Source organism: Carica papaya, chromosome 9 (genome assembly GCF_054855325.1).
Source record: "Carica papaya isolate Zhongbai chromosome 9, ASM5485532v1, whole genome shotgun sequence".
Lineage (NCBI taxonomy): Eukaryota > Viridiplantae > Streptophyta > Magnoliopsida > Brassicales > Caricaceae > Carica > Carica papaya.
In genome coordinates this window covers 9,876,668-9,938,725 of record NC_142317.1, presented here as the reverse complement: position 1 = coordinate 9,938,725, position 62,058 = coordinate 9,876,668, and the positions used below count along the sequence as shown (strand labels likewise).

The window sequence follows — 62,058 nt, the reverse complement described above, 5'->3', positions numbered from 1 at the left end:
AAACTTTAAAATATATTAAATAAAACTTAAAGCCAACAAGACTAGAGTAGAGTGATATAGTAAAAATTATAATAGATAAATCCTTACTTCAAAATATTTGTGCATACATTTTTATAAATTAAATGAATAAAACATTGATTTAATCATCCAATATAAACTATAAAATAGATTAAAATGCAGGTACATAAAATAAAATTAAGATTAATATATGGAGAGAGTTTAATGTACCTTCATATCGACTCTAGTTTGAATGTTTGAAGAAGATTTTTTTTTCTTTTATGGAAATAATAATAGGTCATTATTTTTATATATTTGCTATAATGGTAATAATTACTAATAATTTTAGAATTCAAGGAAAGATGAGGAGAAATTAAAATGGGAGTGGAGTTTGGAAATATGAATTAAAGAAAAAAGAGTCTAGTATGAAAGATTAGAGGCAGTTAGGATAGCCAAAGGAGACTGCCCATCTTCCATTTTGAGGGTTTCAAATATTAATATATATATATATATAAAAACCCTAAAATGAATTTAGGCAAGTCATCCTTGGCTACCAAACAATGACTCTTTATCTTCATACAAGACCATTTTCTTTTTCTGATTTCTCTAATTTGTGTTTGTCAACTCTGTACGTATATCGACTCTGTATTTATAGTCTCGTACTTAATTATTAAAAATAATAAAACGAAAATATCGAAAATCAAAACTCAGTTATAAGAATATATTCTATTAATAGCATTTATATGCAAAGATGTATAACAAGTAGTAGAATTAAAAAGAATAATAAAATTGAAATGACCCATTTGTAATTCATGTCAAAGAATATTTTCACATTGGTTGGTTAGCCAAATTGCATTGAATAAGTTCATTTTCAAAGGTTGACAACTCTTCTTCATCTCATCAACTCCATTTAAAATATTCTTAATTATCCATAAATTCCATTACGAATTAAAAAGGATTGAAACGACACAACACCCATCAACCCTACTCTCTATCAAACAAAACCTTAGAAACATTAAGGAGACAAGTTGAGTCACATCTTGACATCACTTTTTGAAGTTAGTTTTATGAGCTCATTATTCCTTGGGCTAAAATCCACCAATGCAAACTCCAAAAGCAAAATAAAGTCAAATGAGTTTGTTTGACTTTTCAAAGATAAAAAAATATATATATATTCCAAGCTTCTTCACTTAAAAAGCTGTAACACCATCACTTGCGTTTGGATTGGATTCTTCTCACAGTATCATTGTCATTAAGATTCTAACTTTTAAGTCTAATAGCTAAAAGGGAATGCCAGTTTCATCATATAACCAGTCCAAGCAAAATTTACTCTCAACAACTAGGATTTTAATTATCTCTCTCTCTCTTTTTTTCTAAAAAAAAAAAGTTTTTAATTTTATTTAATTTAATATAATTTGTGTGATCATATAATTAGTAGTTAGATAATATGATAATATATATGAATTAAAAAAATTTTGAATATAGAAAAAACTAATTTGTCAATTTAATACAATTACTATGTAGTTGACTTTTAGTAGATTACAAATTCTATATTCATCCGACTTTTTCTCAACACATCACTTATCTTGGCGCACATTCCACAAAAATAATTAAAGTATGATAATTCTTTTGCATTTTCACTATATATATATGTATATTTTTACTTTATCTAATTAATTTTTGTTCATAAAAAATAATATATTATTATTTATTATAAATATAAGAAATTAAATTATCTAACGTGGTAGAAATTTAATTATATATATTTATTATTTGGTATTTGATATTTTAATTAAAATAATTAGTTCGCCTTTATCTATGGTTTCAGGTTTGCTGCTTGTTGCTCCATCAGCTTTGAACCGGGCCTTATAACAATCTCTACTCATTGGTATTCGTACATATAAATATAAATATATATATATATATATATAAGAGTACGTAGAGTAGCAGTTAAAGGAAAATTTAGTGTGTAGAAAATAGAAATTTTTTGTTTAGAATGTATATATTCAGAGATTATATTTCATTGATTGGGTTAAGAGGGAACAGGTTAATAACTAATGAAATTTTTTGTTTAGAATATATATATGCATATGTCGTGTTTAGGTTAAAGTAGAAATTAAAAATAAAAAATTAGTAGAAATTATGTGCTCCTTTTTCAAACAAGACATTTTTTTCTTTTTTTTTTTTTTGAGAGAGAGAGAGAGATATTTATGTGATTCTTGTAAATCACTTAATACAAGATTTCATAAAAATTTTAAAAATATAACCAACAAAAAATTAATCATTTTATAAAATATCAAAATTATTATCATTTTTAATTATTATGCATGTATCTTCTTCAAACCAAACCATTTGATATAATTAATCAATAATTTAAAATAGTAAAAATAATATCATAATTATTTATTTGGATAAAGAGACTTTAATAAAAATAAAGATTAATAAATTATATATTTTTTACTTCATAAATAAGAAATATATGTTACATTATATTCCAAATAAGAAAAAATGTAAAGAAAGAAAATGAGGTTCAGATTGGAAAGTTGTGTGAATCAAAGGATCCAAAAAAGGAGCATCATCATATAATTGGAAAGGCTGGGCCCCACCTCTCTTCTCCGTCGTCTGATTGATTATCTTTAACTGACTGACTAGCCTTCCTTCTGTCTTCCTATCCAATTGAAATTTTGCGCATCTATTTATTTATATATTATAAAAACCAAATAAACTATAAACAAAAAAAAAACAAAAAAATACTGGAAATGACATTAAGCCTGTATTAAATGATAGAATTTTTGAAATTAACATTACTTATTAAGTGATTTTTGCCAACACCCAGATATAAGAGAATAATTTCTTTAAACCCCTATTCAATTTTATTTCTCTCCATTATATATATTTCATTAATGACCATATACAATAATTAATAGTTGAAAACTATATTACACTTTTATATTATAAATATTAGTTTTTAAAACATTCGTGCCCAACCAAATATATATATATACATACATACATACATACATATATATATTGAAATTTCAACTGTTTGATTTTTTTTATTGCAATATGATATTCATCATTATTATGGAATTAAATTGGAAATAGAAAGGTACCCTTATATATATTTATTTATTTATTTATTTTGAAGATTTATATAAAATTGGTTCGTGATATTATTATGGAAAAACATTTAAACACATAATTAGAGAATTAATCCCAAAATTAGTGGATTTGGAAACCAGCCAAATAATGTTTATCAACATATTCAGTGGCGGCAAACCATTTTCGACCGAAACTGTAAGTACGTGAACTCACGCTCTTGAGCTGCGTTTGGGTATCGACAGACTGTCTCTCTCTCTTCTCTGGGCCTTTCTTCGCGCAGTACATTTCTGCTTCGTCGTTTCCCAACACATCTTTCTCGTCAGATTCGTATCGCCATTTTCATAGAGTTGTTTATCTATATACCCTAAAACCCGAGCCTCTGTCCTTCACTTTTTTGGCTCTTCACAGCCCACAAACTTTTCTTCTCTTAACCCGAAGCTGAAGGAACTACCGTAAAACGGCCATGAATGTGCCAGAAAACGACCCCAAAGCTCTCATTTTTTCCCTCTCTGACCAAATCCTTCACATTCACAGCTTCAAGGGTAAATGGTCTTTAATCAAGGCAAAGCTACTCGATCTCCAAACTCACCTCGCCGATTTTGCTGATTTCCCAACTCACACTTCTAACCCTCTCGCTCTCGACCTTCTTCATTCAATCTCCGACACCCTCCACCATGCCGTTTCTGTGGCCGCCAAATGTCAAGGTCCCGATTTGACCGAGGGTAAGCTCAAGACCCAGAGCGATATCGACTCGATTCTGGCCAAGCTGGATCGACATGTCAAGGATAGCGAGATTTTGATAAGGAGTGGGGTTCTACAAGACGGTTGTGTCTCCGTTTCTTCCTCGAAAAAGGAGGCTGTGCGGGTGGAGTCGAGGAACTTGATAACCCGGCTGCAGATTGGGAGCTCCGAGTCCAAGACCGCAGCAATGGACTCCTTGCTGAGTTTACTGCAAGAGGATGACAAGAACGTGATGATAGCGGTGGCTCAGGGAGTGGTGCCTGTTCTCGTTCGTTTACTGGATTCGAGCTACTTGGAAATGAAAGAAAAGACCGTTGCTGCGATTGCTAGGGTTTCTATGGTGGATAGTAGCAAGCACCTTTTGACCGCGGAGGGATTGTTTCTATTAAATCACTTGCTTCGAGTTCTCGAATCGGGAAGTGGGTTTGCAAAAGAAAAAGCTTGTATTGCTCTTCAAGCATTGAGCTTTTCGAAAGAGAACGCCAGGGCTATTGGGTGTAGAGGTGGAATTTCATCTCTATTGGAGATTTGTCAAGCTGGAACTCCTGGTTCGCAGGCCTTTGCAGCTGGGGTTTTGAGGAATCTCGCTGCATTTCAAGAAATCAGAGAGAATTTCGTAGAGGAGAACGCGGTTTCCGTGTTAATTGGGCTGGCCTCCTCTGGTACTGCCTTGGCGCAAGAAAACTCTATTGGGTGTTTGTGTAATCTGGTATCTGGCGATGAGAATTTGAAGCTGTTGGTTGTTAAGGAGGGAGGCATCGAGTGCTTGAAGAATTTCTGGGATTCTGCTCCAAGTGGAAGGAGCCTGGAGGTGGCTGTTGAGTTGCTGATGCATTTGGCTTCATGCCCGCCCATTGCCGAGGTTCTGGTATCTGATGGGTTTGTCAATCGGGTTTTGACAGCATGCAGTTGCGGGGTTTTGGGTGTGAGAATCGCTGCTGCTCGAGCTGTTTATGAGCTGGGATTCTGCTCAAAGACAAGGAAGGAAATGGGTGAAGTTGGATGCATCAGTCCATTGATCAAAATGTTGGATGGCAAGGCTGTTGAAGAGAAAGAAGCCGCCGCAAAGGCCTTGTCAGTGCTCATGTTGTGTACATGTAATAGGAAGATTTTCAGAAAAGACGAGAGAGCAATAGTGAGCACAGTCCAGCTTTTGGATCCTCAGATACAGAATTTGGAGAAGAAATACTCTGTTTCAATTTTGGCTGCTATTGCCAATTCAAACAAGTGCAGGAAACAAATGGTTGCTGCTGGTGCTTGCTTGCATCTACAAAAGCTTGTTGAGATGGATGTTGAGGGCTCTAAGAAGTTGTTAGAAATCCTCAGCCGGAGCAAGATTTGGGGTGTTTTTGCAAGACCATAGCCAATGGAAGATTATTCATTCTGTATGCTAAGTATAGTTTGTGTTTACTGATTATTGGTTTTCCTTTTTTTTTTTTTTTGTTTTTTTTTTTTTTTTTGGTCTATCTTAATTTGTTGTTGATAAAGGTTTTTAGTTTGCTGTACAAGGAAACGTTAGTAGTCTAATTGCCCTGAAAATATTTGCTGTAGAGAAGACAAATCTTGTTTTGGTTGCTTAGTAGGATTGGAAGCTATGAATTTTATGTCTGTCAAAAGGTATTGGTAACTTATGCCTAATTCAATAAATTGTTGATCATTGATACATGAATGAATCCACTGTTTACTTTTCTCTTCAATACTATTAGACCCAATTCTATCTATTAACATTTAAAGTGCAGAATTTGATTGGTGAAATAGTTTTCTTTCACTCTTCTGCTTCAGCCAAGCTCTCATCCTGCATAAACATTCAGGGGAACTTCCATTTGTCTGTATTTAACAGAAGAAGAAGAAGAAAGAAGACTATAATTGGCATTTGGAGAGGATAGATAAAAAAAAGTGGAGGTTTCCTACTGTAGTTATAATTGGCAATTATTTAAGATGATAAACATGTAATGGTTGGTAAGAGGAGGACATGTGGAGTTGTTGTTATAGCATGTGAAATTGCTGTAGGTATGCCCAGAATTGCTATCTTATGTAGGCAGCTATCGATACAGGAAAGGACCTACTCAAATTGATTTCCTCTTTTGACTCAGCTCCTGCACTACTATGGCTTGCAACACAAACTACAAACTTACTATTTTTAATGCATATTTATTTATAGAAAAATGCATTGAGTTGCATATTTTTGGAATAATCAAAGCATTTCTAGATATACTAAAAGCAACATTTTAAAATTTGGAAAAGAAAACCCTCTTCTAACCTAGTTAAGGCATCGTCCGATGGTGTAGAAAAATCCAATCCAAATGTCATAACTTAACCTGACCAACCACCCAATATGGTTGACACCTAACTGGATATGAGCACGTACGCCGGTTGTCGTCCACAAATCTTCTACAACCTGCAATTAACAGGTTATATGATGGATGCATGAAGAAATAAGTAACTGTTATGTAATTGTATGATTTCAGTTATATTAATTATCAAAATCTATTAAAATACACTTTCAATCAATTTTAATATTTTATTTTAAAAAAAAAATTATAATTCTCTGAGTTTAGTTATAGATATACTCCAACTATATTCGCAAACAAACCACACAAATCAATTAGATTTTGATAAGCAATTTCTCGTTATGAATCAAACAAGTAATTTAATTACAACTTTATTTTACTACCATCTAATAATTATTATATTACAACCTACACAATCTTACATTACTCGCATCCTTTTGTGTCTCAGCCGCCGAGATTTCAAATTTATGATATAGTTTTTTAAAAATTTAATGTAAAGAGTGGGTTTTCACATAACATATTACTTTCAATTAATTATTTATAAAATTAATTATAATTTTTGAAATAGTGAAAATGTGTAAAAATAAAAGTTAATAATAAATTATTTAAAAAAGTGTAAGTAATTTAAAATATTTATTCTAAATTTGTTATTTCATTTATTTGTTTAATATAAATCCCATTTTTAATTTATTATCATTTTTATTTAAATTTAAGATAAAAATGATTTACACACTTTATAAAAAATGTAAAAGCGCAATACTTAATAAAAAAAATATTAAATTATAAAATAATAGCATAAACAATTGAGAGTTTAGAGTTTAGATTACTTGCACATTAAATTATAATGCTCAATAAAGATATGAGAATGTATCTTTAAGGAAATTAAAATAGTAGAAATAGAAATAAAATTAAAATCCTATAAGGTCAACCTCCGTTGGACAGCTCTGATGTGACACGGGAGGCAACCTCCAAAAGTTAATTTTTTTACTGTTCAGGATCCAGATCCTGGTTTTCCTGATATGAAATAGTGTGATAAATGAGATAAGGTACACTAGTTCAGTAAGAATGTCAACACTTAACGGCGATACGGAGAAACAAATGTTGGTAAAAATAGAAAAATAATCAATGAAACTATTTTTCTTTTTAAGTAAATTCATTTAATTTCAAAAACGTTGGTTTTATACTCACATTTTAGGTTTTTAAATACGATTTGTGAAGACAATAATCAAGATAAAAATTTATTACACATTTAAAGGAATAATAATAGCAAACGTTACATTTTTACTTATTTAGCGGTACCTCTACGAGTCCATAAAGATTCCCCTACACGTGGACCCAATATCTAATTTATTAGTTAACTAATCGTCCCCATACCCCATCCGATAATTGGCACCAAACATATCACCGCTTCAATACTCCATCCGGTATGAGGGTGAACAATACTTCTTAACTTCTTTCAGTATAAGACTTCTCAACTTCTTTCGACTGAGAGTATGTCCATAGTAGGATTGTCCTATGTACCAGGTCTATACATATTTTTTTTTTCATGATATCCGATTAGTCTTTTATATAATTATTCACGTCATCAACTAACCACCAATTCACATAACCATTTCAGATTTACAGATCAATAGAACGACATTTAAATGGATAATTCAATTTATACTTTAACAATTGAGAAAACGTTATCAGTACATTTATTTCAAATCAGTCAACATATGAGAATAAAAGTCAAACAGTCAATAAACAAGAGAGCAATTAAAATCAATATATTAAAGCACACGATGCAACAATAAATGGTTTAGGCAGTATAGTAATAAATAGGCAACACAGATAGGACAATTATACACTAACTAGTTACCGGCTCCATTGGTGACATGTATTCAATTAATTAGAGATTTCTAATATTCACAAATACAAAGTTATTTATCATTAAATTTTAATTTACCGTAATTGGAAAAAAGGGTGAGAGATTCTTACACCAGATCGGTGTTCGAAATATCATCTTTTTCATTACGATTCCTGGCGATTCTCGAGTCTCTTGGATTTTTTTCTGCAAAAATAAAAAACACGCGTCATGTATTCTAAAATACCTCAAAAAAGTAAAAAATAAGCATTTTAATTTTTTTTGGTCGATTTAGGGTTCCGGTATGGCAGCATGCTCTGGCGCCGAGTCCATCGCCCACGACGGTGTCTCCTCTCGGCTTGGCTGGTTTTGACCAATTTTGTACGAAACCTGCAAAGAAACGAGGTTAGGCAGCCTCAATCAGCCAAAAAAGGAAAAACAATCAAAACATTATCGGCAAAGGAGTTTTCTGGTGCGGCGGCTCCGCCGTTCATCTCTTATGGCTGGGGATTCTTTTTGGTTGACTTGCACTAGAAAAAGATTAGGGACACAACGGTCGAAAAATCAAAGGGAGCAGAAAATGGGAAATGGCTCACCAGAGCAGGTTTTGGGTTGCGGCTACGGCAGCTCGACCGAGCTCTGCTCTTAGTTTCTAGCTTCCCTTTTAGCTTTTTGGCTCCGATATGTGTGTGGAGAGATTTGAAATCAAATTTCAAATGAAAGAGGGGGAAAAATTGCCTATCTGATATCGGTGGTGGCTTTGGTGAGGCGGCGACGATGGTCAGTTTTCTTTCCGGCCGCCCTTCTTCTTCTTCTTTGGCGAGGACATGTGCGACTAGGGTTAATGGAATGTGATCCTTAAATACCCCCCCTCCCTGTGTCGATCTAGGTCGTCCTTGTAGGGACACGTAACCCTTTCCCATTCGTTGGATCGCTCTTATTTGAAAAATAAATCTTAACTGCACGATCGGATTAAATCTGATTGTTTGATTACGCTTAAAAAGAGAACAGATCTGGGTAGTCCGTGTGCGTGGGTGGAAATCTGGGCTGTTGGATTTATTGGCACGCGGATCACCCACGTGGCTTCCTGCATTGACGCGCGTTCACGTGTCTGCACGTGGCGCACGAGGACCAGGCGCATTGCTGACGTGGCGGTCTACGTGGCCAAATTTTTATTATTTTTACTTTTACCCAATTTTTCAGATTTTTTTTCAAATAGATCATATTTTATTTATACTTTGACCCTAATTTTTGAAAATATGCTCAAATACATCAAAAATATAATTTTCTTCAAAAAATTTAATAAAAATTATTATGATTTAATTATCTCAAACGTAAATTTTGAGACCGGGTGTTACAATAAAATAGAAAATTATTATTTTGTCTTTTTATATAAATATTAAATTGATAAATTAGTAAAATATAAATTAATAAATATTGTTGTTAAAGTTTTTATCTAAATATGCTTATGCTCATGTGTTAAATTTATCTTTAACTTTAATATTTTAAAAATTGAATTGGACTTCTGTTTTAGTTAAAAATTCTTTTTTTCCTTTGATCAAAATTAATTTTTGAAAAATAAAAAAGCACTAAGAACAATATATTTTATTTTTTCATTTTTTCTCCTAAGCCGTAGCGAACTAAAACCCCACAAAGCCGTAAGCCTCCACAATTCCTCTTCTTCCTCGGGGCAAGCTCCTCTGCTGCTTTCCATTTACCTGAGACATCTTCAACCAGCAAGCATCGCCTGTGCCACTTCTCCTCTCCTTCTTTAAATAGCCGTCTTCTTCCATCATTACAACGCCTCATCTCTCTACTGCTCCCACACGTGCGGACTTCTGGACAGTGGCCGTCATTTGGTGCCCTAGGTATAGTCTTTAACCTTGCTTTTTCTCCCATACTACATTATGAATCTATTTCCGCTATTGCATTTGTCGTCTTTTCGACTTCGATTTTTTAAAAGTATTTTCTTATTACCCTTGTGCTTTTGTGTATCAATTGTTCCTAACAGAGCTTCAAGTATGTATTTATGTTCGAATATACATTTTTTACTATTTCTTTTCTTTGATATTTATTTGTCTGCTCTAAGGTTTTAGGAAAAAGGATGTCAACAACTGAAATATTTTCACTTTTGGTTTCCCTGTTTGGTTTTCTTTACATTTTTGTTTTTGGTTTGATCTTGCGATCTGAGAACGTATTTCTGATTGTCATGTATTATATTTGAGATTACACTATGTTCATATAGTTATTATTTACTGATCTTAGAAACCAACTGATTTGTCAGTATCAGCTGTTGTACAACGATTTGCAACCATCTTCGAGTCTTCTTTGTTTGGTGCATCTTTTGCGTATTGTTTCTTGATTTCATCTTTTTAATTTGGTTTTTCCGGTGTGCCCATTTTCCTCTTTCGAGTATTTTTTGATTCAGTTATTCGTTTTGTTTCCATGTATGGATTAGTGTGGGTGGGTTTCTATCTCCCATGTATTTCTTTCATCTAATGTTTCTTATCTTTGTTGTTATTTATATATAATATATTTTTCTGTGCCATAACATGCATATATCGCTTTTATCTATTCTTCTTTATGTCTCTTTCATTCTATTGTTCTCTTTCCTTTTCCCTTGTTCTGGTTGTGGTTGGTTTAAAATGGTCTATTTCATTGTTGTTACTTATACCTTTTGCAGAGAATCTATTGATATTTAACATATCATTATATATTTTCTATTCAATGAAAATACCTTGCGTATTTGATTAGTGTGATGAATGCATTTTTGTTTATCTGTGAATGCTTAAACCTATTTCCTGCTTCTGCATCCTTTTTCATGAATATTCAGTTTTAGGTGTTACCTTTTTCTTAGGCATGGTTTCAACATCATCTACTTTTTTGGTAATACTTAGTGCTTTGTGTAAACTTGACGATGATCCTTTTGTTTATTTTTTCATTACCTTATTTTTTATTACCTAGTGCTCCCTTTACGTTCTATTCAACTTTGTCGTTTCTCTCAAAACTTTTCATGAGTCTCTATGGAGCTGGCAGTGTGAAAACAAGATGCTTTTTTTGAATTGGAAAAACTTCCCTTAATTTTTTTCTTTTTATTTTAATCCCCTCCCCATGAGTTCTCTGTAATTCATATTTTGTTCTAGGTTTGTTTCAAGTAGGTTGTAATAAGGCTACTAATGTCATTTTCATAATTTTGGTAGTGATGGCACATACACCCACTAACAATTGGTTGATAAACTCATTTCATTTTAATTTGAATGTGGGGGTTGGGTGCCTAACACCTTCTAACTTGTAATAGTTTTTTCTTACTCAAATCTCTGTGTATATTTATATTTGACATTCTGAAGGTGCCTTTATTGAGGGTCAGTGGAGACTTTGCTTTGTAATTCATTTCCATGTCATTTCTATGCAATTCTTTTGTATCATAAATTATATGCAATGGAATTGAAAAGTATGGTTACTGCAACTATTTTGAGAAGAGAATTACCTACTTCAGGAAAAGAGAATTGGATACTGAAATAGGAAGAAAATGAACAAGAAGGAAGTACTGAAGCTGGCAAAAGGGTTCAGGGGAAGGGCAAAGAACTGCATAAGAATAGCAAGGGAGAGGGTGGAGAAGGCATTGCAGTATTCGTATAGAGATCGGCGCAACAAGAAGCGTGATATGCGCTCCCTCTGGATCCAACGCATCAATGCAGGAACTCGACAGCATGGCGTAAGATTCTTTGCCCCCAAGTATTATGTATCTAAGACATTTTAATTTCAGCATCACAAAGTCAACTGCTTATTGTAATCTTTAATTGTATGTGAAGTTCTGGTGGCATTTTTTGCTAAAGTTTTTTTTTCTTTGGCCTTTCCTTGATGATTTATTTTTCTTTGTGCTGCTGCTGATGATATTTTTTATTTGTTAGTAAGGAAATTTAGAATGGTTTTGGAAAATAGAACTGAGAATCAAGCTTTTGTAATCATGAGCTATGATGGAATCACTGATATGTGGTGTGTTATAAATATCTAAATGTTCCTGTTAGATCCTTGTTTGCAGCATAGAGAATGTGCTTCTTTGAGTGTCTTGTGTTATAGTTGAACTAATTTTATTTCTGTGTATTTGTATCTTGTTAGAAACAAAACAGTTCCTTATCCGCAGGTTTACCAAAGGAGAAATAAAATCAATAATCCTGTGTAAATATATATGTGTGTTAATGATGATGTTTGTTGTGTACTTACTATATAAGTGTGTTAAAGTGAGTGTTAAGTGTGTATTAGGGTAAGAAATAAGTCTATTATAAGACAAGGCCAGTTTAGGCAATTCTGGAAATTTTAATTCTGTAATTAACTGCTTCTCTTTGTATATATCCTCTGCTGTGGGAATGAAGAGAGTTTATGTCTGGAAATTTATTGTTAATGGAGAGTATGTTTAGCAGTATGTTGAGCATTGACTGCTCCTCTTTCTACTTAAAAAAAAAATGGAGAGTATGCTGAGCAGTTTAGTCAATTCTGGAAATTTTAATTCCAGGGTTTACTGCTCCTCTTTGTATATATCCTCTATTGTGGGATGAAAACAGTTCATGTTCTAGAATTTTAATGTTAATAAAGAGTATGTTTCTACTCTAGTGATCGTAGGGATCTCCACCCAAGGAGCTCTAATTATTATTATTATTTTTTTGGAATTTCTAAAGATAGAGAAAGGCAGAAAATCAAAAGGAAAATACAGTCCTACCTACTGATTTTGTTGTTAATCATCTCATAACACTATCCACCAGTAAGAGTAGTAACAAATTGGTAATGGAGCTAATCATTATGGATGATCAACAATTTATATCCGAAAAATTCTTGCAAACTTATCAAGAGAATAGGGAGCAAGAGATGTTGAAGTTTAAATTTTTGGTTGGCCGGTTGGAGGAACTATCGGTCAGGATTGTTCAGAAGGAAGCTGGAGAAGGGAGTAGCAAGGCAGAGCATCACCAGCGTCTGGGTGTCTGGGTGCGACAGAAGAACAAGGCCACACAAAGGAGGAATTTGTGGGTGTGCAGACACCCCTGCATGCACCCAGAAATGCAGAAATAGAACTGCCAATGTGCAGACCCCTTTGGGCACAACCTGCAGTTTTGGTTTGGCAACCCTGCGCACACTGAGTGGCTGGCTACCCAGTGGTTGTACACCAGCTGGCTGTTGATTGGCCCTGTCTGCCCAGATTTATGAAATTGAATTTTCCAGTGTTTGATGGGTCCAGTGATCCTCTTCCCTGGGAGGAATAACTGTGAACATTTCTTCCGGACCAGCAAACAGAGAGGAGGAAAAAGTGCCGCTAGACTCTTTTCATTTGGAAGCAGAAAGACTGGATCCTTTGTTGACAGCAAATGAAGTGGTGGACGAGCTGGTGGCGGAAGGAAAAGAGGGCTTGTTGTGTAAATGATGCGGAATCCGGGATCAACAATGGAATCCAAAACCCTGCATATGCATCAGCAATCAGAAACTCAAAACCTTAAGCAAACCCTCCCTACTCCACCCCCACTCAACAGGGGAGTGAAAACCAAGGTAAATGGGAAAAAAAATAAAGAAGTAAAATTGAAAAGACGCCACGAGATTTACCTCGATAAGTGATCTCAATTCCTAACACAACAAGTCAATTGAAAACCCATTCACTCTTGAAAGCTTAAAAGCTTCAAACAAGAATATCTGAATTCTATTAATAAGATAAGTATTCCTAATTGAACTACAACTCTAAATCGAATGCTTATTTATACTATAAGCCATGCGAATAATAAGGAAAAAATAATCTCCTAATTAATGGTAGAAATTACATAGGAAATTAAATATAGAATAAAATGGAAAACTAGTAAGAATTAAGAAAATTACAACTAAAATAGTATAGATATAATTTCTCTACAAGGAAAATTTTTTAAATAGGGAATATCTTAATTAATTGTGACTGATTTAGGGGAAGAGATTTTGCCAAAATATTTTCCTCTTTTTCAAGTATTTTCTTTTTCTGTGAGATTTGGCATTTAAAAAGGTTTTCTCTTTCTCAAGATAGTTTACAATTTAGAAGTAATTTCCCCTCTTGGCTAATCTTTAATTGTGAAGATTTCCCATATGATAAGGAAATAAAATTTTATGGGAATTTTTCCTTTTCGTATCTTACTTAATTTTTTCTTTTTTTTATTTATTTCCCTCTTGTACTTGGGGTGAATATTACTATTACACCCTTGGGTTAATGGCCATGTTGTCATCTTTTCTAGGATTTTTTTAATGGGTCCAATCCCATATTCCTCATTGATCCACGCTTGAATAAAAAGCTGGAAGACTTGTTGTAATTTTTGAGCTCTCTCCTTTGTAATGGGTCCACTTGTCTACTTGGCATTGAAATATCCTCTCCACCAACTTGACCCATGTCCATGCTCACATCATCCCCGCCCTTTTCAAAAAGATTCGTCCTCGAATCTAATCCTGCATCAAAAAAGGAAGTATTAGAAACATTAAAGCTAGTAGACACACCGTACTCGCTTGGGAGATCAATTTTGTAGGCATTGTCATTGATACACTCTAGAACTTGAAAAGGTCCGTCTCTTCGGGGGTCTAATTTAAATTTTCGCTGATTGGGAAATCTTTCTTTTCGCATATGAACCCATAGCCAATCGCCGGATTGGAACACTGCTCGCTTCCTTCATTTATTGGCGTGTCGTGCATAGAATTCATTCTTCTTTTGGATATGCTGCCTTACCTTTTCATGTATGGCTTTAACAAGCTCTGCTCCCACCATCGGTATCTTGAATTTCTTGCAAAGGTAAAGGCGTGAGGTCCAACAGAATTAAAGGATTAAAATCATAAACAATCTCAAAAGGTGAAAACCCTGTAGATGTATGAATGCTCCTAATATATGCAAATTCTACTATAGGCAAATAATCCTCCCATGTTTTCAAGTTTCGGCCAACTATAGCTTTCAACAAGGATCCTAAGGTTCTGTTTACGACCTCAGTCTGACAATCAATATGGGGGTGACATGCAATAGAGAATAACAACTTAATTTACTTTACAGAACTCTTCAAAAGTGACTAAGGAATTTCGCATTCCTATCACTCAATTTTTTTAAGAATGCCATGAAGCCTCACAACATCCTTGAAAAATAAATTTGCGATCTTTGTTACATCATTAGTCTTATGGCATGCAATGAAGTGTGCCATCTTACTTAATCTATCAACGACGACAGATATACTATCATTACCTCTCCTGGTCTTAGGCAATCCTAATACAAAATTTATAGATATATCTATCCAAGGTACTGTAGGCACAGGTAAAGTAGTGTATAATCCATGAGGTAGAATGTTAGATTTGATCTGCTTACATGCAATGCACTTACTACAAATACGCTCAATATCTTTCCTCATGTTAGGTCAATAAAAATGCTCATTTAATATATCTAGAGTTTTAGTTACCCTAAAGTGCCTCATCAATCCTCCACTGTGAGCCTCACGCACTAGTAATTTTCTAATTGAACAGTTGGGTATGCATAACTTACCATCTCTAAGGAGGAAATCATTATGTCTATAAAATTTCTAAAATGCAGAATGCTCACATGCATGATAAACAATGAAAAGATCATTATCATTATTAGCATATATCTCCTTAATATGTTCAAATCCTAACAAATTAGAGATAAGTGTAGAAATTAAGGCATACCTGCGAGATAATACATCAACAACATTATTATCCTTACCTTGTTTATACTTGATTACAGAGGGAAAAGATTCTCTAAACTTGACCTACTTACCGTGATGACGGTTGAGTTTACCTTGACCTTTCAGATGTTGTAGGGATTCATGATCTGTGTAGATCACGAACTCCTTTGGTAATAAATAATGCTGCTATACCTCTAATGCTCTCACCAAAGCATACAACTTCTTTTCGTAGGTTGAGTAGTTCAACGGTGCGCCACTAAGTTTCTCACTGAAAGAAGTCACGGGACATCCTTCCTGCATCAGAACTGCTCCTATATCAATACCTGAAGCATCACATTCAAGTTCAAAAGTTTTGTTAAAGTCAAGTAAAGGTAAAATAGGTGCAAAACATAATTTATCTTTCAATAAAGTAAAAACTTATTCTTGTTCTTCAGTCCATACAAATTTTACATTTTTCTTTACCAGTTCATTCAATGCTGCTATGGAACTGAAATTCCTAACAAACCTGCGGTAGAAGCTCACTAAACCATGAAAAGTCCTTACCTTGTTGGCTGAAGTCGGAGTAGGCCAATCTCTGATTGCTTTCACCTTATCTTCATCTATCTCAATGTCGTATGCAGTAATTACAAATCCTAAAAAAATTAATTTTTCACTGCAGAAGGTACACTTCTTGGCGTTCGCATACAACTGTTCTTTTGTAAGGACGTCAAGGACAGATTGGATATGTTGAAGGTGATCCTCTAAAGACTTGCTGTAAATCAGGATGTTATCAAAGTAAACTACCACAAATTTACCTAGAAAAGGTCGTAAAACATGATTTATAAATCTCATGAAGGTGCTAGGGGCATTTGATAATCCAAAAGACATAACTAACCACTCATACAATCCATACTTGGTTTTAAAGGCAATTTTCCACTCATCTTCAAGTTTCATCCTTATATGGTGGTATCCACTCTTAAGATCTATTTTAGTGAAAATAGTAGATCCACTCAATTCATCCAACATATCATCTAAACTAGGGATAGAGTGTCTATACTTTACCGTAATTTTGTTGACGGCTCGGCAATCCACGCACATCTTCCAAGAGCCATCTTTCTTAGGCACCAGTAACACTGGAACAACACAAGGGCTCAAACTTTCTCTTACATGTCCCTTACTTAACAACTCCTCCACTTGCCGCTAAAGTTCCTTTTTCTTCCCAGGATTACTTCGATAGGCTGGACGGTTGGGAATTGAAGCTTCAGGGATAAAGTCAATCTGATGTTCAATCCCTCATAGCGGTGGTAGACCATCCAGAATCTCTTCTGAGAACACATCTTCATATTCCTGCAAAAGAGAGAAAACAGAACTAGGCAAAGAAGTGTTAAGGTCAGAAAAAGTTAAATAGGTTTCATTGTACCAAAGTACAATTAAGCTTTGCTTCTCACAGATCGCTCTCCTCATTTCTCTCTCCCTCACATATAAACATTCTTTTCTTTTCTCTCTCTCACTTTCTCTCATTGGGCCTTTTTATTGTTCTTTTGGCCTCTTTTACGCTCAATAGGCTTTCTTTATTTCTTTCAGCCTCTTTATCTCTCAGTGGGCCATTCTTTTTCTTTTCAGCCTCTTTTCTTTCTTTTTCTTTTTCTAAGTATTTTTTAAAGGATTTCTTGATTTTGATTTGATCAACATCGACCTCTTTTGGAGATAGAGGTGTCAAAATGTGTTTTAGGCCATCTAGACGTAAAGAGTATTGATTCTTGAACCCGTCATGATGTACCTGTCTATCATACTGCCATGGTCGTTCAAGTAAGATATGACTGGCCTGCATGGGAACGACATCACAATATACCTCATATTTGTATTTGCTTATGGAGAAAGGAATGTTGACTTGCTTGTGTGTACCCTAACTTGTCCACACTCATTGAGCCAATGTAGTGTGTAAGGGTTAGGGGTAATTAGTACAAGATAACCCTAACTTGTCAACCAGCAAAGTACTGGCGATATTGGATCAACTGTCTCCGTCTATGATCAAACTGCATACCTTCTCATTGACATGACATCTGGTGTGGAAGATATTCTCTCTTTGATCATTGTTTGTTTCTTTGGATTGCATATTTAGGGCTCTTCGGACAACCAATATCTCACCCTATACTGGGGCTGCTAAATTGTCTTCACAATCATTTAGTGATGTTCTACTGTCATCATCACTGCTGTACTCACTGACAGTCTCTATCTCACCATTGTCTCGTAGTAACATGAGATTTTTGTTGGGGCATTGTGATGCGATGTATATGACTCCAAGACACCTAAAACACTTAATAGAACTTGGTATTTGAGTAGTAATAGGTGGTTTAGAGTTACCTTTAGATTCGCTAGAGTTGGATTTGTCATTCCTTTCTTCAAGTTTCTTTTTTTCTTCCTTTTTAGGCCATCTGGAACTAAACTGAGGGGTAGATTGAGAATTACTTATGAAAGAACTTTTATACTTTAGATATTTCTTCATAGCCATGTGTACCATCTCATCCAAATTTATGTAATGATGCAGTTCCACAGCATTCACAATCTATATGTTCAGACCACTCAGAAATCTAGTCATGGTGGCTTCTGGGTCCTCATAAACTCTAGCCCTGATCATTGCCATCTCCATCTACTTGTGGTAATCTTCTACCGAGAGAGATCGCTGAGTCAATCTTTGGAGCTTATGGTGCAATTCTCTATCATAATAAGATGAGACAAATCTCTTTATTATAATAGACTTCATCTCTCTCCAAGTGGATACAAGTTTGTTTCCATCTCTTCTCCTGAGAGCAGTCACTTGATCCCACCAAATAAGTGCATAATCTGTGAACTCGAAAGCTGCAAGCTTTACTTTCTTGGCTTCACTATAGTTGTGGTAGTCAAAAATCAACTCTACCTTCTGTTCCCACTCGAAATACGTCTCTACATCATTCATTCCTTTGAACGGGGGTATCTACATCTTGATGGATCTGATGTCATTATCTTCTCTCCGGATTTCTCTTCTACTAACTTCACTATTGTTGCCATGTGACTCATCATCATCCTGGCGATGTCGGCGTCTGGGATGACTACGGTTCCTTCCTCCATCTCTCTCACCCATTCTTGTTGCTATACCTTCAATGGCTAAGATCAATCTGTTGTACATGTTATCCATCCTAGCCTCCATGCATTCTTCCAAGGTCATAGGTCGGTTGGTTTCATTAAGCTGTGATATATTTGCAAAAGATGTTAATGAAAAAAAAAAGTCACTCCTTCTCAATCACTCGTGTTTACTTTTCCTGTCTTCTCTCGTCAAGTTGAGTGTTGGAATTGGATCTCTTTAATCAAGACAAGTAAGGTTGTCTTTTAAAACCCTGCAAAGAATCCTAAAAAGGAATCTTGTTCTCTAAAATTTCAGAAGTAAGCACATAGAAGAAGAATATGTGATGCGCTTATGCTTATAGCTAAGTAGTTAAGATGCAATTAACCACTTAAATGTATAATGGAACTAAAGCACTTAAGAAAGAATGGAATTAGGAGTAGAAAAAGACAATTATGGACTTAAAGCGTCAAGGATTCGATTAATCCCTGTGGATATAATCGAAATATTATACCTAATTATTCTATCCCAATGACGGTTGCGCTCTATGACTCACTTGAGTTTCTGTGATGCAGACTAATGCAGAATATTGAATGTAATATTGAAAAAAAACAAACCAATGAGTAACACACCTCTCCCCTTTTTTTTGCTCTTTTTTATTCTTCATATATTCTATTTTTTTTTTCAGAATCTCTTTTTTTTATTTTATTATAATAACACTATAAAAAGAAAATTTTTAGAAACAAACTGAATGAATTAACACTTTATGTAACGAGTGTTAATTTTATGTAAGAAATAAATGTAAATAGTAAATAACAAAGATAGTAGATTTACCGGAGCTTATGCTCTGATACCAACTGATGCGGAATCCGGGATCAACAATGGAATCCAAAATCCCACATACATCAACAATTAGAAACTCAAAACCCTAAGCAAACTCTCCCTAGTTGACCTGCACTCAATAAGAGAGTGAAAACCAAGGTAACTGGGAAAGAAATAAAGAAGTAGAATTGAAAATACGCCACGAGACTTATCTTGCTAAGTGATCCCACTTCCTAACACAACAAGTCGGTTGAAAACCCATTCACTCACTTTTGAAATGTTGAAAGCTTAAAGTAAAAATACTTGAATTTTATTAATAAGTTGAATATTCTGAATTGAATGCCTATTTATAGTGTAGATCATGCGAATAATAAGGAAAAAATAATCTCCTAATTAATGGTAGAAATTACATAAGAAATTAAATATGAACTAGAATGGAAAACTAGAAAGAATTAAGAAAATTACAACTAAAATAGTATAGATATGATTTCCTTATGAGGAAAATTTTTTAAATAGAGAATATCTTAATTAATTGTGACTGATTTAGGAGAAGAGATTCTCTCAAAATATTTTCCTCTTTCTCAAGTATTTCTTTTTCCGTGAGATTTGACATTTAAGGAGTTTTACTCTTACTCAAGATAGATTGCAATTTAGGAGCAATTTCCTTTCTTGGCTGATCTTTAATTGTGAAGATTTCCTATATGATTAGAAAATAAAACTCCATGAGAATTTTTCCTTTTCATGTCTCGCAGAATTTTTCTTCATTTTCTTGTTTATTTCCCTCTTGCACTTGGGGTGAATATGATATATTATTACACCTTTGGGTTAATGACCATGTTGTCATCTTTTCTCGGGCTTCTTTAATGGGTCCAATCCCATCTTTCTCATTGATCTACGCTTGGATTAAAAGTTGGAAAACTTGTTGTAATCGTTTAGCTCTCCCCCTTGTAATAGGCCCACTTAGCTTTGAAATATCTTCTCCACCAATTTGACCCATGTCCATGCTCACATCAGTAAATTTTTCATGGAGAAAGCTTATGATCATGTTAGCTGGGATTTTGTGGACTATTTGTTGGAAAGATTGGGTTTTGGTCCAAAATGGAGGATGTGGATGATGCATTGTATTACAACTACCTCCTTTGCAGTGCTCATCAATGGGGGTCCCTCTGTTTTCTTCAAAGCCTCTAGAGGCCTTCGACAACGGGACCCATTATCTCTACTTCTATTTATTATTATGATGGAAGCATTTAATGGCTTATTGTCAAGGGCGTTGGAGCTGCTATTAATTAGAGGAATTAATATTGGCCGTGGTGACAATTCCATTGAGTTTTCACATTTGTTTTTTGCTAATGACACACTGATTTTCTGTCAACAGGAGGTTGGGATCCTGAGGCATTTAACCTGCATTCTGCTACTGTTTCAAGCTGTCTCTGGCTTGAGCATCAATCTGAGTAAATCTGAGATGGTCAGATTGGGGGGGGCAAAGAAGATGAAATTAGGCTAGCCAAGGTTCTGGGTTGTTAGCTGGTCAGTCTCCCTAACCAATATTTGGGCCTTCCCCTTGGGGCCAAATATAAGGATTTGAAAACTTGGGAGGCGATTATTGAGATGTTTGAAAGGAGACTTGCAGGATGGAAAAAAAATTTTCTATCCAAGGGAGGTAGATATACCTTAATAAGAACCACTCTAATGAATCTCCCAATTTATTTTCTCTCCACCATCACGAATCCAGTGAAAGTTGCTAAAAAATTGGAGGCAATAGAATGTTGTTTTTTATGGGGTGATGAGGAAGGAAACAGAAAATATCACTTAGTAAATTGGGGTGATATTAAGAAACCAATAATGCAAGGAGGCCTGGGCATTAAGTCCATTGTTGAGCTGAATGTTGCCCTTAAAGCAAAGTGGCTGTGGATATTTGTCATGGAAGAAGATAGGCTCTGGAGGAAGATTATTACTGTAAGATGGGGTGATCTGCTTGGCAGGGTGGGGACAGACATAATCAATAAAAAGGCGTAGTCTCGGGTTGTGGAGGAAAATGTTAATGGAATAACACCGTTTTCAGGATTGCATTGAGTGGAATATTGGTTGTGGCGACAAAATCAGGTTTTGGAAGGATGAAAGGATTGAAGGGGGGTGTCTCATGAGCCGTTTTCGAAGAATCTTTGAGATTGCTCAGTGCAGAAACATGGTTGTCAAGGAGGCCTATAAGGAACATAATGGTAGGACTTGGGAAGTGAATGATCACAGGAATTTGAAAGATTGGGAGGTTCAGGAGTATGAAAATCTTTTGAACCTTCTGGAATCACAGCAACTGAGTAATAAGGCAGACAGAGTGAAATGGAAGATGAACCAGAATGGTCTGTTTTCCGCTAAATCATACTACTGCTTTATTAGAGGGGAAATGCACGTCCCAACTAATAGTTTTCCGGCAAAACAGATTTAGAAATCAAGAGTGTCACCAAGAATTGCTTTCTTTGCCTGGGAGGCTAGCAGGGAATGTATACTAACACTTGATAAGTTAATGACAAGAGGACAGTTTCTTGCCAATCGGTGTTACCTTTGTTTGAATGCTGCGGAGTCGTGTAATCACCTCTTATTATGGTGTCCAGTGACTTATAAGCTGTGGAGCATGGTGTATGGACCTCTGGGGGTAAACTGGGTGATGGCTGACATTGTTAGGGGGGAAATTTGGGCTTGGGGTGGAATTAGTCTAGGAAAAGAGTGTGTTAAGTTGATTCAGTTGACCATTTTTTGGGTTATTTAGAAGGAGAGAAACCTTAGAGCTTTTAAGGGAAAATAGAATTTGATGTATAGATTGAGAGACAGGTAGTTTCATTTTTTTGAGACTATTTTAATTGGACATGACATGATTAAGGATGAGGATTTTGGGATTGTTATTGATATTTAACTCGAATATAAATCTATTGTACATGGGTGGTACCCTGTTGGTACTATGTTTATAATACTACTTCACACTTCTTATTTCAAAAAAGAACAAATTTGGAAGGAGAACGACAACTTTGATTCCTCAAATTGGAGAGAGTGTGATTATATTTGACCTGGACAGATTTTAAGCATTTTTTTCATCTCCGGTTTGGACCACCAGTTCACAGTAGTTACTTTCTGTGCAAGCAAGTGCACTCGCCCCTGAACAAGAAGTGGAAATTTTCATTAGTGGGTTGAAAGAATTCATTGGGGTGGAAGTTGCGTTTTCACATCCAAGGGATTTGACTATAATCATGAATTTAGCACGACTTCTAAACATAAAAATGACGATTTCTGTCTGAAAAGCATCCGATAGGTCGGTGGCCAGTCTAATTTGATAACTTATTCAAAAGGAATTGATAGACGAATGGGTCATGGAAGACTAAACGAACATGAAATGAAAGGTCGATAGTGAAAGATGAACAAAAAGTCACAACTCAAAGGCTAATTCATGCTTTGCCAATGTTACTCAATGTTATTATAGTAAAAACTGAAAATGAAAGGTCGATAGTGAAAGATGAACAAAAAGTCACAACTCAAAGGCTAATTCATGCTTTGCCAATGTTACTCAATGTTATTATAGTAAAAACTGAAAAAGAATGCCCTTTTGAGCACCTTTATCACATACCTAGACCCAGAAGAGAGCAGAGCCTCGACTCATGTTTTCACTAAAAGCTTGGATTCCAATGCGGAAAAAGTGCTGTGCTAGTGAATCGATAAGTCTTTTACAGTATTATTGAAGTGAACTTTTAGCAAGAGCTGAGGACTACAACAGGGTCATCCCCTTCTAGACACTAATCACCCCGATTGATATTTGGTACTTGGTATTTAACTTTGCAAGGAACTTTCTACACTTTGTGGGACTAAGCTAGCATTTAGCTCCATCTATCATCCTCAATCAGGACGGCTAAACAGAGATTGTTAATCGCATAGTTGGAGTGTACCTCCATTGTTTTACAGATGACGACCCAACATGGGTGGGTTCTATGGTTTTCTTGGGGTTAGTATGCTTATAATATTGGTTATCACTCTTCTTTAAAGGCACTCTTTCGAGGTTGTGTATGGGAGACTGGTATCAAGACTACTCTCTTATTGTCCGGGCCTTTCAACTTGGAAGCAGTTGATTGTGAACTTAAGGACCATGAAAATTTATTACACACTTTACGTACTCAGTTATAATCCTAGCTATTGGGAAGTGATTTTCAAGAACGGTGATTTGGTTCTTTTGAAGCTTTAGCCGTATAGACAGATATTGCTTAATATTAACAAGAGGGTGCAGAAGCTGTTTTCTCGTTTCTATGGCCCTTTTAAGTTACTTCAAAGGATTGGTGAAGTTGCTTACAAGTTGGATTTATCCTCCTCCACCAAGTTACATCCAGTTTTTCATGTTTCTTCTCTCAAGGCTTTCCATGGACAACGAGGTAAGCCAACAAGGTGTGTCATCCACTCTTCCTGTTGTTCATCAAGGAGTTCCTCATCCTTCATCTTAATCTCAATTGACATTAAGAACCCATAATGGCCAGCATGAACTTCTCATGCATTCAGAGGGTCTCTCTTGCAGATGTTTCTTGGGAACTTGCTGATCAAAGGCAGCTCCGCACTCTTACTTTGCGCTTGAGGACAAGCACCAATCCAAGGGGGAAAGTGATGTTAGGAACAAAATAGTTCTTTATCTGCAGTTTTACCAAAGGAGAAATAAAATCAATAATCCTGTGACTTCTTACATATATGTGTGTCCGTGTTAAGCTTATTGTATAATTACGATGTAAGTATGTTAAAATAAGTGTTAAATGTGTATTAGGGTAAGAGATAAGTCTATTATAAGACAAGGATAGTTTAGGCAATTCTGGAAATTCTAATTCCAGAATTAACTGGTCCTCATTGTATAGTTCTCTGCTGTGGGGATGAAATCCATTTGTCTGCAAATTTAATATTAATGAAGAGTGTGTTTCTAATCTAAAGATTGTAAGGTTCTCTCTATCCAACCAGCCCTATTTATTTTTTCTGAGTCTCTAAAGATGAAGGAAAAAAAATCGAAGTAAAATTCAATTTTATGTACGTTGTGAGTTTTCCCATAACACGATTGGTGAGTAGAAATTGTAACATATCTATGTCTTTTAGGTTGGACACTGAGTCTTGTATCTTTTACATTGCGGTAAATCAGGTGAATTATGGCAACTTTATGCATGGCCTGATGAAGGAGAACATCCAATTGAACAGAAAGGTTCTCTCGGAGCTATCTATGCACGAACCATACAGTTTCAAGGCACTTGTGGACATCTCTCGGAGTGCTTTCCAAGGAAATAAAAATATTGTGCTTCCGTCTAGAAAGGTAGACATTTCATCAATCAATGTGTAACTGATTTTTAACTTTACTCATCCTTTACTTTGATTATTGTCTAGCTAGAACAGAAAAGATCAACGTCTTTAGTTCGCAAGCAAAATATTTTACCTGCTTTCTGATAAACTATTGTAGATCTGAGCTGTTGGATATCATGAAGCAAAATATCTCAGTTTGGTTTTTTAATTAGGTTTTATTGAATACCTTTCCTTTTAAAAAGAAATGCTTTAGACACTAGCAGTTAGAGATTTGCATACAATAATTCTTTGTTTTTCTTAAACAAGTCAATTTTTTTTTTTTCAAGTTAAAATTGTTGAGAAACATGAGTCCAATTATTTGGCACAAATCATAAACACCATATATCCTTCACCAAAAGATGGACCTCATTGCACACCTATTCTACTGTAACTCGAATGACTCGAGAACAGTGAAGATTGACAATTTTTGTAGCTTGGAAAGAGCCAAGGAAGTTCAGCAACCTTCAATAACTAGATTTCCCCTCTGGAGAGATTGCTATTGCTATCTTCTCTCTTAATCTATTATTTTCTCATTCTATTTTTCTTTCAATTTTGATGATGAATCATTTTGTTATTGCAAGAGTGCATGTAGTGGAAGCCCTTTTGTAATTTTATTCAGAAGGTAATTTAAGTTATTTTCCTAGTGCAAAATGTGAGGGAATAGGGTGCGTTCTTCTTTGAAACTAGGTAGACTAAGTTCTGAACTCAATGGAGGGAAACATGAGCTCATGTTGAAAGGTATATGTTACCTGTCTCTTATGCTTTTTTTTTTTTTAATAGACATTAAAATTTTTTATATATAGAAAGAAAATATACTTTGTTGTTTGTTTTTAAAGGACTTAATGAGTATACTTGAAAACTACCTATTTTTGTGTTCTTTTGTTTCGATGCTAAAAGAATGAGGAGAAAATAAGTAGGGAGAAAAGTCATCCGAGGAAATACCATGTCTAAAAGTTCATAAACTAATAATTTTTAAGACAAATAGACATTGGCAGACAATTATCAGTCTGACAGTAATAAACTGTTTGTTGGGTAATGAAAATAGAATTTTCAAACACAAATAAAAAGTATTTACTTTAGTCGTAGATATAATAAAATTAGTATGACAATCATATTGTTTCATTATAAGTTTCATTTATGGATAGAATTCAAGAGTATCTCTTAGGTGGGGAAGTTGCATTCCTGTAGTTACTCATGTAGTATTAAAAAATATCTTATATTGTAAAAGAATGGTCATCAATTGAAGTGGAAAGCTTTAGACCATTGTTTGTAATGTCATATTCAAGTATCGTAATATACTTGAAATACAGTTGCAGTATTTTGATTTTGTATAAATTATGTTACTGATTTAGTCAACCAAGTTCGTCCTAACACAGACATTCAGACTAAAATGTTGAAGTTCAAGAGTGCATTGTGATTAATTCTGTTGGTAATGTCATGAGGCCCAACATAAATGGATTATAAGTTGTTAACTTTTACTTAAAATATGACACTATTTTATGGAATTTCTAGAGGAGAAATCTATTGGACTTAAAAAGAATGAAAAACCAAATTTGATATTCTAAGTTGCAGTGCGAAAAAGTTATTGTTTGGTTAAAGAGACTTTACACTTTTCATGATTATCAGGTGATAGAGAGTGATAAAATTATTCTTTGTGATAGTCTAGGAATGTATATTTATTGTGTAGAAACCATCAAGTTAATTATAGCAGTCGGTAGATTGAGTTTCTGTTTTTGTTTATTTCTTTTTCATTTTCGGAAATCATCTTATTAATTTTAGAATTCAAAATAGTGCCGTGATCCAGAAATTAGTTTAATTGGTATGGTTGATTCTTTATCTGCACGTAGTATTTTATATGTGCAATGGATAATGAATTTTAAAATATATCTAGAAGACTGACATTGATTTATTCACACAAATAATCTTACTTGGTGTCTGTGAGATGTTCATGGGTGAGACTAATTGAAATACAGATGAACCCTAATTAAAGATTAAGCTAAAACGATTGTGGCTTCGATAACAAATTAAGATGAGCTTACCATAGTAGTTATAACATAAACCCTTAAACATATAGCTTAACTCGAGTTAAATGTTAGATTGAAGTTCAGACGTTTGTCACATATGATGCAACATTTTTATGGTTGAGTTGTATGATTTGAGTTTGAATTTTATTCTCTATCTTATTTACAATGTTCTTACTTTAATTTGTTATTTGAAAACTTCAAATCAAATACTATAAATTTCTATCATATTTGCATTATAATTATAGTATATACGTAGTAAAAGTAACATATTCTTACTGGAGAATTTGAGGATTGGAAAATTACACCCTTGCCATTGCTGAAATGACCAAAATGTATCTTGGCTATAACGTATCTTTGGTCATTTGAGGTTCAAGAGGAGCTCAGTTACCAATCTTTACAAACCTCTCAAAAGGCAATACATGTTAAGGAGAAAAAGTTATTTGCAAGGAATGTAGAAGAGATAGAAGAAGAAATATTAAAGAGAAAGCAAAAGGTCTTGGACTACACCCATAATTTTTTTTCGTTATGTGTGTGCGTGTGTGTGTATATATATATATGTATGTATATATGTAATGGGCATACATATAACAAATTTAATGCATCAGCACGAAAGTTTCACAAATCAATCGTTATATGTTATAATCAGTTGTTGGTAACTGTTGTTTGTCAAATACCAAATGGATCCTTGTTAAATAGGGGATGTATAACCAATTTAGGGAAAAAGGAAATTGCATGTGAATAGAAGAAAACATAACTAGTATTTTTTTTATAAAAAAAATTATATATTTCCATAATTATGTAATATTTACATACTAATATATAAAAATAGAATTAATAATATAATAACATGCTAATGAGATATATAGAAAATGCGTAGTTAAACTTAAAATTTATTGTCAGATCCTAAAAAAAGTTAAAGAATACATATATACATATGGCTGGAAGCGTGGGAAGAAGAACGTTCAATCAAACTGGACAATTTCGAACTGGTTCTTTAATCGGTGAGCCAGCATGAATCGTTTCTTCATCATCATTCATACCAGGACATCTGTTCATCTTATTCCCTCCGATGTGTTTTCACTTGAATAAACAACTTTACTTCATCCGATTCATGGTGATGATTTTCATATATTTAAAGGATAGATTATAAACAAGACGAATCATGTAATTTTTCGAAATGAATCTTAAATAAAATATATCTCTCTTGATCTATTACTTTCCATTTCTTTTTCTTTTCTGTTATTTTCCTCTCTTTCTTTCTCTCTCTCTCTCTCTCTCTAAAATATTCTCTTTCTCTCTCTATTTCTCTTTCTAAAACCAGTCTCTCTCCATCTATAAAAGATTATCTCTTTCTCTCTCTAAAGACTCTCAAACTCTCTTCTTTTGTCTTCTCTCTTCCAAAAATCTTCTTTTCTTTTCCGAAATTCCAATTCCTTCCTATTTATTTCTTTAATTTTTAGATTATCCCACATCATTTAAATTTAATATTTTTTTTCAAAATCAAGTTTGATAAATTATATATTAAAGGCGGGTACTGACATTTATATACCGGTAAAGAGACGTGCAAGTATCAATTTTATGATAACAGTATAGTAATAATAGTACACTTAAATGAGAGATAAAATATGTACAATTTGACTTGAATTTGAAATGTAAAAATGATGAATTTGTTTGATTCTTAACAAACAGATCATAAAATGTTTCGGTAATGATTACTTATATTATTAATATAATAAAACATGTATATTGACGCCTGAAAGAATGTTGTCGGAAGACTAATTGGAGTCCCCCTTACACTAAAAAGAATTTTAATGTCAAAAATTTTAAAGAACATTGCCAATTCAGTGAGGAAGATAATTAGGTTGGGATGAATCAACTTCAACTGGCATTGCATAGCGGCAAAGTGGGGACATGTGACTGTTATTCAGCCACTTAACAATACAATCTCTATGAAAAATATGGTGACAAGGCATCCGTGTAACCTTCTCTTTCTTCTCCACAAACTCTTCCATGCAAATCACGCACTGTTCCCCATCCAACTCTTTCTCATCAATCGTCACCTTCTCCAACGCCATCACCGATGATCTTGCAGCACCCACAAACTTAACCCTGTACGTTTCCATGGATTCCCTTATGATCTCCATTCTCTCTTCCAGTCTCTCCATTCTAATCCTCAGCTCACCCAAATTAGCTTCTGTGGACGCCCACTGATCTTCCTGATCATCCCTATTGACGTCCATGAACTCCCATACATCCTCCTCCTCACCCATCTCATCGTCGTCACTGATTTCGTCGAAATTCGAATCTGGGTCGCCGAGTCCTATGGCTAAAAACCGCACGCACACCAAGAACCGACGTCTATTGAGTGGCCCGTGGCGCATATCGCGAAGATAGTTGGAGATTTGGCGAAGGAACTTTTGCTGGCAACGGTAACTGACAGGGGCACCGGAAGGGAGATAAGAGCGCTGGTGACCGAAAAGCTCCCTTTCGAAAGTGTTGACAAGGATTTGAGAAGCGCTTGGGCAGTCAAGATCAAGCACGTTAAATCGAGATGATGAACAGAATGGGGGGTTGCCTTGAAATTGAACAATATCGGAATTTCGAGGTGATATAGATGTCGATTGTTGTAAGTTTAGGTGCGATACCGACATGTAGTATCTGTATCCATCATCCATTATATCGATATAGATATATATATATATATATATAACGTTTACTTGACTGGGTTTGTCTTCGGTGAGTATAGAAAGCTTCAAAGTTGAAGATCAAACACCGTGATTTATTTATATGTGTATATATATAGGTTAAATCCCCTAAATAGGCAAAGATTTACTTTCCTAACATGCTTAGGATACGTTGTTTATAGACCTCCTTAATTTGTTTAAATAATAAGAAATCTTCTTTTCCCCTATAAATTATGGAAGATGTCTCCTTTTTTTTTTTTTTTGGGAACGGCGTCGTTTTTAATCAAGGTCGGTATTAGTATCCTAGTCATCGACGTTATTTTAATAAAAAAATTAATTAATAAATGAACGTGCACGAAATTTTATGGCGGATTAAAATATTTGTTTAATTTATATTATATTATATATTAATTAAAAAATAATTTTGATGCAACAAGCTCATGCGTTATTCATGAATTTAAAACGCAGCAGAGAAAATTATGGAATTAAACAGAATAGCCATTAATGAGTTGAGAAGACAACACGATGATGCAATTATTTATATTTTGCATTCGAAAAAACATTGATATATATATATATAATACATATTAAAGTTTGAGTTCCTTACTCATCATCTTCTCCTTGATTCTTGGGTTTTGACATACATCATCTCTGTAAAAATATAACGTATCTAGACTTGAATTTCTCTAGACCTGGTTGCAGAGATGATGGTGAGACTGAGGAGAAGAATTAAAGATAAGTAAGACGTTACAGTAGCAGTCGTCATTCTTTTGCAGAACTTGTCGAGGTAATTACAGATAGGCAACCAGCCGGCATGGCTATCGCCATTTTTGCCCAGGTACCCAACGGCAGTTGCAGCCGCACATCCAGCCAGCACCAACGACATCATAGCCTGCACTTCCATTTAAATTTCAGATCTATTAACACAATTACCCACATCATAATTCTTTTATATATTATCATAAATAATTAATGAAGCATATTAGGTTTGATATACCAGATCATGGAGGAAGAAGAAGAAGTAGTTTCCTGGGGTGATGCCTCGTCGAGAAGCAATCAATGTAAACACCAAGGAGAGCAGAGTGAAGGAAGCTGCAAAGGCATTAGCTATGGCTAAGAACCTGAAACGGAAAAAAAGAAGAAGAAAGAGAAAGAAACGGTTGATACTAATGGATTCAATTGACAAGAAGTACACGAGAAAATTGGGGTGGGGGGATATGTGATATATGATATATCTTACTTGAAAGAAGGGGAGTAGCTATATTTAGCCTGAACAGGAATGCCAAAAACCAGAGTGGTTTCTTTGTTAGTGACAATGAGAGAAGTAGAAGCCAAGGAAGCAGCCATGACAGAAGCTCTCAAGAAAATTTGTAAGAGAAGAAGGAATTTGTGGGTTTTGGTGGGTGGGTTTTGAAGGATTTTGGGTTCAGCGTTTGCCATGAATTGAACACAAGTGAAAGCAGAGGAGATATGTATAAAATATATGTGTATGTATATAAATGGAGGGTGTATGTGTATGTATAGGTATAGGAGGATAAGGGGAGGTGGGTGTGTAGGAAGAAGAGATATGAAAAAGAGTGTGAAGTAGAGAAAGGGTATATATAGAAATAGAGAACGGAGACGAAGAGAAGAATATTTCAAGTGATATGAACCTAACACATCCGCCAAAATTGCTGCATTCTAAACTTAATCACTATCTACATTTCCTGCTAATTTGTTGCCGATGCAGACAACAATTTTCAACTCTTCATCTTTGGCTTCTGTAATTTCTTTTCTCATTTTAACCTTTTTATTCTCAAAATTTACATCAACAGGAATAGCCTCAAAATCCGGTCTGATTATGGATTAAGGTTCCTATAATTAATTAATTAATCTAAATAAAAATAAAATATATCATATATACATATATATATATATATATATTTACATATGTACTGGTAAGGAGTTTGGGAGAGAAAAATAAAATGTGAAAACCCACGAAGCAGGAGGTTTTATGGCCGAAACTAAAATAAATATTTTGTTGGATTAACGTTTGAGGAATTTATTATGTTATTAATTAAGTAAAATATTATATAACGGTTAATTTTTTTAAAATTAAAATTAAATTAAATTATATTATATTATATATATATATATATGTGTATATGAATTCAATTATTTAAATAGGTTGGTTCTTTTTTAGTACTTTCTTACTGAATCAAATGTAAAGAGTGGAAATTGATCTTCAAAAATAAACTATATTTCTTATTAAATAAATTGATTGTAAAGCGTATCTTATAATATTTTATAGCATAATATCTTTTCAATGATTTCCTTTATTTTTTTTAAAAAAAAGAAAAAATAACATTTAAAATAATTAAGTTCAACGAAGTATGGTAGGCTACTTGAGATTCTAAATTAACTTCAATCAAGTAATTCAATAAATTACTTCAACTTTGCCTTTTCTTTTTTCCTTGTCAAAATCCTGCATTCTTGACAAGATGTTCTAATGAGATTTTTAAATGTTAATTCTTTTAAAAGTCACCATTATTCCTTACTATTCAAAGTCATTATAAATCACAAAATGGTTTTCCTAATTTGGTGTTTGATTATATGAATATTTTTGTGTTTCAAAATTTAATTTATGTAAATCAGAAATTCATTAGCCATTATTTCTTACAAAAATTTCAATGTTATTGCTTGGTTTGTTTATAAGATTTGAAAATGATAACTATATGTACCAAATTTGAATTCAAAAGTTGAATAATTTAATACTTGGTTAATTTTAACATGCATGCATTATGTACTTAGTTAGAAACTAACCAAATTCATGGTAGGTCTAAAATGATGGGACAAATTAGCTCGTGTATTAATTAGAACAACTAATCCACAGCACATGTCTTGCTACAATTTATTTAAAGAAATCGGCTACAAATTATTATGATTAATAAAGATGATTTGTTTTTTTGGACTCTCGAAATGCAAGCACCAAAACCCATGAGGTTATTAATATTCTTAAGGTGTGGAACTACATTAGGTCGGAAGCTGATTATTTTTCACAGGGTATTTGAATTTTATGAAGAAATTATCTTAATTTTCAAGTTATGCAACCCTTAAAATGAATAATTCATTTGAAATTATTTATCACAATCTGAGTTGTTTCTTGGCACCAACCTAAATAAAATAAGAGAAAAATTCCCTAGCAACATCTTAAAACCATGGATTCTAACATTAATAAACTTTAGATCTTTATTAGAGATTTTAATGATAGTGTAACTTTAAAGGTACCAATTGGAGGTTCTAATTGATTGAGGCTTTAAGGGTCCTCGGTACACTTGGATCCGTGAGACCACAAAGTCTGCCTAGATAAAGATTCTTTTAATATTCAAGGTGAAATTATATTTTAAAGAGGTGAAATCTCGCCAAATGTTACTCAGATTATTGTCCCGCTTAAGTTACTTTGTTACGATGAAGACTCGCTTAAGTTAAGTAAACCTTTCTGTTTTAAGGCAACTTGAAAAACCCATCATAATGTTAGTAGATTTATCTCAAAATCTTAGACGAATGAAGGTTCCATATGGACTACTATTACTAAGTTCATGGACAAAGCTAGAAATCGGAATATGGAAACTTTTGATCACATAAGTCAACCCAAAAATTATCTATAATGGAGGACTTTGGGTATTCAAAAAGCTCTCCTACATCGTAATTTTCCGTTTTTAAAAAATCTTGAAGTAACTCTCATTAACTAAATTATATCTGGATTACAAAAAACATATTTTTTGTTCCAAATAACCTGGATTGAAATATCGACTTTTTTTTATCACACATGTAAAATTAGAAGAAGCCACACTAGAATTTTTCATATTCTTACCTCAAATAATAACCTTTTTAAGGATCCTATTAAATTAAGTATATGACTAATGAATTATATGAAGTCTTTCATTAAAAAAAGCTGACCTCTGGGCCTCCTTTAAACCACAATGGCACTCTATTGAGTATTATGGAAGATGAGAGAGAAAATATAGCTATCCCAATTAGAGATGATGAGATTTTCACGGATTTAAAATCCATTGCACCTCTTAATGCCCATAGACCAAATGTGTTTTATGCGTTATTTTATTAGAAACATTAGGACATCGTTGGGCCCATGGTTGGAGAGCTTGTGCATGGTATTTTTAATGGATATATTTATATTAGATTAGCCAATAATACTCTCATTATGCTCATCCACCAAGAAATACTCTCCTGACACTTTTATTGATTTTAGATCTATTAATTTATGTAATGTATTTATAAGATTTTCATGAAGGTTCTCATTAATCAGCTTAAAATAATAAGACAACTTATTAAAATGACTCAACCTACTTTCTCTCTAGATGCCAGATAATTAACAATATCATTATTGCTCAACAAGTAATTTACATGATACGTGATAAGGAAGGAAATAAAGGTTTATGGCTGTCAAAGTAAATTTACAAAAAGCTTATGACATGCTTAACTGAGATTTTAGTGAGGATACTCTTAAAACAACTAGGTCACTTGAGAATTACATAAGTTGTGTCATGATTTGTATTTGAACCTTACCTATGCAAATTAATGTTAATGGGAGCTACTAACAGTTTCGATCCCACCAACGGAATATGTAAAGAAGATCTTTTCTCTTCCTATATTTTTATCATTTGTATCGAGAGATTAGGTGACATGATCCATCATAGGGTCTTCGAGGGAAAATGGAAGCCAATCAGGATGGGACATAGAGACCCCACATTATCCTACCTCTTTTTGGTGGATGACCTTATCTTTTATGAGAAAGCCAATATAGGGAAAATGAGGACAATAAACGATTGTTTTGAGTCCTTTTATGTAAGTTCTGGACAATAAATTAATTTTATTAAATTTGGGATTTCCTTCTCTAATAATGTGAGTAGAGAGGTTATCTATTATTTGAATGAGATCAACTTCATCCTCTCTACATCGAATTTTGGGAGATACCTTAGAGTGTCATTGATCTATAATAGGACTAATCATAACATTTATAATGAAATTATAGATCACACTTAGAAAAGGCTTACAAGTTAGAAGATCCCACACCTACCCAAGTGTACGACTTTGGCGGAGTCTATCCTTAATTCTATCCTTGTTTATTCGATTATTGCCTTCCGTCATTAATACCCACCCACTTGAATATAATGATTGTAGATTTTATTTGGGGTTCGGGAGAGGGGGACAAGAAAATTCATCTTGTGAATTGGGCTACGATTTGCCAACGTAAGGAAAGGAATGTCCTTGGGGTTTGGGATATAAGGATCTAAAATGTTGCCCTCCTCATGAAGCTCGATTGGTGATTTATCATAGAACCCAATAGTCTTTATATAAAGGCCCGAAACTTAAGTGAAAATAAAGTCATAAATTAAATGCAAAAACAAAATAATAGATTTTAGCGTTTACATTTCTTACACAATAATTTAGAATGCCTAATAGGGTTACGAGAATGTCCCTTTTAAAAGAATAAACGAAAATTAAAGAAATAAACAAAAACAAATAACTGAGTATTTTAGGATGACCTTCACTAACTTTTGAAGGGAGTCTGGGGGGTGAACTTATTCACAATATTCTTATTGAGATTGATCTAGATCCTGATCCTCTTGATATGAAATAATTAATAAAATGGTGAGCTACACTACCCTAATAAGAATATCACACTACTCACCGATACAGAAACTGAATGTTGGTAAAAATAATAAAAACAATCAATGGAACTCTTGATTTAGGTAAATTAATTTATCATAAAGAAAATCAGTTATTGCATATATTTACTATTGCAAGATTTTCAAAATAGATATATAAAGACAATAACTCAAATAACATCTCAATTTCATTTTCGAGTGAGTAATAACAATCATTTTCATTTTTTATTTGCTTACTGATATCATTGGAGGCCCATAAGGATGTTCCACTATGCGTGAACCAATATTCGACATTGTCAACTAACCAGCTGTCCCCATACCCTGTTTAGTATGAGCACCAAAAATATCATATCTCAATATCTCATTCGGTATGAGGGCGAATTGGGCCGTCCCCATATTCCGTTCGGTATGAGTGCAAAAAATATCATTCCTCGATATCTGGTCCGGTATGAAGCAACGTTCACGGTAGGGTTCCCTATGTACTCGGTTTGTCTATTATCTCGCAGGATATCCAGTAAGGTTACCATTCATTAATTCACATGGCTAAATAATTTTTCGCTTGTATATTAATTTATAATTTCACAAATCAACAGTAAATCACGCAAGACAAGTAATATATATATATATATATATTAACGAAGTACAACTGAATCGTTTAACCATTTCAAAATATAATCATGTATTTAAAGCTGTAACTTTAACAATTAGTTATACAAGACAACAAATAAATGATTAACCGATTTCGGCTCCATTAGTAACTTGTAATTATTCTTAAAATTTTCTAAATTACACAAAATACCATATTATCGATTATAAAGTTTCAATTCTATAAGAGAGAATAAGGTGAGAGATTCTTACTGGGTTAGTGTAGCTCACCCTTTCATTAACTATTTCAGATCAAAAGGATCAGGACCCAGATCCCGATCAACAAGAGGGTTGTGAATAAGTTCACCCCCTGGACTCCCTTCAGAAGCTAGTGAATGTCGTCCTAAAATGCTCAATTATTTGTCTTTTATTTATTTCTTTAATTTTTGTTTGTTCTTTGAGAATGGATATTCCGTAACCCTATTGGGCATTTTAAATTATTGTCTAAAGAATGTAAACCTTAAACTCTATTATTTCGCTTCCACGTTTAATTTATGACTTTATTTCTATTTAAGTTCCGAGTCTTTACAGTTGGTATCATAGCCGCATTCCTCGGAACAATTTCTTATACAAAAATCTTAGGAAACACCAAAAAAATGAATTATCACTCAACCATTTTTTGTGAAATGCAGGTACATATAAATAAGGAGAAGAATACCCCCACTAAATCGAGCAGCCCAGGAGGGTTCACTTCGAGAGGATGTTGACTGACTATTTGAAATACTAGAGAGACTCATCGCTGCCCAACAGGCCCGAGAGGAAAAGAGGGAGCTACCTGACCCTTCCTCACTGCTACAGTTTGAGCCACCCCTGCAGCGGGAGGATCCTGAGCCACCACGGTATGACCCTCTTCCTTGAAAATACCATCCGACACCACCATAGTATGGTCTGGTGCCCCAACCGCATCATCCGGCACCACCACAATATAGTTCGGTGCCCCAATCACATCATCTAACACCACCATAGTATAGTCCGGTGCCCCAACTGTATCATCCAACACCACCACAGTACAATCCAGTGCCTCTATCATATCATCCAGTACCACCACAGGGTCATCCGGTCCCTCCCCAGCACAATCCAGTCCCTCTTTCACGGAATCTAGTTCTACTCATGATAGACGCAGGCTATATTGAGAGATACAAAAGATTAAATTCATCTACTTTTACAGGGATATCATTCTTTGAAGAGACCGAATACTGATTAGCTGAGACAGAGAAGGCTTCCACGACTTTTGGAGTGGTTCCTGAATAGAGAGTTATACTCGCCACCTACATGCTGGTGGGAGAGGCAAGTCGCTGGGGGCAACTCAAGCAGGCCACCCTGCCCGTTCCAGTCACTTGGGAACAGTTCTTGATGGCCTTCAATGTAGAGTACCTTCTAGAGCATTTACGATGCCTGAAGAAAATAGAGTTTGGTCACCTGGTCCAAGGTCATATGACTGTGTCAGAATATATCCGAAAGTTCCTAGAGTTGGTTTGGTATTCCCCTGAGAGCATGATGGATTCTTACTAATCTAGTGTAGCTTACCCTTTTATTAACTATTTCATATCAAAATAATCAGAACCCAAATCCCGATCAATAAGAGGGTTGTGAATAAGTTCACCCTCTGAACTCTCTTCAGAAGCTAGTAAAGGTCGTCCTAAAATGCTCATTTATTTACCTTTTGTTTATTTATTTGATTTTCGTTTGTTCTTATAAAAGAGACATTTTCGTAACCCTGTTGGGCATTCTAAATTAATGTGTAAGGAATATAAACCCTAAACTTTATTATTTTGCTTCTATATTTAATTTATGACTTTATTTCCACATAAGTTTCGGGCCTTTACACTTTAGATTCAAGTGATCAGTGCTAAATATCTTTTGAACTGGAGCATGTGGGATATCGAGCCTACCCCAGCTTGAGGCTTGATTATGTGGAAGCACGTGCTTGAACATATTAGGAAGTTCAAAGTTGAGATCAAGTGAAATATTAGTAATGGGAGACTTATTAATTTTTGAAGTGATACTTGGGTTAATGATAAGCCTTTACTTTTCCATCCTCTAAACTTTATTGTTGATGTGAATTTGAAAAAAAAAATAGTTATCTCCTATGTTAATCAAAATGGCTCTTGGAGATGGAGTGAGTGTTGAACCTTTTTTCGAGTTTAGTTTAACTTAAAATTTGCCAATGTTAAGATCAATACAAATTCCATAGAGTATGACAAATCCCCCTTGATCCACTAGAGTGATGGTAGGTTTTCGATTAAGTCAGTGTACTATTTATTAACTTGCCTTAGGAGATCTCCTCATGAGATGTGATGGGGAATCATTTGGCCTCTTCTTGTCCTAGGAAAAGTTTATCAATTCATATGGCTCCTAAGTTTAGATCATCTTCTTATAAACGTTAAAGAAAATGTCGTAACTTAACTAGAAAAGACCAGTGCCCTCGGTGTCACATTAGGAAAGAAGACATCCTACATGCTATCCACAAACTACCTCATGACAAGACGACTATAGAGAAGTTTAATTGATTTAAAGTTTTCTTATGTTTTTTTCCTCTCTATTTAACAAATGATCGAGTGAAATTTATAAACAAATGTTAGTACCCATGACATTTATAGTAAAAAAAATATCTTTCCTAACACAATGTGGATTATATGGAAGAAGAGGAACAATGTCATTCTTTGAGAATGATGATCATGGTGAGACCCTTTTAACATTTATAGTAAAAAAAATATCTTTCCTAACACAATGTGGATTATATGGAAGAAGAGGAACAATGTCATTCTTTGAGAATGATGATCATGGTGAGACCCTTTTAATCACACATCTTGTTCAGATGGTGCTAGATTACGAGATTGGTTACAACAGTCCACAAACCCATTTCATTTAAGAAGACCCATATAAATTTCCCTGGGTGGGATAAAGAGCTTCCCTTTTGGTCTAGTTTAAGCTTAGTATCAACAGTTTTGCTTGGGATGACCTTAGGTATGCTAATACTGGTGGCCTCATTAAGGACAATCACGATTAATATGTTGTTGGCTTTATGTGCAACCTTAGTATTAGCAATTCTTTATTAGCTGAAGTCCACGGGGTTTTATAAGGCCTCAAGCTCACATAGAGAAAAAGGATAAGAAAGCTTATTATTGAGGTTGGTTTTTTATATGTCGAACAACTCCTACATAATCATGATCAGTGATGTTACCCAATCTCAAGCTTAAATGTCCTGATTAAAGTCATTTTTAATTTGAACTGAGATATTCAAGTCTTGTATATCTATAGAAAAAATAATATTTTTGTTGATCGTTTGGCATTTTGGACCCATCACATTTTGGTAGGTTTTGCCAAGGTCCATATGCACTAAAAAACCTTTGTGTCTCATCTACGTTAATTATTGTGATACTGTTTGGATCATTTAATAAGACATTATTACTGTTTTTTGTGTGTGTGTGTGTTTTTCTTGTTTGTTTATAATAAAAAAGGAGAAACTTAAAAATCAATATCCTAATACTAATAAATGAATTTGGAATGTTATGTGTATCTATTTTGCAATTATGATTTTTATTTTTTTAATGAATTTAGTTAAATACCATAATCAAATTATAAACTGTAAATTGGGTATTGCCGATTAAGCAATATCAACACATATTAATTGATCGAATCAATTAATTAGCAATTTGAGTTTGAGTTGAAAACTAAGAAATTAATGTAATGGAATGAGATATACCATTTGATTTAAAAGACTAATGATGAGATATGAGTTGCACAAGTTTTTTTTTTTTTTTTTTTTTTTTTTTTTGGTTTTTGGTGGATAATTATATATTAAAAGTCAAATTAAGTTTTGTGATGTGTGATCATAAATTTTGTGTTTGTTTTGGGATAAGCCAGCAATTGCTTTCTTCATAAAATACCATAAGATTGCAATCCATGCAATATGAAGTGCATGTTGAACACACGACAAGTTTTCCAGGCATACACTGAATGATTCAAATCACATTTTTACAAGTTAAAATAATAATAAAATAAAATAAAAACATTATTGCTTTAATATTTCATTTTAATATTGTCTTAATTATATAAGATAAAAATTATACAAAATTAATAAAACTATATTACTTATTATTATTATTATTATTTTGAGAGCTTTAAGCACATTTTGCACCACTATATGCCTCCTTAATATAAATTCTCTTTCTTTAAAATGTGAAAATATAAAAAAAAATTGCAGCCATATATTTCTTCTTTGCTTCAGGAACGAAACAGAAGGTCATCTCTGAAAGTGATTTGAAGAGGATACCCAACAACAATGGAGGGGGAAGAGGGCTAAAATTAAAATAAATGGCCAACTCATTGAAAGAAGGAAACAGGAATTATGTACAAGTAAATAAGTTTAGTTTGCATGGGAGAAGAGAATGAATTAGGAAACTACATGACATGTACACTATGTACATAGAAGCAATGTAACGCTACCAGCCTGCCTGTCTTGAGCTGTGCATTTCAGTTGCTTATCTCAAAGTACTTGGGATCTGATGGATAATCATATTCTACCCGCAACTGCAACGATAAAAAGACGATGCATCATCGCTAGAGTAAAATTAGGAAACCGAAGCTAATCCTCCTCTTATACATACATTATATAAATTTGGGAAACTGAAACTTGGCAGCAGTTTTCAGTAACTAAACAAGATCATTTCATGATGTCTTCAAAAGATATTCACATGGAAAGTTAAAGGCAATTTTAAGGTGAAAAGCTAGTATAAATAAAATTAGATTGTCAAACAATAGTAGAGGTTGAAAGTTAGTATCAACGAAATTAGATTGTAAAACAATAGTATTCTCCTTCTGTTGTTAGTGCATACTTGACTAACGCAGAGAAATTAATCTAGAAAAAGACATATTTAAGGATGCTTTTGGTTGATTTTCTATTCAGCACAAATTTTTTTTCTGAAAAAAAATAATCATCTTATAAATGGATACCAACACATAAAAGTATTAGAATTAGGACCTGGCTAAGACATGAACCAAATGGGAACTACGAGTACGAGTTGCATCAGTAGATTTGAACCATGAATCAAACATAAAAACTACGGTTCAATTTTTGCATGAAAGTTATGAATCTGTTTCTATATATCAACAGACATTCTAATAACTATACTAGAAAAGAGCAAACATGAACCAAGCGTGGCAAAAGAACATGACCCTGCATAATCATTGATGCATCAACAGAACTTCTCTATCAAACTTTCAAAAACAAAATATATAATTAACTAGAAAAGAATATTTGATGCTTCCCATTAGATTCCCTCTTAAATCGACCATGTGAAGGGGAATCACACTATATTTAGTGCAAGAAGCACAGAATTAACATGCTTCAATTGATTCACAGAACACAACCTCCCCATTGGGAAACAACTTTTACATTATATCCCTTACTTTCAACTACCTTTTAAAAAAATTCACATTTCCAACATCAATGTGAACATCTAAGCTTTTCCATCTTGAGAAAAAAAGAGGAAGAAACACAGAAAAATATTGACAACTCTTCATTCTGTTCAATTGAAAAGAAGAAAATTGATCCAAGCTCAATAAATGAGAATACAACGTGAATTTCCACGAATGCAAAGATGACAAAATCCAGTTGCTATATGCTACAGGTACACTAGAAGCTCAAGACAGCTCAAACAACAATGCAACATGACACAAGAAAGTGATATGCAGAATGAAGAATAAATAATTTACCTTGCCTTCATCTGTGTCTGAATGTCGTTGAGGGAAAACCACTCTCATATCACCATATAAGTAGAAGTGTCGCTGTCCTTTGTTGTCCATTTCGTTTGCTGCTGGTGCAGATAAGGGATCAGATTCACTCCTCTGGAGAGACCTGAAAGATTTCTTGGGGAAAGGGCATAGAAAACGGAGGTGAAGAGCATAGCGCAGAGCACCCGCACTGGCAGTGTTCTCATTGACCTTAGAGCTAGAAGGGCTATATACAGATTTGCTCACATCCACAACACTAGCATTTGACCTATTTTCCTCAACAGGAAAATTTAGATGTTCGTCAACATTCACTTCACCTGAACAATTGGCAGAATCCTCAAAATGGCTGCAGTAAATAGCTTCAATATGTTCCTTTTCCTGTTTAGGAGACTCTAGATGTAACATATCACCAGTAATTAAATTGTCAGGCTCATTCCTCATTGGTAGAACATGGCCAATATTGATTTCAGTTTTTACGTCAGATTCCTTTCTCTGCCCATTCCCTGACGTAGAAGTTGGCTTACAAGAGGCTAAAATGATCCTTTGCCGCAGAAAAGTCTATTGGAAAATGAATCAGGTTCAAAAAGTCACTATAGGAAACCCAATAAGTACATAAGAATAAAATTAAAAATAGACGAAAAAAGTAGCAGCATTAAAATTTATAAACAAAAATCTCCATTTCCTCTCCTACCATCAGCTAGGAATCTTCTAACAGAAAGTTGAATTGTTTAGATTACTTTTTTACTTCATTTACATATGATAAGGATCATAAATTGCAGTTAACTAAGCAACACAAGGAGTTGAATCTCAAACAAGAACTCCAAATGAACAATCATATGGAAATTGTCAATTTTATACCATATTGAGTAGATAACGATGAACCCAAAATGGCCAAATGCATTATGTCCTAAGGAGTTGTTCTGTACAATCCTCCACACCTGATGCACAATTTACACAATTCATGCTTTGACAGCAGAAGGTGAATTTCTTTTTAAGCTTCCATCGCTTCCATAGGAATGAAATGTTAAACCATTCATATAAACTGCCCTCTGATATTGCTTCTTTTTCAAACTTGAAAGGAACGACGTTCTTATCATCTTTATGTCTTGTTGGCAATAACCTTTCTTATGTTTCCAAAACACCATGAAGAAATCAAATACTTCATTGATAACAATATGGAAGAAATGGAGAGAAGGTGATTCTGAAGAAATTTGAGTACAGTGATAGCATATTAAATTGATGCCTTATAAACCAGACAGGCGCTTTGAAGATTAGCCAGAATCACATCATGCGAATGAAATACTAGTAAACTTAAAAAGAATCATGCATTCTTTGAAGTTCATTGACATCTAACCTTGGTACCAGCTGGCATGTCACTCAAATCATAGTTACATAGGAAAGTATGGATAGGTGTCTTTTCCGGATTGCTAAGAACCTGCACAAGACCAATTTAGTCCCGCAGTCTAGAGAGCCAACTGACTGCTACTAGAAATACTTTTTAATGCTAAAATAACCATAAGTCAAGTGTACCTTAAATGCAAAGCTTTAGCTTGAAAAACCAAATATGAAAGAATTAATTACCAATTGTATGCAGCCTTTGACAGGTATACGCAACCAGCTCTTTTCTGCTTTTGAATCATTAGTTCTATTGCTCCTCCTCATTTTTGGACCTCTACACTTGCTAGATGGGACATGCCTAGCTAGATTTATGGATGAATAATATAACAAGTAGTTATCTCCATCTACACTAGTTACTGCAAATGAAAGCTTCTGTGACCGTGGTGAGAAATTTCCTCCGGTGACATTGAGGACAGCAAGGAAACCATTGATTCTCTAAAACCAAAAAGTTGCAAAGCCATGAATAAAACACATTTTAAAGCATTAGATCTGGAACATGAAAATCACTTTAGCTAACATTATATAACAGCTAACCTGACAAACTTTTCCAGATAATAAATGTCCAGAGAGCAAGGACTCCTCAAATGAACCAACCAAGGACCTTCTAACAGGCAGTTCTCTAAGAGTTCTTGTCAATTTTCTACTTAGAGAAGTATGGTGTGAATCCTGAACCTGGTGCTGAATCATGCCAGAGCTAAAATCAGGAAATGACTTGCATGATGTTTGAAAGTCCTCATCTTTCTGTGAAGATAAAAGACCATGGACAGTTCCATCAAGAGAATGTTTCATATCCTTTAAGGTTATATATTTGTCATCAAACCTTTTTGTGATATCCTTGCTTCCTCCAGCTAATTTTCTTCTTTCTATAGAGTGTGGACCAAGTGGAGACAAAAATAGGGAAGGTGTTACTGTCTCTTGTGCAGATATTACCATGGCCCCAGTTTGGAAACTTTCTTCAGTTGTTTCTTCACCATAATTATTTCTAGGTGAAGAAACTGAAGTATGCTCCACCGAAAGGCCATCAGTGCAACAAATAGAGCTCTCCCAACAATTATCATCTGGTGACTTTCTCCATTCTGAAAAATAAGATGCAGAGGAAATAGGAGTATTAATAAGACTAGAGTTTCCAATATGAGCTTTCTTATTCTCTTGTGAGAAAGAGATATTCCTAATACCATTTCCTCCCTGAAAGTCACTGTCAGAAACTCCAGCATCAATGTCCAGTACGTCACCATTAAATTTTCCATGAAGAAGCATTTTATTCAAAGGAGACAATAATCGTTTCCTGGCAAGTGATCCATTTATATCTTTTGCACTACCGGTGATACTAACTATAGTAGATGAAGTCTGACTTCCACGGAATACATTCACAGGTGAATGTAATGCCCCTGATTTCACACTTAAAATCCTAGGAACATGCATCTGAAAATTAGTTTCAGTTTTACGAGTTAACCAGCCATTCTGTTCCATCTTCAAACTATGTATATTTGGTCTACTATCTCTATGAATATTTGAGACACTGTGATCCTTTGGAAATTCTCCAATATCTTTCCTTTGGAAGTCTCCAATAGATGAACATGGCAAATCCACTTGCATTCGATTACCTAAATTCCCTCCAATTAAATCACAGCTGCTAATAGCCACCATTCGAGATGGGTTCTGTACGAATGTGCACAGAGATGCTGCAACTTCCTCAGCAATACCACCAGATGATACTTGAGGCAAGCCCATCACTACACCTAAGCTCCAGTTCTCCCAAATTTTCAAGGATCCAGTTATTTTACCTCCTCTATGCACTCTGTTCCTTCTCTCTCTTCTAACTGCTCTTGTACATAAAAATCAATTGATGCCCAATGTCTAATTTGCAACAAGGTCTCTAACCTTATTTGTGCAATATTCAAAAACACCATCTAATTCTAAATGCACCACCATGGATGACACAATCTATCTGCCAAATGCATCATCCTTAAAACCACTAGTCATTGTGTCAAGTGGTAAATTGGTTGTGACCCAAACAGAGATATAGCAGATCACTGCATCTGATTTCCTTGCCAGTTGTCGATCCATTGTTCTCCAGAAAGCTGTGCAGTATCCTGAAATTATAGTTAAAAAAAAGTCAGTTGTGCAAGTTTATGAAGCTGAGAACTATCAGAATGACGAGATCATATGGTTGATTCGATTTGTTTCTCTTTTGTTGCTTATCTTAAAAACAAGAATTTACCATTATCTTAAATATGCAGTTGCATTAATCAAATTATGATTATGCAATGCAGAATTATGCTTTAGTTATATTGTTTTCAATGAGCAAAACAACTGTATATCGCTTGCATAATAATCTAAACACAGCTGTAACCATGTTATTTTGAAATCAAATTTGATCATGTATCTGATTCGCAAGAGACTAATACCATATTCAGTATACAAACTCATGAATATATTCTTAAGCTTTCCAACGAGAGAGATGATTTGGAAACAACGTGATTCACCAGAAAACCAGCACGATGACAATTTTTGGCAGACTAAAAAAAATAAATGAGGATGAAATTGGAATCAGAACTTCCATTAAAGATATTACACGAGGAAAAAAAAAAAATTGAAGTGCAAAATCCTAACAAAACCCAGAAACTTCTGTAATCAGCTAAATTCCAATCAAATTCACGTAACTGAGAAAGAAAAAACGTAAAACCCACACAAATTCCTTGTACTCTGTTCTCTCAGCCAATTTTTTCCAGGCAACCAAACATGAACTTGAGGGGAAAAAAAAAAAAACAACTTAAAGAAACCGCCATCGATAGAATCAAGGCCAATCCTCCAAAATCTCATCGAAGACAAAAGAAAAGGAACCCAGAACTAAAATGGACGCACCATTAAGCTCGTGATGATACACAACATAATAGAACAAACAATTCTGAAACTTTACTTGCTTATAATTCACCAAAGATGAAAAGTACAAGAGCAATCGGAAAAAGAAACAAGAACAACGAATGAAATCATTAGAAACCCGAACGTTTTGAGTTTCTTAATCTGCAACTTTTTTCTTTTTCCCTTCTCCTTCTGGTGGCATCCGTTCTTTTTAGTGTTCTGGGCATTTGCATCTAATCAGTGTAATTTACCCTTACCGTAAACTTTTTATTTTGGTGGGTAGTGATTTTTGATGAGCCTGAAAAAACCATTTAAAAGAATTTTCTTTGGTTAACCAGAAAATGTGGCTGCTCGTATTTGTGGTTTTTTGAAATTCAATATAGACCCAAAAAAAAGGAAAAAAAGAAAAGGAAAAACACTGAGTGCTGGGAAAATCCACATGCCACTTTCTCTGTGAGTTCAAGTTGCGGCTCTCCTTTTATTCCCTTTTACACGTCGCTTCTTTCTTTCTTCTCGTCTATTTCTTTTCTTAATTTTATGCTGTGTTAGTGTGTCTTTATTTATTTATTTATTTATTTTTATTTTTATTTTATGAATATCCAATTATCATAAGAAATTCAAAAATTAATCAAAGTTTTACTAAAAAAAATATCAATGGAAATTAAGATAATAATCTTCAATAAGTTTTATGATAATCAAATACATTTTAAGTGACAATTATATTTAAAAAGTATAATAGCAATATGTTGATAGTTTTATACTTGAAATACTAATTAGAATAAACAACTCAAATTATTAAAATATATATTTATTGTATTTAAAATTAAGTTTTAATTGACAATATGTGATAATTAAAAGATATTAAATTAAAAAAAAAAAAACCCTTCAGTTAAATAATCAACTAATGTGGTTGTAGAATTTTACCATTACTATATTATTAATCTTAGTTATTATATAAGTTTTTACATGATATAAATATGAATAGATATACAATGTCAAAAAAAAAAAAAAATCACAGGCAAAAAGAAGCAATGAAGAAATTCTATATCTATATTGATATATTTTTTTACTAATTTTTATTTAAAGCTAAAATAATTTGAGCTTCACAAAATCAAGATGGAAACTAATCTCACTCGGTTTTACCTCACACAATTTTCAATCCTATTATATTAGTATCTTATTAAAAACAAATAAGATAATAAGAAAGAGTTGAAAAAAAAAAAATCAATTAATTTGGAAAACATAAATGATTAGATTTAATATGACAGGAGTGAGATTTGCTTTAGGTAATTGAAAGAAGAGAAGAATCATTATAATATATTTTTAAATATCAAAAAATTTGTATATATATATATATATTTTTGTAATTAAAAAAAATAATAAAAATTAAAACCAATATAGTTTATTCCTCTACAAAATGGATTTAAGTTTCCATAATACTTTTTTTGAGTATCTTTTGAAGTAAAAACTTTAACTTCTTTATTTAAATTTTTATAAAATAAATAAACTACTAAGTATCTAAATCAAAAGTACAAAATGATAATTAAAAGTGGAGCATCATCGATACGCTTTTCTAAGCTAACCTGATTCTTTTGATTTCTCTCCTCTCACTAATATTTTCCTTAATTTTAGTATTAATAGTTTAATAATATTATTAATTTTAATCTTAAAAAGATCTAATGCGCTGTGCTATTCCATTAAGATTAAAAACAAAAATCATATTAATTTTAATACACAAAAATTTATTTCCTCTAATTTTTTTATTTTATAATTTATTATTATTTTTAAATCGTCGTAAATTTTAATTTTTTTAATTATAAAAAAATATAATTTGAATCATTCACATTTTCTAAGCATTTGTGTTTATGCACTACTATAATTTTTTTTTTTTAAAAAAAAAATATTTTCTACGCTCTCTCTCTTTCGTCTTTCCTTTTTTACTCTGGTAAACTTTGAATTTGGTTTTCAAATAGCGGTTTTTTTTTTTTCGATTTTTATGGATTTTTAAAATTTTCAAATCACACCCCTAAAAATACTCGAGCATTTAATATCAGCTTACTGGATTTTACTCCCTCAAAATTCTATTAAGCTGTTTAATCTTCTCCTCTCTCTCTGAGACGCTATGGCATCAGGATCAGTTTAGATAGAGAGAGAGAGAGAGAGAGAGAGAGAGAGAGATAATAAAGAGAGACACTTCTTTTTTTTTTTCTCCTGAAAAATAAATTTTCTTTTGCTTCAAGTTTAGGGTTTCCTTTATTTCTTTGATCGACCGAAATTGCAGAGAAAAAACCGATATGATAGACTTCAGTCGCGTGCAAAAGGAGTTGCAGGAATGCAGCAAAGACATCGAGGCCTCCGGCATCAAAGTCACCCCAAAGTCCGACAATCTCTCTCGGTTAATCGGAACTATTCCCGGCCCCATGGGCACTCCCTACGAGGGCGGCAGTTTTCAAATCGATATCTCATTGCCAGGTCCGTTCTTCGCTCTCCTTATGCATTGCGATACGCGGGCATCAATGAAATTCGTATCCAATTTTCATTCTGTTTTCTCGTTCATAAATTGTTCAAATTAACTTGTGTTGGGCAGTTTCCTGCTGGGTTTCCTTCAAATTAGTATTTTTCCTATGGGGTTTTGTTGTGTGGGCTTCAAAAGTAAACCAAGTTCTTTGACATTCAAGAGAGGTCTTTGTTTATTCGTGAAAAAGGGTTATAACGTGATCCTGATTTCTTTGTTTTGAGGTGATAATGCTCTTTATTGGTTTGTGTATTAGCACCTATAAACAAAATTGTTCGTACAATAGGTGGGTTGTAGGATTGGAGATCATACCCGGTTAATAAACAGGTCCTGGCATTCAAAACCAACGCATTTGGTCAATAACTACACTACTAAAGCTGAGCTATTAACTCTAGTCATTCCCCTGTTTATACTTCTTTGATTAATTGGGTTAAGGTTACCTACTTTCTAGTCTGTTTTTCGTTTGTCTATAATGCACGAATACTCAAACTGACCATCAGGTCAGTTCTGTTTGAATCAAACTTGATTTCATCATATTTTGTTCTCCTAGAGGAACTCAATCAAAAGAAAATTGCTCAATAATCGTCTTAACTGGAATTTTTTGGCAACGAACTTTTTTTTTTTTGCAGATGGATATCCTTTTGAGCCTCCCAAAATGCAGTTTGCAACTAAAGTTTGGTATGAAGAAATTCTGCAACATTATACTTGTTTATGCAGTTATCATTAATTTTACTGTCTATATAATATACAGAATTATGTGAAATGTGGTAATGCATTCAATTGTAGAATATAAGGGTATGGATATTATTGTTATTTAGAATTATACGGTTGGAAATGTGTTTCTTTTTTCTCATCAGTATAATGATACAAAAGCTATATTGTAAGGAGTTGGATTGGGAACACAACTTTTTAACAGAATTCCTGTTTGTAGTTTCTTTTCCCTCAGAGATATGAAGTCCGAAGGAAAAGTACAAACATAGAATAAACGGTTAAATTGGTTTCACCTTTCTCGCACACACCCTCCCCAAGCCATCATGCTTGTGCTCTTGCTTCTCGATACAGAAAGAGAAAATACAACACAGATTTTTATGGTTGAAAACTGAAATCTTATCCTGGTTTCCTGTCCTTACCTTGGTAAGCAAAAATTTAAATTACTTGTGGGAAGGGTTTCGAACTGCTTTCCGCCCAACATATATCTCAATTATGTTGGGAGAAACATGAAGCTGGAAAACCTACTTTGTTATGTGGTTGATTGATATTTAAATTAGATTAGTGGAGCATGCTATTGTTTTATCTTTTTATCAAAAGAAGGATAAATTTGTGGAGTCAGTAGGGTTCAAAAGATTTTACCTTGCCACTTTCTAATGTGAATGGAGTTCATGGTTATGCCATAAGTACAATTTCAGACTTTATAGTTTCTCAATCAAAGTTGATCAATGGATTGGAACTTTGGTCTTTGAGTTGGCCTGTGGGTCTTTGGCCTTTAGATTGTTCGATGCATCAATTAAAAAATATATATTACTTGATGGATAATGATATATAACTTGTTTATGAGATATCAGATGATTGAAAGGTATCTTTTTCTTTGATTTCCCTATGAAGGCACCCCAATATCAGCAGCCAAAGTGGGGCCATATGCTTGGATATCTTGAAAGACCAGTGGAGCCCCGCCCTTACCCTGAAAACAGCTCTTCTTTCTGTCCAAGCACTACTTTCTGCTCCACAACCTGATGACCCTCAAGATGCTGTAGTTGCGCAACAGGTTTAGCTTTGCCTGGTGTATTTTCTCAAATATCAGATGTTTGATTTAGTACCTTCTTTAGATTAAGTCTCATTTTATCTTAATCGCCGCCAGGCACAGTTTCATATGTCTCTTGTAGCAGCTTAGTTACATTGTCGTCATTACAAATCATGGTTTTCTTTTGCTTATTGCAGTACCTCAGAGATTATCAGACATTTGTTGGCACGGCTCGCTATTGGACGGAAACTTTTGCCAAGACATCATCTCTAGGGGTGGAGGAAAAGGTACTCAGATTCTTGGTGTTTCTTTTATTTGCTTGTTTCTAAACACATGAAATGAAGGGGCGTTCAATTTCATAAAATTTGTCATAATTTATGACAAGTAGAATGTTCGGTTATATCTTTTGCCAGCTGATGGAACATTTAATCAAAGAAAACTGTTCGATAACTTAGGGGGCAGTAGATACTGCTAAACATTTGATTTATAGTCTGCCACCGACAGGTGGCCATTGCCTTGATTATTTGGGTAATGTTTTATCTAGTTGACTGAAGCTTTGCTCCTGGTGTTGTGAGTTTAGCACTAGCAACAAAGATTTTCTTGTACTGTTTGTAAGGAACCTAAATAGTACAATGTCATTTGTTGTGGGGTAGTCTCTCAGTTACTATTCATCTTGGGCTCTCTTCTCCTTAACCCATCATATATTAGCAAGGTGATGGCAGGCAGTCTTGCATCTGTATACTTTTCAGTATGCTTGTCTGGGCTCCTCCTCTTGCTTTTTCAATGGATTTTACACATAAATATAAATTATTGTTTTCTGCATTTCAGGATTCGTAATTTCAATTTGTGCAATTAGATTTACATTTGTTGTATTGTTGTAGGTCCAGAGACTCGTGGAAATGGGTTTTCCTGAAGGACAGGTTAGGAGCACCCTGGAAGTTGTTGGGGGTGATGAAAATCTGGCACTGGAAAAGCTTTGCTCTGGCTAAGGATATGGAGCAGATGCCAATTGTTTTGGCACCTATTTAGCACCTTGAAAATGATGTAAGACACAAACGGTTGATCTGAATATAAGGTTTTCTAATTTAGTCTAGTGATAACTGGTGTCACTTTCACAGTGTCTTCTATATTCTTCTGAATATCGTCTCTTCTGATGCCATTAAATGCACAGCTAATTGTCCATCAATTTGCAGGTGCTAGTTAGCTACTTAGATGAAATCTGTTAACTTGTGTTGGATAGGGATTGGTTGATGGACCAATTAACTTAAATTGCGGGAATCCAATTTCCTCAAAAAGCAATATTAGATTTGAAGGCAATGTAGACAACAAACTACAATCTGTCACAATTGATACTCGATTCATATACTGAATCGGACTGCATCTAGACGTTTGCTTAAATTAGAAGAATTTTAGAAGTTGCAATCACATCATATAAAATATGGTATCAAAATAGTCTGGAAGAATTACATCACATCACAATTTTACAACAGAGTTCCTGGTGGTGATAAGAGAAGGTTATGGACAGACTAGTAGAGGTTTAGCAAAATAATGGAAGAAGACAATAGTAATAACAGTTGCTTCTCATCTGCATTGGATCTTATTTGCAAAAATTGATTCAGACTACCATCAGCTTTCGCCTTATATGTGTCTATATATGTATGTTGTGATAATGAGCTTGCTCTAGAACGATAATGATAAGAGAGAGGAGGACTCACGTGGGTAGCTCTTGTTTCCTCCTGCTAATAATTATTGCTTCATTTGAACCCTATCTCTTCCATCTGAATGCCGAACAGTGAAAGAGAAATAGAAGGCAATGTGTTTGAACATTAAAAAAAGAGGAAAGAAAATTAAGAGAAGTGGTAGATGGCAACTCTCCTGGCAGGTGGGGGATGACAGATGACAAAAAGCAAGATTGCCAAGAACAAAAGCAGCAGCATTTGTGTGAAGATTTGAAGATCATTGGAATCAAAACAGCATCTAAGCTCCATTCCTTCAGCACTGACTCAAAAAGAAGAAGCAAAAAAAAAAAAAAAAAAAAAAAAAAAAAAAGGGAAAAAGAATAATTGAGTTGTTAAAATACCATATCCACACAAATAACGTCTGGCAGTGAGTGATGAATAATGATGGTACTGTATTATGCTTCAATACCCACGCAATTTTATGTTCGAACGAAAATATTATTATTATTATTTTGGGTCTGCTTAAAACATCTTCTTCACATATTTACTAAATAAGCCAGTTATCCAACTTCTAGTTACATATATAAATATATAATTGAGGCTTTTTAAAACTTGTAGACTTTTTTTATATATGAGGAATCTTGTTTTTAGATTAATTTTTGAATTAAACAAGTGTCACTGGTCGATTGCAGAGGGTTTCTACCAAATCAAAGTGGTCATAAATTAGGATAGAAAATTGTAGAGAGTTATAGATTCTGGAAACTTATAAAAATTGAATCATAACAGCATGTCATTTGGTTAAAAATTAAATATTGTTCAAATAATATTTGGAGTTGAAGGCATTGTTGACTTTTTCATGAATTGCTTCGGAATTGACTTAATAAATAAAAATAATAAGCAAAACAAACAAAAAAAAAAAAAAAAAAAAAAAAGAAAAGGAGAGAAATTCTTGTGAATATAGAGAATTGGTGGTCCCACAAACATTCATTGATTTTATTATGTTTAAATGTCAAATTGGAAAAGTTTAATAAGCCCACTAAATATTACTTAAAAAAATGTAAAAGACCAAAGAGAAATGTTACATGATTTTCTGCTTGATTGGCGTAAGCGACTCCCTCGTACTCATAGCCTTTGATATTTCAACCCCTATATCAACATATTCTTCTTCTTCTTTCTTTTTTTTTTTTTTTTTGGTTACAATCGCCCTAATGCCAAATCTACTATTTGCAATTTAACACATAAACTAATATTTAAATATAATACATTAGCAAAACTAGTATTTAGGCCATCACTAATATCTTTCACTTATAATTAATCACACAATTAATTTCATTCTCTAATTACCTGCACCTTATTCATTTAAACCTTTTTCCTCTTTTTATATTAACGAATTTCTTTTCTATTGTAAAAAGTTAATTCCCATAACTAATCTTATTATTTACCAATGGCAAAGAATTATTGAGCCGTGAGTTGGTGTGGCGTAGAATTAAAACATCAAATACCCATCCGACAAATCATTTAATTCTAGTTGGTTGCACCCCATTTAATGTCCGTAACGATTCAAACCAACGTGTTCTGACTACCAAACAAATATCCCTTTCCATTTTCTTCTATTTTCATTTTTCAAAGCCTTATCCGTCGTCGTTTTACTTCCATGCCTTTTTTAACAGTAAATAAAAATTCTGAGTAATTCCTGGCTGTTACTGTGTGCAAAGGTAACTTTATCTTCCCTTTGACTTTGGTAATCCCGCAGCAGCCAATGACATCACTCTTCTGTTGTGTCCTCTCCCGTGGATGATCCCTGCCCTATCCTTTTTACTGGACACCTCACCTCGCTTATGGTCTTTTCGTAATTATACTCAAACTCTATGCCCTTTTTCCTTTACTGACTCTTCTTAGTTTACTCGGTGCCCTGTCAAAGCTATCTTCCCTTCCTCCCTTCGCGGGCTTCTTCTCCCGAATCAACACCATTACCATCCTCTTTTTCGTTTTTGATTTTCTGCAAATTCTGCCAAACGCCGTCGTTTGAAGCAGCACTTGGTTTCTGCCACCAACGGTTGTTTCTCGAATGTCGTTTTGTTTTTACACTCTCCAATGCGTTCGTTAAGCACAGGTGGAACCTGATACCCAATGGGTTGCGTGCTCGGCAAGCGCTCCGCCGGAGACAACCCAGCCCCTCGAGAAGCTTCTTCCAGACGGCGCCCGAGCTCCGATGAGTCCTCCGTCGCCGTTACGAAAGTCAGTAGTAATGGCATCCAACTTAGAAAAGACGCAGAGCACACGCAGAGTAACAGATCATGTCACACGGAGGATTTTCCGGCGACGGATCCTCGGAGAACGGGTCCAGACCCCTGCCTGAGGACCCCGCCGAGATGGCCTTCCTGGCTGGTGGAGACCTGCGGTGACGCGATCAAAGACTGGACTCCTCGCCGAGCCAACACCTTCGAGAAGCTCGATAAGGTAATCGAATCTAGAAAATTCTTAATTGGAGTCTAATTGTTGGAAATTAGTTGTGATTAAGTGGAGATTTTTGTATTTTTGGTGTTTTTTGTGTTAGATTGGGCAGGGGACTTACAGTAATGTGTATAAAGCAAGGGACCTTATAACGGGGAAGATAGTGGCACTGAAGAAGGTGAGGTTTGATACTTTGGAGCCAGAGAGTGTGAAATTCATGGCAAGAGAGATTCTTATATTGAGGAAACTTGATCATCCTAATGTGATTAAGCTCGAGGGTTTGGTTACTTCGAGGATGTCATGCAGTCTCTATTTGGTGTTCGAGTACATGGAGCATGATCTTGCAGGGCTGGTAGCCAGCCAAGGAGTCAAATTCAGCGAACCTCAGGTATATGCTTTTAAGTCTCAGTTTCTTGGTAATTAATGATTATGTGTTTGTGTTGAATTGCATTGTTTGTGTGTATATATGGCTGCTTTTTGCGTTGTATGTATAGCACGTTTTGTGTATTTTGTTCAGCTTTTCCTAACTAGGCTTTTTGAACTTTTTGTTGCACTCTTTGTCCTTTTTCCCTTTTGCTTCTTGTGAGCATTGATGTTATTAAAAAGAGGGTTATTGGGCCCCATACCTTGTAGTTTTGGATACTCCTTTTTTTATTTTGTAATTAAATATTTTTTTAATGTTTTTGGCATGCCTTCTGATTACAGTTTTGATTTTCACCCTTGCTCTTTTTCCTTTTTTCTTTGGAAGGATATTAATTGAAAGAAAGTAAGGCTCCATTCTTTTACATGAAAATGTTTTCTTATTTTTATTTTCCAAATCTATATGTATTTTATTAACAAAATTATACAAGTTAGTTAACAATAAATAACAGCAGCAATAATGGTGAGGAAGTGAAAAACTATATATATATATATATATTTGAAATAAAGGAAGTGAAAATATTTTAATATACTTAGTTTCTTTTTTTAAAGGAAGCTATTTTCTTTGTACTTTCTGTTATCCCACAAACATACAACTCTTATATACTTTCATATATTCACATATGAAATAGAAAATAAAAACTAAAAAATATTTTTGTATGCCTAATGGAGCCTAAACTCTCTTATGAACAGAAAATAAATCTAAAAAATATTTTTGTGTGCTAATGGAGCCTAAAACTCTCATATGAATATAGAAAATAAAAACTAAAAAATATTTTGTGTGCCTAATGGAGCCTAAAACTCTCACATGAATATAGAAAATAAAAGCTATAAAATATTTTTGTGTGCCTAATGTAGCCTATAAGTCTCACCAAAATTTAGCTTTGGTTTGATTGTTCATCTTAGCAGTTTTCTTTTGGTCCTTTGTCTTATAATCCAATTCCCCTGGAACAAAACAGAGATCCATTTCTTCTGGGTTATGGGTGGTTAAGAAGTGTAAAACTTTTTAATTGACATAGTTTTTTAAGTCAATATTTTGTTTTGGAGATAGTCTTGGTTGTTGCTTTGTTATTGGCTTTACCTATTTATGATATGTTGGCAGTTTATTTCTTGCATTGTCCATGAAGTTTCCATGTGACAGTGATATGCATTTATAACTGGACCTTGGGTGCGTGTCTCTCTGATTTTAAACGGAAATTAGTATTTTGATTCCTCTATAGTTACAAGAAAAGATTTTAACCTGTTTTTATCTCATTCATTTTTAAATGTTGAAAACTAACTGCACATACAAGAATCAGTAGTCGCCAAGGAATAAAACACGATTGATCTTTTAAAGGCTATGAGAATATTTTCCTTTCTACATGAAATATTTTATATGTTTTGGATTTATTGTAGATGGGTATAAATTTGCAATATCCTCAACTTTCCTTTCACATTATTGTGTTCCACCACGAACGCGTACATTTGATGGTTTTACCACTTCTCTAGTATGAGAAAATTTTGTTTATAAGAAAGTTTCATGAGCAAGTGGTGCTTTTTCCTTCTTGCAAATGTTGATTAATTTTCAAAGTTGCATTTACTTTGAGATATAAAAATGTCAGGGAATTACAACAAACCTCTTCAGATTCAGAGGGATATTCTACATGCTAAAATACTGATTGGACTGAGTTAGAATTTCATCTCAAAAGAATTTCTTGGTTAGGAACTGAAATATGATATATTGGAGGAAGTAATGTAACCTTTTAGTCCCGTTATTTTCATCATTCCGAATTATCCTTGTTGAAATAATTGCTTGACAGTTCATTTGTTGCTAAATTAGTTTCCTTATGTCAGGTAAAATGTTATATGAAGCAGTTACTTTCTGGACTTGAACATTGCCACAATCGAGGTGTTTTGCACCGTGATATCAAGGGTTCAAATCTGTTAATAGACAATGATGGCATTCTAAAAATTGCTGATTTTGGACTGGCTACCTTTTATGATACCCATCATAAGCAACCCATGACTAGTCGAGTTGTCACACTTTGGTATCGTGCCCCTGAACTTCTTCTTGGGGCCTCTTACTATGACGTTGGTGTTGATCTCTGGAGTGCAGGCTGTATTTTGGCAGAGTTGCTTGCCGGGAAGCCTATAATGCCAGGCAGAACAGAGGTATTGTCTTTCTGTTGCTTTCTTTAGCTCTGTTACCCTGAACTTCCTATTCATAAAATTTTGAGCTTTGTCAATTGTTGTTCAGTGCTAGAATCTTGCTGCAATAATGCAAGTCTGGACTCGTGTTAGGAAATCTAATAATTTGTTCTTACATAAGTTTGAGTTGTCTCCTGTTGATATTGTATAATATTTCAGTGATTAGGATGCTCTGTCAGCACATTTTGCCATTTATGCATTATGCACCTCAGAAATGGGACTAAAAGCATAGACATTGGGAAGTGGAAGTTTGTAACAGCTGTTCATTCTGAGTGGTTTCAGGTTGCTGTTCAGATGTAGAACTTGAATCAAATAAAAACATAATCAAGAGTGCTTGTACGTTGAACTTTCATTCTGTGGTTGACTGTTTTTATCAAACTCCTAGTGTCAAACCAATCAGAGCTGTTATACAGTTGATGTCTCCAGTCATGTAATGCAGTCTCCTGTGTCCATTTCTCAGACCATGGGAGATTATATTTTGTTATATTTCTTCTGATTTTTCTTTTATTCTCTTGGGTTGTTACTTAGCATATTGATCTTCCTTTGTTGGTGTCATCATTGTGTTGTTCAGTCTTCTAAAGGGCAGTTGTTCAGTTAACTCCTCTTTGGATTCTTTGGGTTTTACTTAGGTTGAACAACTGCACAAGATATTCAAATTATGTGGTTCTCCTTCTGAAGAGTATTGGAAAAAATCCAGATTGCCAAATGCAACACTATTTAAGCCACAGCATCCATATAAACGTTGTGTAGCAGAAACCTTCAAGGAGTTCCCTCCTTCTGTCCCTCTAATTGAATCTCTTCTTGCAATTGAACCCAGTGAACGAGGCACTGCCACTGCAGCTCTTAATAGTGAGGTAAGCGATCTTCATATTAACTGAGATTTCTTTCATGAGCTATACCAGTCTATATGTAGGCTGGGTATAAAAATCTTCTCCCACCCTGCTCCATGGGTTAAACTATGGCTCCAACACCCCCTTCACCTAATTTAAATTGTACTTTTTATTTGATTATGTAAATTTTGTATGAAGTAATCTTTTAAGTAATTCTGAACTTAAACAAAAGCATCAAGATATACCCACTAGTTGGGTGAAAAAATTTCTAACCATCTCTGTCCCATCACTATTGTTTTTCCTCCATTACCTGATGGACACTGTCTTAAGGGCGGGTAGATGATTGCCTTGCCCCTTTACCAACCCCATGCTTATCCCAACAACTTAGGTCTATTTACATCCTTGTAATCTAATGCTGAACTATTTGGCTTAGGATAACTAATATTGAATTATGGAGAGTAATCATCTGTGTGCTTTTCTGGCTACAGTTTTTCACTACCGAACCATATGCATGCGACCCATCAAGTTTTCCCAAATATCCCCCCAGCAAAGAAATAAATGTTAAGTTGAGAGATGAAGAAGCACGGAGGTTAGAATTTTTGTGTCTTGTTCTCCTATTCTTTGGGTTTATATTGGATTTATGCTAAGGGATAATATGTCATTGTGGTTAGGCAAAGATCCCTTAATGGGAAAGCTCATGCTGCTGATGGTTGCCGGAAAGTTAGAGTTCGTGATCGTGCTGGTAGGGCAATTCCTGCTCCAGAAGCCAATGCAGAGATTCAGGCAAACTTGGATGTGAGATTTCTCAGCCCTTCTATGCTTCCAATTTATTTGCAATTTTGGTGGATGGAAAAAGAACATCAAACTATTAACATGTTGCACCGTTGCAAGGTTTCATCTTCATGCATATGCTGACGTGTGGTTAACACTGTAATAAGATTTTCACTCTCCCATAAAAGGGCCAGATTCTGATATACAGAAACATTGTGCCAATTTTGAGTGAACATTTTTACTCTTTTTGTTTAGTTGCATGGACAGAGAGAACAGAAAATGAAGACCTTGCCTAGGGCCACGGCAATGGCTTATAATCAATTGCATGTCATAGGCAGTCTCTTTATTTGAGTTTGAGTTTGAAAATTTCTTTGGCTTGTGATAATGCATTACATGATGTCTAACCTCCTTAATGAGCTCAGAATTTAAAATTTCTTTGGCTTGCGCATCATACATGATTTGATATCTTATTTTATTGACATCTGCGCTTAGGTCATCAGAATACGTATCGCCATTTTTCTGGAAGAAACTTTTTCGAATAGATTCTTAGTTTTGTGTGTTTTTTCCAGAGGTGGCGAGTCATGGCACAAACAAATGCCAAGAGCAAGAGCGAGAAATTTCCTCCTCCACATCAAGATGGAGCAGTTGGGCCTGTGTCATTTGGTGCAGGTGATGCTTCTTTTAGCTATTCAATTTTCAATTCCAAGTCCTTAGTATCTGTTAAAAGTTCTGGGACAGAGAAAACTGATAAAGGCTCCAATATGGGCTCAAATCGGAAGTTCCTTAGCAGTTTCAAACCTTTGTCAATAGGGCAATCAATAGATCAGCTATTTAAAGGTAAATCTGCCGAGGTTTTTGGCAACCGGAAAGAGGAGAAAGTGTTGTAACTGAGTCTATATGTTTTACTCTTTTGTCCAGAGGGAATCCGTTCCCTTACATCTATTTTTTTTCCCATTTTTTGTGCCCCATCATTATAAGCATATGGTGTCTACTTACACACCAAGCAGAACAGATGACTAGGTGTATAATTCAAAATTGAAATTACACTCATTTTGTACAGTTTATAGAACTGAGTTAGCTGAATCCAACTCAATGGCATGCATGTAGATTAAGGATTTTGTACAAGGTGATTTTGTTTTGACAAAGTCATCAAGATTAAAAATTAGGTTATATTTGGAATAAATTTAGAAATGATGGGACATTTATTTGCAAAATAGTTGTAAATTATATGATGATGGCAAAGGTAAAGTATATACGTATGTAAAATTTCATACGGGATTAGGCAAATACGGATTCTATCATGTATTATTCTAGTTTTATATTAACTCTAATTTTTATCATTTAATTTGTAATTTTTATAATTTTTAAGTTGAAATAAATGTGACCTTATAAATAAATTCCAATACAAATTTAGAATTTCCTCCAAACATGTACATTGTATTATTAATTTGAAGCATGTATTAGAAATGTAACGACCCTGGAATTTAAATGAAGATATATGTATTCATAATCTTAAATGTTGAAGCGTAATAAAAATTTTAATTAATATTCCTTACACAATGATAAAAAACGTACTTAAAACATGAAAGAATAAATTAATTTAAAAGAGATACTCGAAATAAAAATTATAAATAGAGCTATAAGGTCCTTAGGCGTCTAACTCGCCGTCTTCCTGTGGAACGAGCTCGGGAACCACGTCTTCCTGATCTGAAATGGTTAAGTAAGGAAAGGGTTACACTAACCCAGTAAAGACATCACACTATCTCATTGCCACAGAAGTAAAGGTCGGTAGAAAACAAAAACGGCCAATGGAGCATAATTTATAACAAACTTATTTATTAACATAAAAATTTTTACTGTCCACTTATCTCGGTGAGATTCATAAAAATAACCTATGAAAACAATAACATGATAATCATCATAAAATCATATACACTTTGTAACAGAATACATGTCCCACTTTTGCACTTCAATAATCAGACAATAAATTTTATCTTTTACCAGCCTACTAGTATCCATGGGGATCCATAGGGGGTTCCCGTTACACGTGAACCATGAACATTACTAACCTGATTCCAGGACCGTCTCCATACCCCGTCCGGTATGGGCGCCAAAACCATAAATCTCAATACCCCGTCCGGTATGAGGGTGAAACGGGCCGTCCCCATACCTAGTCCGGTATAGGCGCCAAAACACATAAGGTCTCCATACCCCGTTCGGTATGAGAGACCACGTTCCCAGTAGGGTTCCCTACGGACCCGATCCGTCCATCATCTCTTAGGATATCTAGTCAGGTTGTCCACTTTATCCACTTATCAATTCACATAACCTTTTTGCCATTTTCTTTGGTTTTAATCATTCAATCACACATAACATGTAAACTAGTAATTGACACCCAATAAGACAATACAATATCGGGTTAACCATAATATCAACCGTAATAAAAGAAACCATGATTCATGCATACGAGACCATAAAATAAATACATCGACATCATACTACATTTAATACTGAAAAATAGATCAAACAACAACTGACCAACAATGTATCAGACTCGGGCTTCATTGGCAACCTCAATCAATTATACATCTATAAAGTCACAAAATACTGTTTAATTATTTATTAAGCTTTAATATCGTGATAGGAGGTAGGGTGAGAGATCCTTACTTGTTTCGGGGTCTGAAATCGGCTCTACAGTACGCCTACGGGCTGTCCCTAATTTTCCTAAATTTTTTCCTGGAAAACTGAAACGCACTACTGGTACCTGCACGTATCCCAAAAAATTCCAAATCAGACCTAGGGCCCCCTTTCGGCTAATATCAAAATTCTGGCATGGCGATTCCGCCGTGCTCCGGCGACGGCGCCGCCGCAGGCGGCAGCGATATGCATCGGGTTGATCGTTTTCGGCCATTTTCGGCTGAATTCGGCCAAATTTGTATTGGTCCCTGCGATAAAACAATCCTAGGGCCCTCGGTGGGCCAAAAAATCACGAAAAATCGAGACTTACCGGCGGTGGTGCTCTCGGGAGCGGCGACTCCTCCGGTGTGAGTCGCGTTTTGATGTTTGGCTCTGATCAATCTGTAGAGAAAAGAACGGTGATCACAGTGGTATAAAATTTGCATCGAACGGAGGCTGGGAAGGGCCTCATCGGAGGCAAAAATAGAGGGAAGTCGCGGCGGCACTACTGGACTTCGGCGGAGTTTTTCGGCCGATTGGTCGGTGGTTTAGCTCCGGTTTAGCCATAGGCGGATTCAGCATCGAAAAATGAGCCAGGGGAAGAAAATTTACCTCGATTAGCGGTCGAAAAATTCTCCGGTGTGGCGGCAGTCGGCTCCTCCGGCGTCTGGTTCTTCTTCTCCGACGAGGCACTGGTAGGGTTTTGTGGTCAGGTGTGGGTGGAGTTATTTATACCATTTGCCTTTTAATCTCAATCGTCCATCAAGATTAAATCTGAACCGTCCGATCGCGATTTAATTGTGATTAAATCTGAGCCGTCCATCGCGATGTGATCTGGGTCGTCCGTGCCGGATTGAATCTGGGCCGTCCGTG

General features: G+C 34.5%; 7 protein-coding genes across 16 annotated transcripts; 4 read left to right on the top strand and 3 right to left on the bottom strand.

Annotated features, from left to right (window-relative positions):
- The first annotated feature begins 3,383 nt into the window (after positions 1–3,383).
- On the top strand, positions 3,384–5,505 carry LOC110823048 (ARM repeat superfamily protein). Its single transcript, XM_022053315.2, has one exon. The coding sequence runs from the start codon at positions 3,563–3,565 to the stop codon at positions 5,201–5,203; it is 1,641 nt and encodes a 546-aa protein (XP_021909007.1). The 5' UTR covers positions 3,384–3,562; the 3' UTR covers positions 5,204–5,505.
- Positions 5,506–9,602: 4,097 nt separating this feature from the next.
- LOC110823060 (Ribosomal protein L20) lies at positions 9,603–25,066 on the top strand. The gene is made up of 3 exons (XM_022053334.2): positions 9,603–9,845; positions 11,474–11,692; positions 24,704–25,066. The coding sequence occupies exons 2-3, from the start codon at positions 11,507–11,509 to the stop codon at positions 24,896–24,898; spliced, it is 381 nt and encodes a 126-aa protein (XP_021909026.1). The 5' UTR covers positions 9,603–9,845; positions 11,474–11,506; the 3' UTR covers positions 24,899–25,066.
- A 3,577-nt stretch (positions 25,067–28,643) lies between these two features.
- Positions 28,644–29,993, bottom strand: LOC110822944 (uncharacterized). The gene has a single exon (XM_022053166.2). The coding sequence runs from the start codon at positions 29,594–29,596 to the stop codon at positions 28,763–28,765; it is 834 nt and encodes a 277-aa protein (XP_021908858.2). The 5' UTR covers positions 29,597–29,993; the 3' UTR covers positions 28,644–28,762.
- Positions 29,994–30,131: 138 nt separating this feature from the next.
- LOC110823042 (CASP-like protein 1F2) lies at positions 30,132–31,194 on the bottom strand. The gene is made up of 3 exons (XM_022053309.2): positions 30,846–31,194; positions 30,603–30,726; positions 30,132–30,497 (listed from the first exon to the last, which is right to left on the bottom strand). The coding sequence occupies exons 1-3, from the start codon at positions 31,043–31,045 to the stop codon at positions 30,276–30,278; spliced, it is 546 nt and encodes a 181-aa protein (XP_021909001.1). The 5' UTR covers positions 31,046–31,194; the 3' UTR covers positions 30,132–30,275.
- A 9,033-nt stretch (positions 31,195–40,227) lies between these two features.
- LOC110822995 (uncharacterized) lies at positions 40,228–46,374 on the bottom strand. Of its 10 annotated transcripts, XM_088211498.1 has the most exons (7): positions 45,744–46,369; positions 44,229–45,146; positions 43,588–44,129; positions 43,237–43,488; positions 43,010–43,090; positions 41,638–42,213; positions 40,228–40,452 (listed from the first exon to the last, which is right to left on the bottom strand). In XM_088211498.1, the coding sequence occupies exons 2-7, from the start codon at positions 44,782–44,784 to the stop codon at positions 40,396–40,398; spliced, it is 2,064 nt and encodes a 687-aa protein (XP_088067624.1). In that variant the 5' UTR covers positions 44,785–45,146; positions 45,744–46,369; the 3' UTR covers positions 40,228–40,395. The 10 variants fall into 10 exon arrangements, 9 of the variants coding, with proteins under 9 accessions (XP_088067624.1, XP_021908937.1, XP_021908938.1 ...); XM_022053245.2 differs by having other exon boundaries at positions 43,588–45,146; XM_022053246.2 differs by having other exon boundaries at positions 43,588–45,146; positions 45,919–46,369.
- A 1,655-nt stretch (positions 46,375–48,029) lies between these two features.
- UBC27 (ubiquitin-conjugating enzyme 27) lies at positions 48,030–51,261 on the top strand. Its single transcript, XM_022053318.2, has 5 exons — positions 48,030–48,387; positions 49,060–49,108; positions 50,033–50,192; positions 50,366–50,455; positions 51,050–51,261. The coding sequence occupies exons 1-5, from the start codon at positions 48,210–48,212 to the stop codon at positions 51,155–51,157; spliced, it is 585 nt and encodes a 194-aa protein (XP_021909010.2). The 5' UTR covers positions 48,030–48,209; the 3' UTR covers positions 51,158–51,261.
- A 2,568-nt stretch (positions 51,262–53,829) lies between these two features.
- LOC110823038 (Protein kinase superfamily protein) lies at positions 53,830–59,597 on the top strand. Its single transcript, XM_088211045.1, has 7 exons — positions 53,830–54,307; positions 54,405–54,689; positions 56,555–56,872; positions 57,538–57,762; positions 58,227–58,327; positions 58,410–58,533; positions 59,079–59,597. Exons 1-7 carry the CDS (start codon positions 53,978–53,980, stop codon positions 59,394–59,396), a joined length of 1,701 nt encoding a protein of 566 aa, XP_088067171.1. The 5' UTR covers positions 53,830–53,977; the 3' UTR covers positions 59,397–59,597.
- Positions 59,598–62,058: the final 2,461 nt, after the last annotated feature.

Excerpts from the sequence above, each read along its gene's own strand:
- LOC110823060 (XM_022053334.2), top strand. The coding sequence starts at position 11,507 with ATGAACAAGAAGGAAGTACTGAAGCTGGCAAAAGGGTTCAGGGGAAGG. Across the intron at positions 11,693-24,703 it reads CAGGAACTCGACAGCATGGC|GTGAATTATGGCAACTTTAT; the intron begins GTAAGATTCTTT and ends GCGGTAAATCAG.
- LOC110823048 (XM_022053315.2), top strand. The coding sequence starts at position 3,563 with ATGAATGTGCCAGAAAACGACCCCAAAGCTCTCATTTTTTCCCTCTCT.
- UBC27 (XM_022053318.2), top strand. The coding sequence starts at position 48,210 with ATGATAGACTTCAGTCGCGTGCAAAAGGAGTTGCAGGAATGCAGCAAA. Across the intron at positions 48,388-49,059 it reads AATCGATATCTCATTGCCAG|ATGGATATCCTTTTGAGCCT; the intron begins GTCCGTTCTTCG and ends TTTTTTTTGCAG. Across the intron at positions 50,193-50,365 it reads ATGCTGTAGTTGCGCAACAG|TACCTCAGAGATTATCAGAC; the intron begins GTTTAGCTTTGC and ends TGCTTATTGCAG.
- LOC110822944 (XM_022053166.2), bottom strand. The coding sequence starts at position 29,596 with ATGGATGATGGATACAGATACTACATGTCGGTATCGCACCTAAACTTA.
- LOC110823042 (XM_022053309.2), bottom strand. The coding sequence starts at position 31,045 with ATGGCAAACGCTGAACCCAAAATCCTTCAAAACCCACCCACCAAAACC. Across the intron at positions 30,727-30,845 it reads AGCTACTCCCCTTCTTTCAA|GTTCTTAGCCATAGCTAATG; the intron begins GTAAGATATATC and ends TTTCCGTTTCAG. Across the intron at positions 30,498-30,602 it reads TCTTCTTCCTCCATGATCTG|GCTATGATGTCGTTGGTGCT; the intron begins GTATATCAAACC and ends ATGGAAGTGCAG.
- LOC110822995 (XM_022053245.2), bottom strand. The coding sequence starts at position 44,784 with ATGGGCTTGCCTCAAGTATCATCTGGTGGTATTGCTGAGGAAGTTGCA. Across the intron at positions 43,489-43,587 it reads TATCTGGAAAAGTTTGTCAG|AGAATCAATGGTTTCCTTGC; the intron begins GTTAGCTGTTAT and ends TTTTGGTTTTAG. Across the intron at positions 42,214-43,009 it reads ACATGCCAGCTGGTACCAAG|ACTTTTCTGCGGCAAAGGAT; the intron begins GTTAGATGTCAA and ends ATTTTCCAATAG.
- LOC110823038 (XM_088211045.1), top strand. The coding sequence starts at position 53,978 with ATGGGTTGCGTGCTCGGCAAGCGCTCCGCCGGAGACAACCCAGCCCCT. Across the intron at positions 57,763-58,226 it reads CTGCAGCTCTTAATAGTGAG|TTTTTCACTACCGAACCATA; the intron begins GTAAGCGATCTT and ends TTCTGGCTACAG. Across the intron at positions 58,534-59,078 it reads AGATTCAGGCAAACTTGGAT|AGGTGGCGAGTCATGGCACA; the intron begins GTGAGATTTCTC and ends TGTTTTTTCCAG.